Consider the following 72,089-nt stretch of genomic DNA (forward strand, 5'->3'; position numbering starts at 1 on the left):
TGAATTATGACCACAATTGAGTCCCAAATGTCTGTTGCTAAGCGTGTCAATTGTTAAGTGAGTTTTGTCCCACTTTACAACGTTTCTTGCCAATATTATTAAGTTCATCGCTGCAGTTGTTAAGTTAGTAACATTAGGTCATTAAGTTAATCTGGCTTCCCCGTTGACTTTGCTTGTCAGAAGGTCGCAAAAGGGGATCACATGACCCTGGGACACTGCAACCGTCAGAAATACGAGTCAGTTGCCAAACATCTTAATTTTGGTCGTGTGAATGTGGGGACGCTGCAATGGTTGTAAGGGCGAAAAACGGTCAGATGTCGGCTTTTTCAGTGCTGTTGTAACTTTGAACAGTTCCTAAATGAACGGTTGTAAGTCAAGGACTACCAGTAGGAGAGTTGGATAAAACGGTCTCATAAAAACAGGCTATCTGTTTGATTTGAATCAGGGTAGGTTTATGGCTAGCAATAAGCAGGACTTAGGAAAAGATATGGAATTTTGCAGACAGAGGAAAGGGCAATGATTCTTTACTGTATTTTAAACTAGCTGATAAGCCGGCATTGCCAAGATATTTTATTTATAGAGGGAACATGTCCAGACCAAACATAATTTCTAGTGTTGTATTTTCCCCCCATACCAGAGGGAGCCCCCTTGTGGTGTACTGTGAAGCCATTACCATGGCAACTCCACTGCACTGTACAGTAGAAGCCATTTTATGGCAGTACAGTAGAAGCCATTTTAAGGAACAACAGGCTGTATCTTAACAAAACACACACACACCGAGGGATATTAGGAGTGTCTTACCCCCACCGTATTTATTTCCAGAGAGTAAGCCATCTGTGTACCAAGTTTGGTTGAATTTGCTCGTTCCAGGGTTATGCTGGGCTCAATTGTGGTCGCAAGTCGAGGACTATTGGTACAAACAACAGAAGGAAACATCAGAGACACACTGAGAGAAAGAACATCCTGATGAGGTTTACTGGTCAAGAGGTTAACCCATTAAAAATGATTAAGGAGAGGACTGGACATAAAAAGAAATCGGAGGTGCCTATTGAGAGAGAGAGGCACTTGACAAAAAAAGTCTTGAGGAGAATAAACAGGAAGAACTTCCAACAATGTAGGTTGTGGTCAAGTGGAGGTCAACCTTAGTTGAGCTCCATCACGAGACTTCATCTCTGAAGTGGTGGGAAGGGATCCAAATGAACGAACGAACGAACGAAGGATGTGTTGGAAGAACTGTTGGAAGAAATGCCCCGGGGAAAAAGACACTGGATTCAAGGAAGTTGCTTGGAAAGAAGGTTTATTGATGATGGACAGGACCACATGGTTTGAGGCAGGGGTGGGTTTCAGCCAGCGTTACCACCAGTTCGGTCGTGCGGGTGTGCGCACTGGAAGCATGCTGAACACACATGCACAGTTCAATGAAAATTGTTCTGGACATGCACAGAACTAAAAAAAGAGATGGTGGCGGGGACGGCGGGGACAGGAGAACAGACCGAGGAACAGACCAAGGAACAGACCGGGGACAGACCTTCCTTGCCAAAGGGGTTAAGCAAATCACTGCAGTTGATAAGTTGGTAGCCCGGCTGTTATGCGAAACTGCCTTCCCCATTAACTTTGCTTGCTAGGAGGTCACACAAGGTGAAGATGTGATCCTTGGGACACAGCAACGGTTGTAAGTCTGAGCCAGTTGCTAGGCATCTGGACTTGGATCACACAATCTTGGGGATGCCACAACGATTACAACTGTGGAAAAACAGTCACAAGTCATCTTTTTTCAGGGCTGTTTTTAACTTTGAACGGTCACCAAATGAAATCAACGTTGTAAGTCAAGGACTCCCTGTGTTTTGTCATAAAGAGTACAATATAAGAATGAAGCCGAAAGAGTGAAATAATCAAAATTGGATGAGGTCTAAGGTTCAAGTGTGAATATCACTTTATAATGCTTTGGGAAGGCCACGCTTGGAATCCGGCATCCAGTTTTGGTTGTCACAATACAAAATGTGGAGACTCTAGAAAGAGTGCAGAGAAGAGCAACAAAGACGGTTAGGGGGTCAAGCTATTTTCCAAAGGCAGGACAAGAAGCAATGGATCGAAACTAACCAGGGAGAAGAATTCAGAAGAAATATTCGGACACTGAGAACAATTAACCAGAAGTTGTGAATGTCCCAACCCTGGAAGTCTTTAAGAAGATGTTGGATAGCCATTTGTCTGAAACAGTACAGGGTTTCCTGCCTAGGCAGGGGTTTGGACTAGAAGACCTCCAAGGTGTGTGTGTGTGTGATAGTATATTTATATATATAAATAAATGAAGGGAGACTAGTATGCTCCCTCCCATATTTGGGCATACCAGGTGCCTTGACAAAACATCTAATCATTCCCCTGGCTCAGCTGATAAGGGTAGGAGAGCTTGTCGCTTAGAGGTTATTATAACTGCCTAACATGTAAAATAGCCTACATTCAAATCCCAGTAAGGGTATAGCTAACTGATGAGAGCTAAATGGCTTGAAATAGATCTATACTAGTCTCACTTCAGGCTGGGTTTTGGGCTTAAAGCGTGGTCAGAGCTGCTGTCTTTCTATAAATCTTGGTGGGGTGTGTGTGGAGTGCTGGCTTTGTTTCAGTAAGTGAAATGATTGGTTGTGTGGTTGTATCATGATTGGTAGATTGGTGCTGATTGGTGCTGGCTGTGTGTCCATTGTTGTTTCGTGTTGTAACAGCCTGAGTGGTGGGTGGGGCTCGTTTGTTGACTAGGGCTGGTTTCCAGATGTCTGGTAGGCGGGAGGTATCATCACGTTTATTCATGTTGTGGGGGTGTTTCTCTATTTCGATAGCTTCCATAATTATTCTCTTGTTGAAGTGTTCAGTTTTGGAGATTAACTTGGTTCCTTCAAAATCAATTTCATGTCCTGTAGCTTTAAGGTGCTGGAAAAGGGAGGATTTTTTTTTTTTTTACTGCGTTCTTGTGTTCTGCGATGCGTGCATTTATTCTCCTGTTCGTTTGTCCTATGTATGTTGCAAGGCAGATTTTGCATGGTAAAGACTCCTTGGTTTTCTAGCTGGATTTTGTTTTGGGGGTTTCTTAAGATGTTGGCTATTTTTTGGTCAGTGTTGAAGGAAGTCTTGATATTGTGTTTGTGGAGAATTTTGCTGATTTTATCTGTGGTGCCTTTGATGTAAGGGAGGAGGGCGATGCCATTGTCCTGTTCTGTGTCTCAGTTTTTTGGGGGAGTCTCCCTTTGGATTAGGTTGGTAATTGTTTTTCTTTGGAATCCGTTGGAGATTAATATGTTTGTGAGAGTGTGTAATTAAGTTTTCAGGTGGTCTTTGTCGGCTAGGCATTTGGTTCTGGTTTTGGGCTTAAGCCCAACATTTCGGCGAGATCTTACTCGCCATCTTCAGGCTGGTGTTTTGGGCTTAAAGATGGAACTACACAGCCAATCAACCCACCTACAGCAACAAAGCCAGCACTCCACACACCCCACCAAGATGTATAGAAACAGCTGCCTATCCCAGGGGAGGACTCAATAGGTGGACAAAACTGCCACATCCAATCTAAACATCTGGATGACTCCGTGACCAGCCGTAATGCTACCTCCAATTTTGCAAGAAGGTTTGCAAGCGAAGAGGGACTTACGAGAAAGATAAGCAGCTGAGAATAGATCCAGGAGGAACGGTGTGTGAATCAGAAACAGGATGTGGCTCAGACTGGTTAGAAATTCCAATTTCATGTGTGCACGTACCACAGGAGAAGACAAAAGAAAAAAATTGGCAAAGCTGAAAGGCTGCCTGTTGAATAAAAAAGGCCCAGAGAGTATTTATGAAGTCAAGGGACAGCTTGTCCTCCTGCAGAGGCAGAATGAGGATGAGTGGCAATGCTGTTCCTTCCATCCGCCTCTGTAGCTTTAAATGAAATTTAATTTACATTTAAATGTATGAGGTTTTTTTTAATATGCGTGCTGTTGGATGAGGGATGAAGCAAGGTAAAGAAAGAGAAATCTGTACTGGCCTTCTACCAATTCTGGAATTTAAAAATAAACTTTCCTTCCTTCCTTCCTTCCTTCCTTCCTTCCTTCCTTCCTTCCTTCCTTCCTTCCTTCCTTCCTTCTTTATCCATCTATCTATCTATCTATCTATCTATCTATCTATCTATCTATCTATCCATCCATCCATCCATCCATCCATCCATCCATCTATGTCTAAGTATGTCTATGTCTGTCTGTCTGTCTGTCTGTCTATCTATCATCTATCTATCTATCTATCTATCTATCTATCTATCTATCTATCTATCTATCATCTATCTATCTATCTATCTATCTATCTATCTATCCATCCATCCATCCATCCATCCATATCTATGTCTAAGTATGTCTATGTCTGTCTGTCTGTCTGTCTGTCTGTCTGTCTGTCTGTCTGTCTGTCTGTCTATCTATCTAATTATATATCCATATGTATGTATGCAAGCATGTATGTATGTATGTATCATCTATCTATCTATCTATCTATCTATCTATCTATCTATCTATCTATCTATCATCTATCTATCATCTATTCCTGCCTTTATTTCTTTTACAAATACCTCAAGAGGCTAATATATGCAACACACATTCCTCTTTTTATTTTCCCCCACAACAACAGCCCTGTGAGGTTGTTTTGCTGAGAGAGAGTGACTGGTTCAAAGTCACCCAGTTGGCTTTCATGCCTAATCAATCAATTAGAATAGAGCTGGAAGGGACCTTGGAGGTCTTCTAGTCCAGCCCCCTGCTCAAAGCAGGAGACCCTATACCAGTGATGGCAAACTTTTTTGGGCTGTCATGTCAAAAGCGGGGGCTGTGCGCTGGCGTGCCACACCCATAATGCTATGCGCACGCTCCCCCCAGGGCAAACGCATGCGCGCAATCAGCAACCCCCCTGCTTTTGCCACATTTTTTTCACCTTCCCCAGGCTCCATTCTTGGAGCCTGGGGAGGGTGCAAACAGCCTCCCCCGACCACCCCTCTGGATGCCCCCCGGAGGGCAAAAAACGGACCTACGGGGAATCTGGAAGTTCAGGAATGGTGACTTCTGGTTTGTCCGTAAAGCCGATTTTTGACCTCCGGAGCCTTCAGGGCAGTGGTGGGTTTCAAGATTTTTTAGAACCTCTTCTGTAGGTGTGGCCTGCTTTGTGGGAGTGGCTTGGCAGCCATGTGATCTGGTGGGAGTGGCCAACTTGAAAAATGTGGTGAAACTCACTTAACAACGCTCCAGCTTAGCAACCAAAATGTTGGCCCAGGAACTCTGGCATTTGAAGCACGCAAGTCTTAAAGCTGTCAAGTTACAAGACCCTTGCACCCCTAACCCTTTAGAAAAAAACCTCCAGGGGTGTTCAAACGTGACAGCTTTAAGACTTGTGGACTTCAACTCCCAGAATTCCTCCTCTTGCTCTTCATCTTGAAGATGTGCGGGCAGGCGTGGGGAGGCAGCTGGAACCGGTTCTAAACGGCACTGTAGATTTGTGGAACCTCTTCTATAGAAGAGGTTAGAACTGGCAGGAACCCACCCCTGCTTCAGGGGCTTTCAGGAGGCTTCCCTGAAGACTCCAAAGGGTGAAAAACAGCCCTACGGCCAAACCGGAAGTCTGTAGGGACGTTTTTCGCCCTCCGGAGACTTCAGGAAAACCTCCGGAGGGTGAAAAATGGCCTCAAAAGAAGTCCGGTCAGCTGGCCTGCATGCACATGCACACTGGCCAGCTGACAGGGTAACACCTCGCGTGCCCTGACAAATGGCTCCACATGCCACCTGTGGCACGCGTTCCATAGATTCGCCATCACGGCCCTATACCGTTTCAGACAATTGACTGCCCAGTCTCTTCTTAAAAACCTCCAGTGACGAAACACCCACAACTTCTGGAGGCCAGCTGTTCCAACGGCTTAATTGTTCTCAGGAAGTTTCTCCTTAATTCCAGACTGTGGGACTAGAACTCACCATTTCCTGGTGAATGGCCCAAAGTCACCAAGCTGGCTTTCACGCCTACCAGTAAGTGGGGACTAGAACTCCCTGTTTCCCAGTGATTGGCCCAAAAGTCACCAAGCTGACTCTTGCACATAAAGTAGGACTAGAACTCACCTTCTCCTGGTGACTGACCCAAAGTCACCCAACTGGCTTTCATGCCTAAAATAGGACTAGAACTCACCCTCTCCCTGTGATTACCCAGCTGATTTTCATACATATGGTGGGACGAGAATTCACTGTCTCCTGGTGATCGTCCCGAAGTCACTCAGCTAGTTTTCATGCCTAAGACAAGACTACAGCTCATCATCTCCCAGTGTTTGACCCAAAGTCACCCAGTAGCTTTCATGCCTAAAATAGGACTAGAACTCACCATCCCCTAGTTTCTAGCCTGGCACCTAAACTACTAGATCAAACTGACTCTCTGCCTGTCTGCAAACTTTCTTTTTAACAGTCCTGGAGATCCCATTAAAATTTCCTATTACGTGGACAGGAAGAAGACTTATTAACTCAGCAACTAATTGCTCTTTTTGTGGCCACTTCCTCCTTCTCTCACCCTTCCTCCCCCCCTCCCCCTATACAAGAAATGCATTTTGTAAAAATTCCCTACAATTTTTCCAGGTCTGTATTCAGCATGAAGCATTATGAATATTTTAAGGAAGTTTAAGAAGCAGGACTTTTAAGGTTTTGTTGTTGTTGTTAACTGCGAAGTCATGTCCGACCCATCGCGACCCCATGGACAACGTTCCTCCAGGCCTTCCTGTCCTCTACCATCCTCTGGAGTCCATTTAAGCTCATGCCGACTGCTTCAGTGACTCCATCCAACCACCTCCTTCTCTGCCGTCCCCTCCTTCTTTTGCCCTCTGTTTTTCCCATTATGAGGTCTTCTCCAGGGAGTCCTTCCTTCTCATTAGGTGGCCAAAGTCCTTGCGTTTCCTCTTCAGGATCTGGCCTTCTAAAGAGCAGTCAGGGTGGATCTCCTCTAGGACTGACCGGTTGGATGGCCTTGCAGTCCAAGGGACTCGCAGGAGTCTTCTCCAGCACCACAGCTCAAAGGCCTCCATTCTTTGGCCCTCAGCCTTCCTTATGGTCCAACCTTCACAGCCATCCATTGCAACTGGGAAAACCACAGCCTTGACTAGACACACTTTGGTTGGCAGGGTGGTATCTCTGCTTTTTAGTATGCTGTCCAGCTTTGCCATAGCTTTCCTCCCCAGGAGCAAGCGTCTTTTAATTTCTTGGCTGCAGTCCCCACCTGCAGTGACCTTGGAGCCCAGGAAAATAAAATATGTCACTACCTCCATTACTTCCCCATCTATTTGCCATGAATCGAGAGGGCCGGATGCCATGATCTTAGTTTTCCTAATGTTGAGTTTCAAACCAACTTTTGCACTCTCCTCCTTCACCCGCATCAAGAGGCTCTTTAGTTCCTCTTCACTTTCTGCCGTTAGAGTGGTCTCCTCTGCATATCTGAGGTTGTTGATATTTCTCCCGGCAATCTTAATTCCAATTTTGGATTCATCTAGCCCCTTTAAACTTGAAGGTTTAAAGTTTGCTAACAGTTTGGGACAGATAAGGAAAAATGGTAGGCGGTGGGGGTTGTGTTTAGACTTGGGAAAAGATCAAAGGCATCTAAGGAATTCAGAGATTTGGGATTGATTAGGGCAGAGTTTGCCAAACTTGGCAACGTGAAGATGTGTAGGAAAAGGGCAGCACAGATCGTTCCCTCTTCCACCTTGCCCTATCTCCATCCGACAGTACTCGGATACAAAAGATGTATACATTCCTTGGACTTAGATCAACCTTAAATCAATAGGATCATACAAACAATGGAAAGAACATCCAAGCAGCACCGAGAGAGAGGGAACATCCTGATGAGGTTTAATGGTCAAGAGGTTAACCCATTAACCATGATTAAGGAGAGGGCTGGACTTAAAAAGAAACTGGAGGCACCCATTGAGAGAGCGGGGGGGGGGGATAGAGATAGATAGATGATAGATAGATAGATGATAGATAGATAGATAGATAGATAGATAGATAGATAGATAGATAGGGGGTAGGGAGAGAGGGAGGGGGAGAGAGGGGGGAGAGAGAGGGGGGGAGAGAGAGAGATAGAGAGGGAGGATAGAGATAGAGAGGAGGGTTGGATAGATAGATAGATAGATAGATAGATAGATAGATAGATAGATAGAGAGGGAGGAGACAGAGGGAGAGAGATAGATAGAGAGGGGGATAGAGATAAAAACAGAGGGAGGGAGAGAGAGGGGAGAGAGGGGGGATAGAGATAGATAGATGGAGAGAAAGGGATAGATAGAGAGCTGGGATAGATAGAAAGATAGAAGGGGGAGAGGGATAGATAGAGAGGGGGATAGGGATAGAGAGAAGAGGGGAGGGAGAGGGGGAGAGGCAGAGATAGAGATAGAGATAGAGAGGGGGAATAGATAGATTAGATAGATAGCTAGATAGATGGGATAGAGAGGGGAGGGAGAGAGGAAGGGAGGGATAGAGGGAGAGAGACAGAGACAGAGACAGAGAGAGACACTTGACCAAAAAGTCTTGAGGAGCGTAAACAGGAAGAACTTCAAACAATGGGTGTTGTGGTCAGGTGGAGGTCAACCCTACTTGAGCTTCATCAAGAGACTTCATCTCTGAAGTGGTTGGAAGGGCTCCAAAGTTGTGGGGAAGCCCGAGAAGAACAGTGGGAAAGCAAGGAGGAAAATTGAAGGGGAAAAGGAGCAAGAAGGAGGTCTACCTGTGGAGAAGACCTACCTGTCCCTTTTCTAAAACTGAAGAAAATAGTCCTTGAAAGGAGGACAGGTAGTCCTCGACTTACAACAGTTCATTTAGTGACTGTTCAAAGTCGCCACGGCACTGAAAAAAATGACTGATGAACGTTTTTCACACTTAGGAGTCCCAGGGGTGGGATTCAAAATTTTTAGCAACCTGTTCTCTGCCAGGTTGCTGGGTGGGTGTGGCCATGGTGGGCATGGCCATGGTGGGCGTGGCTTACTCAGCCTCCTGCACCATGATGGGGGGGCGGCATTTTCGCCTTCCCCAGGCTCTGGAGTCTTTCCTCAAGCTTCTGGGAGGGCGAAAATGGCCTTCCCCAGGCTCTGGAGGCTGGAAATGGGCCCATTTCTGGACTTCCAGAACTTCCAAGAGGCCCATTTTTCATCCTCCCAGGCCTCCACGCGGGCCCTGAACTTACCTGGCATCTAAAACGGGCCAGGTGGAGACTCCTGGGATGGGCGAGGCGGGGTGGGCAGGGCCAGCCAATCCTTGCAACTACTGGATTGGCGAACCAGATGTAAAATTAGCATTTGGTTTTCCTGAAGTGATCCGAACCGGCTGAATCCCACCCCTGCTTATGATGGTTACAGCATCCCCATGGTCATCCCATCATAATTCAGACAGGTTTGACAACTGGCTCACACTTATGACGGTTGCAGTGTCCCTGGGGATCCCCTTTTGCGACCTTCTGGCAAGCCAACCTCAATGGGGAAGACAGATTCTCTTAGCCACTGCATCACTCACTTAACAAAGGCAATGTTTCATTTAACAACGGCGGCGAGAAAAGTCGCAAAACGGGGCAAGTTCGCTTAGCAAATGTTTCACTTAGCAACATACATTTGGGCCCCTGTGGCGGTTGTAACCCGAGGACTACCTGTATGTAAAAGCGTTCTGAAAATTCAGACATTAAATTAGAAAATAATAATTAAAAAATTCCCCCAAAGTTACTCACTGGCTTCCTGGTGCGTTTACCAGTAGCCAGTGGAAATGCTGCCAACCCTTCACAGAGAAGAAAAATGTGGCTCCTGTATACGTACCCTCAACCAGCCAACCTTGATTGTTTGTAACCCTTAATGATACTCTACTTAAAAAGGCTAAGACACTGAGCTTGAGAATCAGAAAGGTCGGCGGTTTGGCAGTTCGAATCCCTAGCGCCCCATAACGGAGTGAGCTCCCGTTACTTGTCCCAGCTTCTGTCAACCTAGCAGTTCGAAAGCACGTAAAAAATGCAGGTAGAAAAACAGGACTCATACGGGACGTACTATCACACATGGTGGACCTGCGAGGTGGCCAAACAATTCTGGGTTATCATTTGTCATTTGTTGCCAATCTTCCTTTTTGGAAGGACGTTGCATCAGCCACACTGTGGTGAATCTTTGAAATGTTGGGAGAAAGAAGCCTTATTTGAGCTTTTCTCCTTACTTTATTGAAGTGTATAAAGTATACTTATATAAAGTATACAAGGAATACACACAGACACACAGAGTATACACACACACACACACACACATTTATACGTACATATATACATATATTTCCTGACAGTGAGAACAATTAACCAGTGGAACGACTTGCCTCCAGAAGCTATGAATGCTCCAACACTGGAAGTTTTTAAGAAGAGGTTGGATAACCAGTTGTCTGAAATGCTATAGCCCAGTGAAGACCTGCAGGATCCCTTCTAACTCCATTATTCTGTTACTCTGTTATATAAATCCATGCATACAAATATGCATCCGTATATATGATCAATAAGGTCATATAAAAGTATATAAAGAATATATGTGTATGTGTGTGTGTTAGTATATCTATAGAAAATCAACAAAGTAATAAAGTAATGATATATAGAAAATAATAAAGTATATTTTATACATTTACTATTACAAATTAATATTAATTATATTAATCTGCAATACAGTACTAATATGTGTAAAATATACTTTATTTATTACATAATAAAATATCTATACATATTATTAGCATTACAAATTAATATTATATTAATTATGTTTGTAAGTTTGTAATAATAATATTTATGAAATATACAAACATACACACAAAAATACTTTGTTTATATATATAAAATCAACAAAGTATGTGTGTGTATGTATGTATATTTCATAAATATTATTATTACAAACTTACAAATATAATTAATATTAATATTCGTGGATTAATAAATATTATTATTACAAACTTACAAATATAATTAATATTAATATTCGTGGATTAATAAATATTATTATTACAAACTTACAAATATAATTAATATTAATATCCATAGATTAATAAATATTATTATTAGAAACTTACAAATATAATTAATATTAATATCCATAGATTAATAAATATTATTACAAACTTACAAATATAATTAATATAATTAATATTAATATTCATAGATTTTCACGGGTGTAGGTATGCTGGTCTTGTTGTATTACGGGTCTTTTCCCGTGTAAGATTGATATTGTCTTGGCAACGTTTTCACGAGGTCTCACTCTCCATCCTCAGGCTGGTATTTTCGGCTTTGTGCTTGTGCGAGTAATGTGTGGTCTGAGCTGCTGCCTTTCTATAAATCTTGGTGCGGGGGTGTGGAGTGCTAGCTTTGTTGCTGTAAGTGGGTTGATTGGCTGTGTAGTTGCATCCTGGTTGATAGATGGAGTTGATGTTTGTAGATTGGTCAGCTGTTTCATATCATCCTGTGTGGCTGAGGTGCTTGCTTTGTGTCCGTTGTTCTTTTGTGTTGTAACGACCTGGGTGGTGGGTGGGGCTCGTTTGTTGACTAGAGCTTGTTTCCAGATGTCTGGTAGGCGGGAGGTATCATCACGTTTATTCATGTTGTGGGGGTGTTTCTCTATTTCGATAGCTTCCATAATTATTCTCTTGTTGAAGTGTTCAGTTTTGGAGATTAATTTGGTTCCTTCAAAATCAATTTCATGTCCTGTTGCTTTAAGGTGCTGGATAAAGAAGGAAGTTTTTTCTTTGTTTCTGACTGCGTACATTGGACAAACTAATAGGAATCTCAATCTTACATGGGAAAAGACCTGAATACAAGAAGACTACACATGTGAAAATCTACGAATATATATATCTTTATTACTTTGTTGATTTTCTATAATATTAATATATTTTATATTATATTACATATACATACATACATATAATTGCATTGATGATAGATGATAGATAGATAGATAGATAGATAGATAGATAGATAGATAGATAGATAGATAGAAATAGATTAAATAGACAGACAGACAGATAGATAGATAGATATGGATTGATTAAATAGACAGGTAGATAGGTAGATTGATATAGATTAGATAGATAGAGATAGATTAGATAGATAGATAGATAGATAGATAGATAGATAGATGATAGATAGATGATAGATAGATAGATAGATAGATAGATAGATAGATAGAGATAGGTTAGATAGATAGATAGATAGATAGATAGATAGATAGATAGATAGATAGATAGATAGATAGATAGACAGACAGATAGATAAATTGATAGATAGATAGATAGATTTATCAAGAACAGTATAGGGTTTCCTGCCTAGGCAGGGGTTGGATTAGAAGACCTCCAAGGTCCCGTCCAACTCTGCTATTGTGTTGATATAGATTAGATAGATATAGATTAGATAGATAGATAGATAGAGATAGGTTAAACAGATAGATAGATAGATTAATAGATAGATGATAGATAGATAGATAGTTATAGATTAAATTGATAGATAGACAGACAGAGGGATAGATAGATAGATAGATAGATAGATAGATAGATAGATAGATAGATAGATAGATTAAATAGACAGATAGGTAGGTAGGTAGATTGATATAGATTAGATAGATAGATATAGGATAGACAGACAGACAGACAGATAGATAGATAGATTAAATAGACAGATAGGTAGGTTGGTAGATTGATAGAGATTAGATAGATAGATAGATAGATAGATAGATAGATAGATAGATAGATAGATATAGGATGGATAGATAGATAGATAGATAGATAGATAGATAGATAGATAGATAGATAGATAGATAGATTTGTCTGGAACGGTATAGGGTTTCCTGCCTAGGCAGGGGGTTGGATTGAAGACCTCCAGGGTCCCTTCCAACTCTGCTATTGTATTGATATAGATTAGATAGATATAGATTAGATAGATAGATGATAGATAGATAGATAGATAGATAGATATTAAATAGATAGACAGAAAGATATAGATTAGATAGATAGATAGATAGATAGATAGATAGATAGATAGATAGATAGATAGATAGATAGATAGATAGATAGATAGATAGATAGATAGAGGTTAAATAGATAGATAGACATATAGAGATAGATAGATAGATAGATAGATAGATAGATAGATAGATAGATAGATAGATAGATAGATAGACAGACAGACAGACAGACAGACAGACAGACAGACAGATATAGATGAGACAGAGAGAGAGAGAAACAGACAGACAGACAGACAGAATATATATATATTTAAAATCCTTTTTCACCCTTAGGGATGGTGTGTGTCTTCCTCGATTTATATATATTTTCATGCAGATACACGCACGCATGCACGCACATACGCTGACTCGACATATTAAAAACAACCGGAGCCAAGCGGGTTCAAACTGCAGAAGAGGCGGCCCGGAGCAAAGCACCTTTTCCCTTGCCGCTCCGGCCGGGGCGCCGCAGGTGAGTTTCCGAAAAGCCAAAAGTTTCGCTCGGGGAATCGGACGCGGCTGCTCGGCGGCGCCTGGCTCCTTTTGACAGCCCCTCATTAAGGGGTGTGGAGGAAATGCAGGGACGGTGAAAGGGGAGCAGAGCCTTATCGCCCTCGATCGCCGGAGGGATTAAAAGGGGGAGGAGCTGCCCGTTCAGGGCCAGGAGGGGGGGTGATGGAGGCATGCCTCCCTCCGCTATAAAAGCCCAGGTACACCAACGCGAAGGCTTCACGCGGGGTCTTTGCAGCCCATTCGCCGGAGGAGCCATGGATGGTCTTCCCGGTTTGGCTTTCCTCCTCCTGGGCTATTCCGCCTTTGCAGCCGCAGCCTCGGAAGGTGAGTCTTCTTCCAGCGTGGATTTTCCGAGATGCTGCATTTATTTCTTTTGCAAAGAATATTTTTCCCCTCCCTCTTGCAAAATCCTGCTTTTCGGAAGCGCCCTTGGAAGTCGGAAGAAAGCTGGGTGACTAAGCCCACTGGGGACAGGAGGGGGTTGGGGGGCAGTGTTTATTTTCAGGGGTTTTTACGCAGATTCGGACTGAGCTGGGCTGGTGGTGTGTGGGTTTCTCCTGCGTGGGGCTGCGTCGTCCTGGGACGTTTGCTCCCGAGCTTAGCGTGGAATCTTGGACTCCGCGTTGCCAAGAAGTCCCGCGATCTCTAGTTTGATTCCTCTCCAGCTGCCGCTGTAATGATCCGTCACCTCGATTCTCCGCAGTAGCTGTAACCGCGCAATGCTGTCACGATGCGCCTTGCATCAGATTTCTCCCTGGAGAGAAAGAAAAGAAAGAGAGGGAGAGACGGAGGGAGGAAGAGAGAATGAAAGAGAGAAAGAGAGAGAGAGAAAAGAAAAAAAAGAGAAAGATGGAAAGAAAAAGAAAGAACGAGAGAGAGAGAAATGAGAGTGAAAGAAAGAAAGAAAAAGAAAAGAGAGAGAAAGAAAAAGAGGGAAAGAAAAAGAGAGAAAGAGGGAGAAAAAGAGAAAAAGGGAGAGAAAGAGAAAAAGGGAGAGAAAGAAAGGGAGGGAGAGGAAGAGAGAAAGAAAGAACGAGAGAGAGAAAGAAAAAGAAAAAGAAAAAGAGAGAGAAAGAAAAAGAGAAAGTGAGGAAGAGAAAGAAAGAAAAAGAAAGAAAGAGGGAAAGAAAAAGAAAGAGAGAAAGAAAGAAAGAGAGAAAAATAAAAAAGGAGAGAGAGAGAGAGAGGGAGGGAGAAAGAGGGAGGGAGAGAAACAGAGAAAGAGGGAGTGGACGGGAGGGAGAAGGAGAGAGAGAGAGAGACTGAGACTGAGTGACACTAAGACTTTGCTAAAAGCTCTCCTTGATATTTTTTTCCAAGTATTGGCCCAAATATTTCTGGATTTTTTTTAAAAAAAACCCAATCAATCTCAATCAAAATAGAGCTGAAAGGGACCTTGGAGGTCTTCTAGTCCAGGAGACTATAGTATTTCAGATAAGTGACTGTCCAGTCTCTTCTTAAAAACCTCCAGAGATGGAGTGGCCATGATTTCTGGTGGCAAGCTGTTCCAATAGTAGTAACTGTGAGAGGGATCTTGGAGTTCTAGTGGACAACCATTTAAATATGAGCCAGCAGTGTGCAGCAGCTGCCAAAAAAGCCAACACAGTTTTAGGCTGCATCAATAGAGGGATAGAATCAAGATCAAGATCACGTGAAGGGTTAATACCACTTTATAATGTCTTGGTAAGGCCACACTTGGAATACTGCATTCAGTTTTAGTCACCACGATGTAGAAAAGATGTAGAGACTCTAGAAAGAGTGCAGAGAAGAGCAACAAAGAGGATCAGGGGACTGGAGGCTAAAACATATGAAGAACGGTTGCAGGAACTGGGTAGGTCTAGTTTAATGAAAAGAAGGACCAGGGGAGACATGATAGCAGTGTTCCAATATCTCAGGGGTTGCCACAAAGAAGAGGGAGTCAAACTATTCTCCAAAGCACCTGAGGGTAGAACAAGAAGCAATGGGTGGAAACTAATCAAGGAGAGAAGCAACTTAGAACTGAGGAGAAACTTCCTGACAGTTAGAACAATTAATCAGTGGAACAAAAGTTGCCTCCAGAAGTTGTGAAGGCTCCATCACTGGAAGTCTTTAAGAAGATGTTGGATAGCCATTTGTCTGAAATGGTATAGGGTTTCCTGCCTAGGCAAGGGGTTGGACTAGAAGATCTCCAAGCTCCCTTCCAACTCTGCTATTGTATTGTATTGTACTGCTTAATTGTCCTCACTGTTAGGAAGTTTCTTCTTCATTCCTGGTCGCTTCTCTCTTTGATGAGTTTCCATCCATTCTTTCTTCTGGTGCTTTGGAGAATACGTTGACCACCACCCCTTCTTTGTGGCAGCCCCTCAAAATACTGGAATACTGCTATCATGTCCCCCTACTGATATACCGATTGATATAAACATCAACTGAAACCTAAACGACCATTTGAGCATGAAAGATGGTGTGAGGCAGACTTCTTTCGTTACGTGCAAAAAGTCCCAAGTTCAGGGACAGGTTGAAAAACATGCAAAAAAGCAAATGTCTATGGAGATTCTCCGTCATCCAGGTCATGGTTATCCCAAAGGTGTTTTTTTTTCAAGAGGCAACTGGACTTTCTGGTTTTCCTTTGAAGACGTTTCACTTCTCCCCCAAGAAGCTTCTTCTGCTCTGACTGGATGGTGGGGAAGGATTTATACTCCTTGCAGATAGCTTCTCATTATTGTAAGGAATATAAATCCTTCCCTTCCCCAGGTAAGGAAAGAAGAAATGATACCAAATTATATTTGGGTTTATGGAAATACCATCCCAAGGAAACGTAAACCGAGATTTGAAAGAGACACCTACAACAATAGAAAAAGAAAGGGAGAGAGAATGAAAGGAAGGCGGGGGGAAAGAAGAAAGAGGTAAGGAGAGGAGGATGGAAGGGAGAGGAAGAGAAGGAGAGAGGATAGGAAGGGGAAGGGGAAGAGTAGGAGAAAGGGAAGGGAAGAAGGAAGGGGAAGGAGAGGAGGAAGGAAAAAAGTAGAGAAGGGAGGGAGGGTGAAAAGAAAGGGAAAGGAGAGGAGGGTGGAAGGGAGAGAAAGAGAAGGAGAGAGGGTAGGAAGGGGAAGAGGAAGAGTAGGAGAAAGGGAAGGGAAGGAGGAAGGGGAAGGAGAGGAGGAAGGAAGGAAGTAGAGAAGGGAGGAAGGGTGAAAAGAAAGGAAAAGGAGAGGAGGATGGAAGGGAGAGGAAGAGAAGGAGAGAGGGTAGGAAGGGGAAGAGTAGGAGTAGGAGAAAGGGAAGGGAAGAAGGAAGGGGAAGGAGAGGATGAAGGAAGGAAGTAGAGAAGGGAGGGAGGGTGAAAAGAAAGGAAAAGGAGAGGAGGATGGAAGGGAGAGAAAGAGAAGGAGAGGGTAGGAAGGGGAAGGGGAAGAGTAGGAGTAGGAGAAAGGGAAAGGAAGAAGGAAGGGGAAGGAGAGGAGGAAGGAAGGAAGTAGAGAAGGGAGGGAGGGTGAAAAGAAAGGAAAAGGAGAAGAGGGTGGAAGGGAGAGAAAGAGAAGGAGAGAGGGTAGGAAGGGGAAGAGTAAGAGTAGGAGAAAGGGAAGGGAAGAAGGAAGGGGAAGGAGAAGAGGAAGGAAAAAAGTAGAGAAGGGAGGGAGGGTGAAAAGAAAGGGAAAGGAGAGGAGGATGGAAGGGAGAGAAAGGGAAGGAGAGGGTAGGAAGGGGAAGGGGAAGAGTAGGAGTAGGAGAAAGGGAAAGGAAGAAAGAAGGGGAAGGAGAGGAGGAAGGAAGGAAGTAGAGAAGGGAGGGAGGGAGAAAAGTAAGGGAAAATAAGATGGTGTTACAACAGGAGGAAGGGATGATAAATAAAGCAACCCAAACTGTATATTATAAGCTATTAAATGAAATAACAAATATATAAGAATGACAACTGAAAAGAATAATAATAATGAAAATGGTACGTAAAAGAATAAAAAATAATAAATTGGGGGGGGAAAGAAAAAGAAAAAAGCACTTTTGAGACCACCATCCCCCCCGCCCCCAAAAGCAAGTAATGGGAAGAAGTGGGAGAAAGAATCTCTTCTCTAGAATAGATAAGAGATGAGTCAGATTTGGGGGGGGGGGGATCATTTCATATGACCAAAAACCCAACAGCATTTTTTTGTCGTTGGTGCTTGAAATTAAATCAGAGCTGGCTATTTTTCATGAGTTCAACCCTGAAATGAATTCTGCAGAAAAAGGGTGGATATGCAAATTACACCCATTGACTGACCGACTGTCCATTCCTCCCTCTGATGTTAGCATTATAAAATTGGGAGGTGATAGATAAATCAGACTAGAGCCGATGGGTTTGAGCACAGCTGGAGAGATTTGCATAAAAGTCAGCAAAGCCTTTTTAATTGGCTTCCTATGCAACACAGAGACGTTTCCCCCAAGTTGGTGGTTAAAACATGGTTGCAAGAATTGGGTATGTCTAGTGTAATGAAAAGAAGGACTTGGGGTGACCTTACAGCAACCTTCCAATATCTCAGGGGCTGCCCCAAAGAAGAGGGAGTCAAACTATTCTCCAAGGCATCTGAGGGTAGGACAAGAAGCAATGGGTGGAAACTAATTAAGGAGAGAAGCAACTTAGAACTAAGGAGAAATTCCCTGACGTGAGAACACTTAAATCAGTGGAACGATTTGCCTCCAGAAGTTGTGAATGCTCCCAACACTGGAAGTTTTTAAGATGTTGGAGAACCTTTTGTCTTTAGCATTATAAGGTCCCTTGCTTGAGCAGGGGGTTGGACTAGAAGACATCCACAGTCCCTTCCAATTCTGTTATTCATTTATGAACAAAATAGCCAAGTTTTCATCCCACCCACCCAGTGTGAAATTTGGACTGAGCTGTCAGAAAAAGTTGCCAACTTGGCTGCCCAAATTTGAGATGAATGTATCCAGTTTAACATCAGTTCCCAATTTATTGATTTAGAAATATATTTTATACTGTTCGGATTCCTTCATTTGTGAGTGTTTTATGACTGCAAGTTATTTCATAAGACATCTACGGACTGGCCATTATCCAGAGTGCCTCCGTTAACTTAACTCTGTCACTTTATCCATGTTTACCCGCAAGGAAGTTTCACGGTGTGAAATGTACTGGCCTGATTATGTTTGAAGCTTGCAGCCTAAATTCCTGAGAAGCGTGTTTCGGTTTTTAAAAATTTTTTTTAAAAAAGCTTATCTTGATATGCCAGTATTGTTTAGACAGTTAGAAGAAAGGTTTGTCTTGTTTTTCTTGGATCGAGAAAAGTAATTCTTGAATAAATAACTAATCTTGTCAATAGCAGCTTGGCAAAAACACAGAAGTATATTATAAATATCTGTGAATATGTTTAAATTAGAAAGGAGGATGCAAAAATCAGGGCACAGAACTGGAGGAGGTTGAGAATAAAAGGAGAAATGGATTAAATTCTGCCTTAATAGAAATAGAAATGTCATATCTTATTATACTACTTTGAGTCTCCTGCTTGAGCAGGGCGTTGGATAAGAAGACCTCCAAATTCCCTTCCCACTCTGTTATTCTGATGTTAATATAATATACTATAATATAGTGTAGTATAGTGTTGTATAATCTTCTCTTCATTTCATTTCATATTATTTCATTTACTCTACTCTACTCTACTCTACTCTACTCTACTCTACTCTACTCTACTCCCTAATTAATTTCTTAGTAGTTAGCCAATCAATATAGACCCAGTATCACTTTATCCGTTTGCCTATTTTATTTGCATTCTTGTTTGCTTTTTAATTTTTTTTCAAAGTAACTCAACAAAGCCCGGGAAATAAATTAACCACAAAAACATTTCCAATTCGGCATAAAAATGCAAAAGGACAATATGGCAATCAGTGCTTGAACTATGCACAACAATTGTTCTGTCTCTCTTGTACAGTGTATTAAAAAGTCCTAGAACTATATAAAATATTTGTCATTGCCTCTAAGGCAGTTAAAATTTAGAAAACCAAAACTAAGGAATATTAAGTTGTCATATCGTACATCTCAAGGGTGGCTCAGTGGCTAAAATGCTGGGCTTGTCAATCAAAAAGTTTGGCTGTTTGACAGTTCGAATCCCTAGCGCCGGGTAACGGAGTGAGCTCCCGTTACTTGTCCCAGCTTCTGCCAAACTAGCAGTTCAAAAGGATGTAAAAATAAAAGTAGAAAAAATAGGAACCACCTTTGGTGGGAAGGGAACAGCGCTCCGTGCGCCCTCGGTGTTGAGTCATGCAGGCCACATGACCACGGAGACGTCTTCGGACAGCGCTGGCTCTTTGGCTTTAAAACGGAGATGAGCACCGCCCCCTAGAGTCGGAAACAACTAGCACATACTATGTGGGAAGGGAACCTTTATCTTTATCATATTGTATGTCATTGCCTCTGAGTCCCTTGCTGACAGTTGTCGTGTAAATGCCAATTTGTCATCGGCATTTAACCATGAGGACTAGTTCCTTTTCCAGCGAATGCGAAAGATTTTATCTAAGGCTTTTCTGGAGTCCTATCAAGCTTTTCAAACTAACAGAAGAGAAGGGAGGGGAAAAAAACACCTTATCAACTTTTCCTCTTGGCTTATAAGCTTTGTAAGGGCTGTAAAAACATTGGAAATGAACCTTGTCATTCAGATACAGAGATCTAAACAAACATTAACCAGTGAAGACAAAAAAGGAAAGATTATTAAAAGCCGATTAACAACTAAGGACAGGTTCATAAACATGGAGATCAGAAAGTTTCCGCTTTGGAAAAAGACAAAACAACATTCAAATTGTAAATATATTTTAAATCATGGCAAAAGCAAGCAACTAAATCAAAATAGCATGGCCAAAGCTTTCCTTAGTGGAGCATTTTGTTTTCATGGATACTCCTGAAAGGCTTAAAATAGTGTTTCTTAACCTTGGCAACTTTAAGATGTGTGGGTTTAGCTCCCAGAATTAAATTAAATTATGCTGGGGAATTCTGGGAGTTGAAGTACATGCACTTTAAATTTGAGGATTTAAAATGTTGTTTGAGGAATTCTGGGAATTAAAATTCACACAACGTAAACCATGCTTGCTGGGAAATTCTGGGAGTTGAAGTCTACATAATTAAAACCTGCTTGCTAGGGAATTCTGAGAGTTGAAGTCCACACAACTTAAAACATACTTGCTGAGGAATTCTGGGAATTGAAGTCCACACAACGTAAACCTGCTTGCTGGGGAATTCTGGGAGTTGAAGTCTACACAGCTTAAAACATATTTGCTGAGGAATTCTGGGAGTGAAGTCTACATAATTTAAACCTGCTTGCTAGGGAATTCTGAGAGTTGAAGTCCACACAACTTAAACCTGCTTGCTGGGGAATTCTGGGAGTTGAAGTCTACACAGCTTAAAACATACTTGCTGAGGAATTCTGGGAGTTGAAGTCTACATAATTTAAACCTGCTTGCTGGGGAATTCTGGGAGTTGAAGTCTACACAGCTTAAAACATACTTGCTGAGGAATTCTGGGAGTTGAAGTCTACATAATTTAAACCTGCTTGCTGGGGAATTCTGGGAGTTGAAGTCTACATAGCTTAAAACCTGCTTGCTGGGGAATTCTGGGAGTTGAAGTCCACCCAACTTAAAAATCTCAAGGTTAAGAAAGTGGTATCCAGCCGTGATCCCTCAATGCCATTACTGACAGCTTTTTCTTCTATGGATTTACCAAATCTTTTTTTAAAACTGGGACCACTCACTGTTGCAAATTCCCCGTCTTAATAAAGGACCACAGTTTTCTTTTTAATCCACTCCAAAGCTACAAAACCATTTTGCATTTTACAAAACCACTGTAAATACCCCATCACTGGAGGTTTTAAGAAGAGACTGGACAGTCACTTGTCTGAAATGGTAAAGGTCCATGATCGCTAACCCATGGCACGTGTGCTACAGGTGGCCCGCTGAGCCCTCTCCGCAGGCACGCCAGCCGTCACGCCAGCCCAGCCCAGCTCCACCATGCATGCATGGATGCAGGACTCCCGCTGGCAAGCTAGTCTTCGGTTCTCTGCAACGCATGCGGGGTGGCGGTGCTCGCGTTGCATTTTGGGACCTTGCGTGCCCCCCTCCACCCAATTTTGGGCCTGGAAGGCCTCCTGCATCAACCTGGAAACCAAAAATGGGCAAGGAGAAGGCAGGGGGCATGCGCGGCAAGGTGCTTGCATTGCGTTGGAGTTTCACGCAGGCTTTGGGCACTACAATTACATCACTGGTATAGATTCTGGTATAGGTTGAGCAGGGGGCTGGACTAGAAGACCTCCAAGATCCATTCTCTTCTGTTTTGCTCTCTTCTGTTCTGTTCTATTCTATTCTATGAATAAACCATGGCTTAAGAGAGCATATGGTTTTTGAGTATATCATTGATTGACTGGGAATAACTGAATATTGCTTAAAAAGAATAAAATTGCTCTTTTTTAAAAAAAACATATATTTTTATTGTTTACATATAAATATATTGAATACGGTGTAATTGTCCTGGCACTCCACTTGCCATGAAACAAAGGTTAAAAAACAAATAACATGTATACTATTTTAAACAGTGTTCGTGTTGTATGGTTATCTTTGACCATCATATTCTAAAATGTCAACTTATCTATCATTCTAATACCTGCATTCTAATACCTACATAGCATCTCTTTCCATGTATAGTGTAGCCTTTATTGTCATTGTACAAAATAAATACAACGGAATTGGTTAAGGAGTTTCCAACTAAAGTGATTAAAATGGAGTGAAATTGCCCTTAAACTCCTAGCAAAGCATAAATCTCAGGATCTAGGATTAACACGGGTACAAAACGTGGGGAGACCACAAAAAGAAGCACGCTCTGCTTGAGAGGCCATAATTCAACAAAATACAAAACATCTGCACACACCCTTGGCTTATCTTGATCTTAAATTAGGACACCCCCAGCCCTAAACCCTCTTGGGAATTGCATTGAATATCTCTTGTCTCTCAGGAAGTCTTGAAAGTCCATTTCCGCTTATCAAACCAAGTTGGAACAGCAGCTAAAAATACAGGAGAAATTTTTGGCTTGGAACTCATCCGAGGCTCTTAGCTTTTATTCAAAGCGTCCCTTTGCTGCTCTAATGTTGCTCTGTAATGACTCAGGAATTGTATCCCAGAACTGCCTTTAGGTTTTATATTTGGGAGATTTTCATCTAAATTCTTTCCCCCAATTCTTTAAGCGACCTGTTTCCTCATCTCCATAGGGTCTCCTGCTTGAGCAGTGGGTTGGACTAGAAGACCTCCAAGGTCCCTTCCAATTCTATTTTTCTGTTATTCACCCCTTGCCAAGGATGGTAGACTACAACTCCCATTAATGAAAAGAAGGACTAGGGGAGACATGATAGGCAGTCTTCCAATATCTCAGGGGTTGCCCCAAAGAAGAGAGAGTCAAACTATTCTCCAAGGCACCTGAGAGCAGGACAAGAAGCAATGGTGGAAACTAATCAAGGAGAGAAGCAACTTAGAACTGAGGAGAAATTCCCCGACAGTTAGAACAATTAATCAGTGGAACAGAAGTTGCCTCCAGAAGATGTGAATGCCCCAACACTGGAAGTCTTTAAGAAGAAGTTGGATAGCCATTTGTCTGGAATGCTATAGGGTTTCCTGCCTAGGCAGGGGGTTGGGCTAGAAGACCTCCAAGGTCCCTTGCAACTCTGCTATTGTATTGTATTGTTCCTAGCCTATCTTGACTAGAGGTGAAGTCCACCAAGTTTGGTGGCCTTCAGGTGCAGATGGGACTGATTCAGTCTTAGGCGGAGTGAAGAATGATTGGGGCATTGGAAATTATCTAACCAGGTTGTGAGTGCAAAGGTCATCCCCTCTTCTCATGGTGTTTACATGCTGCATTACTAATTTGAGTTAATGAGTGAGTGGGGGAGTTGCCCCTCCCATCAACCTTTCCCCTATGCTGTACCAAGCACAACCATGAGGTCTGGTTTCAGTCTTTCCGTGAATAAGCAGGTGTTTCCAGCACAGAGCTGGTCTGGGTCATCACAATATAGAAAAGATGTGGAGACTCTAGAAAGAGTGCAGAGAAGAGCAACAAAGAGGATTAGGACTGGAGACTAAAACATATGAAGAATGGTTGCAGGAACTGGATATGTCTAGTTTGATGAAAAGAAGGACTAGGGGAGACATGATAGCAGTGTTCCAATATTTCAGGGGTTGCCACAAAGAAGAGGGAGTCAAGCTATTGTCCAAGGCACCTGAGGGTAGAACAAGAAGCAATGGGTGGAAACTAATCAAGGAGAGAAGCAACTTAGAACTGAGGAGGAATTTCCTGACAGTTAGAACAATGAATCAGTGGAACAGAAGTTGCCTCCAGAGGTTGTGAATGCCCCAACACTGGAAGTCTTTAAGAAGATGTTGGAGAACCATTTGTCTGAAACGGTATAGGGTTTCCTGCCTAGGCAGGGGGTTGGACTAGAAGACTTCCAAGGTCCCTTCCAACTCTGCTATTGTATTGTATTGTACGCGATTTATTGAGCTTTTCGACCCCCAGTAGGCCAACCATAGATAAATTCAAGAAAAGAAAAGTTTCAGAAGATAACACCACTACATATGTGAGTTCTGTGACTGCTCAGGAAATTGTCAGGCGTGGGAAGGTTTTTGTGCCTCCCGGGGTTTTCTTTTCTGTGGGAAACAGGTCCAAATGGTTCTTTGAGTGTTTAAGGTAGCCGACTCCTGGCCTAGACAAACCCAATTCTTGCAACTGTTCTTCATATGTTTTAGCCTTCAGTTTGGGAAAAACTCTTGTGTGCAAGCAAATGAAAAAGACTTTCTGGGCTTTTATCAAATCTCAGTCAGGAGATTCCTTCTTATTTCCAAGTTGGACTTGGAAGACCTCTTCGATGATCTGCCACCTGTTACCATATTTTTCAGAGTATAAGATGCACTTTTTCCCCTCAAAAAATCTGGGTGCACCATTATACACTGAATACAGCATTTTTTGCCTCCCGAAACCCAGCCCCCTTCACCAAAATTGCCTTGCAGAGCCTGTAGGAGGCTTCCAGAGTGCTCCTAGGGGCTGGGGAGAGCAGAAATAAGGGAAAAACAGGCTGTTTTGTGCTCAATTGCCCCCCCCCAAAACCCCTAGGAGCACTCTATAAGCCTCCTAAAGGCTATTCATGCCCTTTTTTTGAAAGGAAATGGGCCCATTTTTGTGAAAAATGGGCCGTTTTGGAGAGGTTTGCAGAGTGCAAAAACTTTTTTTTAAATTTGCCTCTTCAAAATCTTGGTGCATCATATTCCAGTGCGTCTTATACTCCGAAAAATATGGTAATTCTTGTTCATCCCTTGGGTGCTTTAGAGAACAGGTTGACCTCCCCTTCTTTGTGGCAGCCCCTCAATTATTGAAGTCTGCTAGCATATCATCCCCGTCTTCGTTAGACTAAACATAGCCGATTCCCTCAATCGTTCACCGTACATTTTAATCTCCAGACTTCTTATCCTCTTTGTTTCTCTGCTCTGTATTCTATCTGGAGTCTCAACATCTTTTGGGGGGGGGGGGGGGGAGGGTATCATATTGGCTTCTTAGGAAGAGAAACAGGCAAGCCCAGCATTTTCTGCAAACTCTCCACTTGTCAAGTTGCCAGTTCCAAGTAGAAGGAAACACCAAGCCAGGAAGCAGGACTTTAATAAGTTTAATTCCACATGGTGCAGATAACTTGGGACACCGGTGTCCTAAATTCCTGCAAATTCTGAAAGTTGGATTTCCAAGACAATTAGGGCATTCCACAAGCAATTCCATCAACAGACACATTGACCTACAACAGGGGTGTCAAACTCAAGGCCCAGGGGCCAGATCTGGGCCCCGGGGTGCTTAGCTCTGGCCTGTGGGGCCACCCTGGAAACAACGAAGGACTGGCCCACAGTGCCTCTGCAAGAGAAAATGGAGCTCTCTTTTTGCTAACAGAGGGTTGCAGGAGGCCATCGCAACCAAAAACGGAACTCGGGAGGGCTGCAGGTGGCCCTCCCGAGTTCTATTTTTACGGAACTGGGGAGCCCATTTTTGCTGGCTGGGCGCTCAGGCCAGCACAGGTGCCCCTGACAAGAGTGATGGCGAGCTGGCCACGCCCACCCAATCCACACCCACCTGGTCCACACTCACCCTGTCCGGAGCTCCATTTTGTCTGGCAAAGGGTTGCAGGAGGCTGTCGCAGGTGAAAACGGAGCTCGTGAGCTCGTTTTCATTTGAAGAGTGCTCGGGCCACCACTCTCACCCCTGACATGAGTGACATCAAGCTGGCCACGCTCACTCTGGTCCCCTGAGGTCAAACACAACCCTGATGCAGCCCTCAATGAAATCGAGTGTGGCACCCCTGACCTACAACCAGCCTACAGACCCCTCAGAATCCAGCCAGCCAACCAGAGACGGCACCGACGCTCAACCAACCCATGCAACTCCACCCCTCTAGCAGTTCATCTCACCTGATGTAACCTCCCCATCACAAGACCCATTACAAAATTCTCATTGGTGACTCACGCCTGACCTATCACAAGGGCCTCACTTCTCACACTCACACCTGAAGCCCTTATAAATAGAGGAACAGTGACACTGACATCCCCTAAACTCCAATGAAAATGTTACTTATTTTATTATTATTTATTTATTTTAATTAGATTTCTAGACCGCCCCCTCTCCCCGAAGGGACTCGGCCTAGTAATGATATGTTTGGAAACCAGCCCACAAGCTTGGAGAACGAATCTTCTCCCGTACATCCATTTGTTTAGTGACTGTTACAATGGTACTGAAATAAATGTCTTACAATCATCAACAGACACACTGACCTACAACCATCCGAGGAACTTCTCAGAATCCAAATCAACCACACAGCTAACCAGAGATGGCACCAACCCTCAACCAACCCACGCAAGCCTCCCCCCAACCAGCAGTTCACCTCCCAATGACCTTAACGTGCTGTGATTTCCCCATCACAAGACCCTCAATGACACACCCACACCTGACCCATCACAACCAGAGGTGGGTATTCAGCCGGTTCTGACCAGTTCTGGGGAACCGGTAGCAGAAATTGTGAGTAGTTCGGAGAAACAACAAATACCACCTCTGGCTGGCCACGCCCCCATCTATTCACTGCCTCCTGTGTCCCAGCTGACTGGCTGGGTCTTCTTCTGTTGCTCTGCACTGGAGAACAGAGCTGGAAAGCAGGTTAGTAGGGTGGGGAGGGAATGGAGATTTTTGCAGTATCCTTCCCCTGGAGTGGGGTGGGAATGGAGACTTTGCAATATCCTTCCCCTGGAGCGGGGATTTTGCAGTATCCTTCCCCTGGAGTGGGGAGGGAATGGGGATTTTGCAGTATCATTCCCCTGCTACACGCCCGCCAAGCCACGCCCGCCAAGCCATGCCTACCAAGCCACGCCCGCCAAGCCACGCCTACCAAGCCCACAGAACCGGTAGTAAAAATTTTGGAAATCCCACCACTGATCTTGACCCTCACTTGTCACACTCACACGTGACACGTCACAAGACCTACTGACCACACAAAGCCCTTATAAACAGTAGAACACTGACATCCCCTAAACTCCCCTGATGATGTTACCTAGCCTGATAACAAAACTTTCGGAAACCAACCCACAAGCTTTGGAGAATGAACTTTCATCCTTACAACCATTCATTTAGAAACCGTTTAGTGACCGTTCAAAGTTACAACGGCACTTAAAAAAAGTGATTAATGACCATTTTTCACATGACTGTGGCAGTCTCTGCGTGATCACGTGATCCAAATTCAGAGGCATGGCAACTGACTCACATTTATGACAGTTGCAATGTTCCAGGGTTACGTGATCCCCTCCCACAACCTTCTGATCAGCGAAGGCATCTGGGAAGCCAGATTCACTTAACAACTGTGTGACTAACTTAGGGGTGGGATGCTGGGGATTCGCAAGGGTTCGGGAGAACCTCTAGCTAAGATTCTGTGCAGTTTGGAGAAGCCCCAAATCCCACTCCTGGCTGGCCTCGCCCATCCTCTCCCAGGAGTCCCCACGCAGCCTGTTTTGGATGCAGGTAAGTTCAGGGCATGTACGGAGACTCAGAGAGGGTGAAAAATGGGCCCACCAGAAGTTCGGGAAGGGGGCCCAGAGGGCCTTCCAAGCCTGGGGAGGCTGTTTTTCCCCTCCCGGAGGCTCAAGCAAATCCTCCAGAGCCGGGGTAGGGCAAAAACACCCCCCCTCGCCATGGTGCAGGAGGCCAAGTAGGCTATGCCCACCATGGCCACGCCACCCAGCAACCAGGCAAAGAACCCCTTGCTAAAATTTTTGAAGCCCACCCCTGAACTTAACCACGGCCCTGATTCACTTAACAACGGGGGCTAGAAAAGTTGTAAAATGGGGCAAATCTCATTTAACATCTGTCTCGCTTAGCTGCAGAAAACCTGGGGCTCAATTGGAGTCGAAGGCTACCTGTACAGGCGCACGCGTGTTTAACCGGATTTGCATGTGTGTGAAGTCCCGCTGCAGACTTACACGTTCACGGAGCTGGCTGCCAAAAAACAACCGACGCTCCTTTTGTAATGTGACCTTGCAATGGGACAGCCAACTCCAGCCCAGCTGTGCTTGGACGCTGCAAGGAGTTTCAGCAAAGATACAGGAGAAGATTGATTGACTTAGCAGATTGCCGCATAAACAGAGCCCGGCTCTCTCCACCTTTCCTGAGGCGTCCTTTGTTTGTTAAGGACACCCCATTGTGGAGCACAAAGTACATCCCACATCCAGCACGCAGCTTCACCCCACCCTCACCCCCCCCCGCCCCACCCTCTCCGACAGATCTGCAGCTGGGGCATTTCTCATTTTATAAGCAGCAACCGGGGGTCTGCAGCTGAATTTGGGGGCCTGGAGGCTAAAACATATAAAGAACGGTTGCTGGAATTCAGTCTGTCTAGTTTAATGAAAATAAGGACTAAGGAGGGGACATGATAGCAGTCTTCCAATATTTGAGGGGGCCAAATTATTTTTCCAAAGCACCAGAGGGCAGGACAACAATAGCAATAGCATTTAGACTTATATACTCAGGGGTGAGATTCAGCCAGTTCGGACCGGTTTGGGCGAAGTGGATGCTAATTTTGCATCAGGTTCGCTGAACCATTAGTTGGAACGGCTGGCTGGCCCTGCCCACCCCCTCCCCTCCCCGGAGTCTTCTATTCCATTCCATTATATTCTATTGGTTGTCCAACCTCCAGTGATAAAGCACTCACAACTTCTGGAGGCAAGTTGGGCCACTGGCTAATTGTTCTCACTGTTGGCAAATTTCTATTCTACCAGTGACCAGCGAAACATGCAGCCATCCCTTAGAGCCGATAATCTAGCACAGAGGTGGCATTACCAGTGGCTGTATTCAGCCGGTTCGGACTGCTTCAAGCGAACCAGTAGTGGCAACCTGCGTGTGGGCCCACCCTCCACACCGCCCTGGTTCTATGCAATTATGGGGAGAACGAGGTTCTCCCATACAACACCTCTCCTGCGCGAGCTGCACTGGCTTCCTGTGGCCTACCGGGTGCGCTTCAAGGTGTTAGTCACCATCTTTAAAGCGCTCCATGGCACAGGGCCTAGTTACCTGTGGGATCGCATTCTGCCCCACACATCCCTGCGACCTATTCGCTCGCACAGAGAGGGACTTCTCCGGGTGCCGTCCTCCAGAGAGTGTCAGAGGGCGGTGCCCAGGAGTAGGGCCTTCTCTGTGATGGGCCCTACCCTTTGGAATGACCTCCCCCCAGACATTAGGACAACAACTGACCTCCGCTCCTTCCGTATGAAACTTAAGACCCACCTGTTCCGACTAGCCGGCCTGGCTTAATTTAGAGCTTCTCCACCTCTTGGGCATTTTTAATTGTTAATTTTAATTTTTAAACTTTAACTATCATTGGGGTTTTAATTGTTTTAAAGTATTGTAATTTATTTATTTATTGTTCCACCTCCTCCATATTGTATTGTTGTGACCGTTGCTAGTGTTCGTCGCCCCGAGTCCCTTGGGGGAGAGGGGGCGACTAAGAAGTCAAATAAATAAATAAATAAATAAATAAATAAATAAATAAATAAATAAATAAATAAATAAATAAATAAATAAATAAATAAATAAATAAATAAATAAATAAATAAATAAATAAATAAATAAATAAATAAATAAATAAATAAATAAATAAATAAATAAATAAATAAATAAATAAATAAATAAATAAATAAATAAATAAATAAATAAATAAATAAATAAATAAATAATAAATAAATAAATAATAAATATGCCATCCTATTTAGCCACGTATTCTAAGCCGCGCGCATCAGTGGTGGGTTTCCATTATTTTTACTGCCAGTTTGCTCGTGCGCTCGCAACACTTCTATGCACGACCAGAAGCGTCCAGGCGGGTGGGCGGAGCCTCCCGCCACCACTACCTCCACTACCGCTTTGCCAGATCCGGGCCAAACCGGTAGCAACCCACTTCTGACGTGCATGTGTGCAAGCCGCGTGTGTGAGCAAAGCGCATGCACGGAAGGTGCGCGTGCTCACAGTTTCTGGTGGTAAAATTATGTGAAACCCACCTCTGGGCATTCTGTTATTGCAAATGCAACTTGCATTATTAAGGCCTTAAAAACGGAAGGGTTTTTTTTTTCCGTAAAGAGTTTTATAAATGACCTTTTTCCTCCTCTAACCTTATGCCAAATCCCCGATAGAATCACATGTGGGCTGTGTGCCTGATTTAAATAACATTCCTCCCTGCATTGTATTCTCCAGAAGGAACCTAGGAAGGGGAAAGGTTATTCTAGGAAATGGCTTGTGGGGGCAGGATAGGGACTCTAGCTGCAATTCAAGGCTTGTGGCTTGCCATGGTTCCCTCAAGGTTAATAGGAGGAAGGAAACAAAGCTGGAGGTGGGGAGTGAAAGGAACTCCCTAGAGTCCCCGGGATATTCTGGGGGAATCAGATGTTGTGTGATGACTTCCACAGAAAGCCACCAAATGGCTGATATATAAATATTTGATGGCCTTATCTCAAAGCCCAAATTGTAATCAAACTCGTCCGCAAAACTGGAACGCATAGGGATGCAAGAATTGAAACATATACAGTGGAGCAGCTTTGGCCAACCTTGGCAATGTGAAGAGGTTGAACGGGAGTCTAGTCTATCGAAGAGAAGGACCCGGGGTGACGGGATCGCAGCCTTCCAGTATTTGAGGGGCTGTCACAGAGAGTAGGGGATTACCTGACTACCCGACGCACGGAGCAGGTGGTGGAGCTACATTCGGAGTATAAGACGCACCCAGATTTTCACCCTCTTTTTGGGGGGGGGAAAGATGCGTCTTATACTCCGAAAAATACGGTACCTACTCTCCAAAGCATCTGTGCAGCAGGACAAGAAGAGATGGGTAGAACACCATTAAAGAGAGAAGCAACCTGGGCCGCATTAGGGCTGTGTTTGACCTTGGGGGGGGGACAGGGGGTGTGTGGACATGGTGGGTGTGTCGGGGGCGCCTATGCAGGCCAGAGCTCTCTGCCAGCAAAAATGGTCTCCCATGCTCCGTTTTCGGCTGCAACTTCCTCCTGTAATCCCCTGCCGGGGAAAACAGAGCTCTGTTTTTGGCTGCAATGGTCTCCTGCAACCCTCTGCTAGCTAAAATGGAGCTCCGTTTTCACTGGCAGAGGCAGCGGCACTGTGGGCTGGTCCTTCACTGTTTCCAGGGCCGTCCTGTGGGCCAGTTCTAAGCACCCTGCGGGCAGGATCCGGCCCCTGGGCCTTGAGTTTGACACCCCTGGTCTAACTCAACGAACAGAGCCTGTAGTGGGAATCCATCCCTTCGTGCTTGCTCTCAATGACCTTGGGGTTAGTTTTTGGTCGTAACTCAAGGGCTACAGATAGTCCTCAACTTACAACCATTCGTTTAGTGGCCCAAGTTACAACGGCACCCTAAAAAGTGGCTTATTTTTGTGACTTGTTTTGAATTTCGTTAATATAAATGGTGATAAAGATTATTAGGTGCAAACAGAAGTATATATTATTTCCACAACTAGGCAGATAAAGCCGAAATGGTTAAGCTGATTGGTTTATTCAAAGAGGAGAATATATTTCATTGTGTTTTTTATTTGGATATCACTTCTGGATTTTGTGCTTGGGAGGAGAAAAAAAATGAAACGTTGACTTTGGTTTTGGTGATTAGATAGATTGGTTATTATAGCAATGGCTAGTTATTTACTACTGTGTAAAAGTAAAAAAATGAGGTTGTAATATTGTTATCTTGTACTGTGCTAAAAAGAGTTGGAAGTCAATGCTTTTTTCTCTTGTACCTTACATTTTCTTTCCCCGTCTTCTTCCTTCCCTTAATTTCCTATTTTTCTTTTTCTTTGAATTTATACATTGATTATTTGTCTCAAATGGTATAGGTTTTCCTGTCTGAGCAGGGGGTTGGACTAGAAGACCTCCAAGGTCCCTTCCAACTCAACTCTTCTCTTCTCTGCTATTCTATTCTAAAACAATAAAAGTTATGAATCTGAAAAAAGTCATGGATCTAAAAAGTGACCTATGTTATGACCATTTCCCACTTTTATGGCCATTGCCGCATTCCCATAATCATGTGATCAGATGCTTGGCAACTGGTTCTTATTTATGACAGTTGCAGTGTCCACTTTGCGACAAACAAAAAGTCAGTGGGAAAGCCAGATTCACTTAGCAGCCATGTTACTAACTGAACAATTGCAGCAATTCACTTAACAACGGCAGCGAGAAAGGTGGCAAAATGGGACAAAGCTCACTTCGCAACTGTCTCACTTAGCAACAGAAATTTCGGGCTCTATTGTGGTCGTAAGTCGAGGGTTACCTGTATCCCAAAGTGTTAGATTGGGGAATGGATAGGCACACACAGGCTTAACGGTAACAACAGCTCTTTATTAAGTACAACAAGTGAGAACCATCCAGCGAAGGTTGAGTCTGACAGCAGCCCTTTTATAGGGAGCTGTCAGACCCTTCGACCAATAGGATTAAAACTCGGTTCCCACCGGAACAGCGGACCTGGGTGGAAACCACTGTAGTTAGAACAAGTATCTAACACAAAGTTTATTTCTTCTCAATTTCTTTTCCTTTTTCTCCATCCTCAAGCCTTCCCAACTGGGTGTAAGAACAAGGCCTGCTAAATCTTAATTGTTTGCTCACTCCTCCTCCCTTTTCTTTTAAACCAGTGTGCTTCAGACTTTTTTTCCTTCCAATTTTCATCATGTTTCACAATATAAAATGAAAATAAAGATAGTAGGGAAATGGGAAAGGTAAACAGGGGAAAAGAGACGTGTGGGTTGAGGGGAAAAGAAGAAGAAGGAAAAAAAGAGTTAGCTTCCAACTTTTTTTCAATGCAGTACAATAAAAAATAGCATGGTACAGCCTCAATTTTCTAGTTGTATGTACTTAATATCCTAGTCATTTCTAGAACAATGGGCTTATCTAATCAGCAAATCCCAAAGTCAAACTTTCATTTCTTTTCTGTCTCCAGCACAAAGTCTAGAAATCGTTTCCAAATAGCAAACTTTGCAACTTTAAGATGAGTGGATTTCAACTTTCAGAATCCTTATCCAGTATGCTTTGCGATGGGTGGACTTCCAGAATTGCCCAATCAGCATGAATTTATATCTGTGGGCTTACTGGCTGGGGAATTCTGGGAGTTGAAATCCATCCATCTTAAAGCATGCTGGCTGGGGAGTTCTGGGAGTGGAAGTCCACCTGAGGTGGTATTCAGCAGGTTCTGACTGTTAAAGCTTGTACTGAGGAGACGGAGACAGCTGTTTATTAACTCAAACCGAACTGACAGGAACAAGCACAGCAGAAACCGTCTGACAGCTATTTATACATGCAGCTGTCAGACGGCGAACCAATAGGAATTGGGTTTTTTTTCCCGCCGGCCGGCAGGCGTGCCTGGACCAATCAGAGGGGCTTCTCTGAACGCCCTCTGCTGGCCAGGCACGCCAATACATAACACTGACCACTTCTGGAGAACCGGTAGCGGAAATTTTGAGTAGTTCGGAGAATCGGTAAATGCCACCTCTGACTGGCCCCACCCCCTTCTATTCTCTGCCTCCTGAGTCCCAGCTGATCGGGAGGAAATGGGGATTTTGCAGTATCCTTCCCCTGTTATGCCCACCACACCACGCCCACCACGCCATGCCCACATAAATGGTAGTAAAAATTTTTGATTCCACCACTGAACTCCACCCATCTTAAAGCCTGCTGGCTTGAGAATTCTGGAAGTCCATCATCTTAAAGCATGCTGGCTGGAGAATTCTGGGAGTGGAAATCCATCCATCTCAAAGCATGCTGGTTGGGGAATTCTGGGAGTAGAAGTCCACCCATCTTAAAGTTGCCAAGTTTGAAAAGCACTGATTTATAAATAAATCTTGGAGTAATTGATATGAAATAGCTTGGGAGCAAGAGCTATTCACCCCCAGGTCCTTTGCCTTGAGTAGCAAGCTGGCTGCCTACAGTTTTGGTCATCGCAAAACATCACAATACAAAAAGAAGATGTTGAGACTCTGGAAAAAGTGCAGAGAAGAGCAACAAAGAAGATCAAAGGGGTTGAGAGCCTAAAACATAAAAAGAACGGTTGCTGAAACTGGGTATGTCTAGTTTATTGAAAAGAAGGACCAGGGGAGACATGATAGCAGTCTTCCAATATCTCAGGGGCTGCCCCAAAGAAGAGGGAGTCAAACTATTTTCCAAGGCACCTGAGGGTAGAACAAGAAACAACGGATGGAAACTAATCAAGGAGAGAAGCAACCTAGAACTACGGAGAAATTTCCTGACAGTGAGAACAATTCATCAGTGGAACAACTTGCCTCCAGAAGTTGTGAATGCTCCAGTACTGGAAATTTCTAAGAAGATATTGGAAAGCCATTTGTCTGGAATGATATAGGAGCTCCTGCTTGAGTTGGACTAGATAGGCTCAAGAGCCACATGGACCTTGGCAGACCTGAACACTGGGCCCTCTCTAACAAAATGAAATTCAATGTAGAGAAAAGTAAAGTTCTACACTTAGGTAAGAAAAACCAAAAGTACGCATATAGACTGGGTGAAACCAGGCTTAATAGCAGGGACTGGGAGAGGGATCTGGGAGTCTTAGTGGACAAGCAGCTAAATATGAACCAGTAGTGAGCAACAGCAGCCAAAAAAGCCAATGCAATCCTAAGTTTCATTAACAGAGGGATACAATCAAGATCAAGGGAGGTACTAGCACCACTCTATAAAGCCTTAGTAAGGCCACACCTAGAATACTGCATCCAGGTTTGGTCACCACACTATAAAAAAAGATGTTGAGACACTGGAGAAAGTGCAGAGAAGAGCAACCAGGATGATTAGAGGACTGGAGGCTAAAATATACAAAAAACGGTTGCAGGAACTGGGCATGGCTAGTCTAGTGAAGAGAAGGACCAGGGGAGACATGATAGCAGTCTTTCAATATTTGAAGGGCTGCCACAGAGAGGAGGGGGTCAAGCTATTCTCCAAAGGACCTGAAAGCCAGACAAGGAATAAGGGATGGAAACAAGGAGAGATTCAACCTGGAAATAAGGAGAAATTTTCTGACAGTGAGAGCAATCAACCAGTGGAACAGAAGTTGCCTTTGGAAGTTGTGGGAGCTTCATCATTGGAGGCTTTCAAGAAGAGATTGGACTGCCATTTGTCAGAAGTGGTGTAGGGTCTCCTGCTTGAGCGGAGGGTTGGACTAGAAGACCCTCAAGATCCCTTCCACATCTGTCATTCTGTATTCTCCCGAGTCCAACCCCCTTGATGTGATGCTCCATTAATCCAAACGGGCATGTTTGAAAAATATCCATTTCTGAGCCATGTAGATTCGGAAACTTTCAAGCTGAAGGCCTATCAGCAGGGGAGAAAAACAATTTTGTCCTTGTTGATATTTTTTCCCCACCAAGCCATCCTCTAAAATGTGCAGCTCCCAGCAAATTTTGACACCAGCCTCAAAACCTCTTCGAATTTCACAAGCTCTGGAAAAGAAACTCCTTCCGTTCACCATAGACTTCTTCCACCTGCCGGAGTGCTGACACAGCAGTAAAGCCACTTCAGGAGGTGAACGGAGGCTGAGATTTTCTGCTGACCAGAAAAAGGTTTTGCTTGCTGCCTTTAATGATCTCTAGCAAGCGTTCCAAGACTGACGGGCGACAATGATTCACTGAATTTGCACATGGGCATGCAAGGACAAATGGGCTGTCTATGGCAGGGGTGTCCAAACTTGGCAACTTTAAGACTTGTGGCTCTGCTGGCTGGGGAATTCTGGGAGTTGAAGTCCACAAGTCTTAAAGTTGCCAAGTTTGGACACCCCTGGTCTATGGAAATTCTCAGTTCATCCAGGTCACGATTGTCCCAAAGGTGCTTTTTTTCAAGTGGCAACTGAACTTTCTGATTTTTCTTTGGAAGATGTTTCGCTTTCTCCCCCAAGAAGCTTCTTCAGCTCTGACTGGATGGTGGGGAATGGAAGGATTTATACTCCTTGCAGACAGCTGGTTATTTTAGAGAGCCATTAAGTGGCTAAGATGCTGAGATTGTTGATCTGAAGGTTGGCAGCTCGGCGGTTCGAATCCCTAGCGCCGCGTAACGGAATGAGCTCCCGTGACTTGTCCCAGCTTCTGCCAACCTAGCAGTTCGAAAGCACGTAAAAAATGCAAGTAGAAAAAATAGGGACCACCTTTGGTGGGAAGGCAACAGCGTTCTGTGCACCTTCGGTGTTTAGTCATGCTGGTCACATGACCACGGAGACGTCTTCGGACAGCGCTGGCTCTTCGGCTTTGACACGGAGAGGAGCACTGCCCCCTAGAGTTGGGAACGACTAGCACATATATACAAGGGGAACCGTTACCTTAGAGAGTCGTTGAGGCCGCTTGGAGGTTTGCCTGTGTACTCAGGGTCACCTGAGTGATGCAAATGGGTGTGGGGCCTTCTTGGAGTGGCCAAAAGGACTGTGGCAGTGGGGGGTTGCAGGCGGTATTCTCCGGTACAGGCATACCGGTGCCTGCCTGGAGTACTGGGTACCATTCCGGTATGGTGCTCTGGAGGGCCCACCCGCCTGCCCGAGCTCCTTACCTGCATTTGAGCTCTTCGGCGCTTCCACGCACAGAGCGCACGGCGCCTGCACAACATTCCGCCAAGCAGCTGGAGCATCACAGAGGCTCACGGAGGTGTCACAAGAGGGAAGGGTGCATGCGCGTGATGTAGTGGAAGCCGAGCCCCGTTGCAACCGTACCAGTTGCAACGGGATCCAGAACCCACCACTGGACGGTGTTGTGCACTGGGGATAGATGATGTCCTATCCCTCCCCCTCTGTTGAGAGGGGGCTGCTCAATTTTGACCTAGATGTCCTCTTTGATGCATCTTTCAAACCAGTGGTCCAAAATGTGGACTTTGCTGTCCTCAAAAGCATGGCCCTTGTCTTTTAAAAGCAGGTGGACTGCTGGATCTTGTCCTGGTAGATTTGCTCTCCTATGTCACAGATAAACCTCCAAGTGGCCTCAATGACTCTCTAAAAAGGATGCAAAGGGCCAGCTGTCTGCAAGGAGTATAAATCCTCCCATTCCCCACCGTCCAATCAGAGCTGAAGAAGCTTCAAGTGGCCTCAATGACTCTCTAAAAAGGATGCAAATGACCAGCTGTCTGCAAGGAGTATAAATCCTTCCATTCCCCATCATCCGGTCAGAGCTGAAGAAGCTTCAAGTGGCCTCAATGTCTCTCTAAAAAGGATGCAAATGACCAGCTGTCTGCAAGGAGTATAAATCCTTCCGTTCCTCACCATTCCTTGGAGGAGAAAGAGAAACGTCTTCAAAGAATAACAAAAAAGTCCAATTGCCTCTTGAAAAAGCACCTTTGGGACAGACAAATTGACTCTTTCCAGCCAAAGAAGAAAGCAGGAGATGTCCTGGTACACCTCGATTTACAACCACAATTGAGCCCAAAATTTCTGTTTCTAAGGGAAACGTTTGTTGAATGAGTTTTGCCTAAATTTTACGACTTTTCTTGCCGCGGTTGTGAAGCGAATGACTGCGCTTGTTAAGCGAGCCACACGGTTGTTAAGTGAATCTGGCTTCCCTATTGACTTTGCTTGTCAGAAGGTCATAAAAGGGGAAATCACGTGACACCCCCCTCCAGGGACACCGCAGCCGTCATAAATATGAGTCGGTTGCCAAGCCCCTGAATTTTGACCATATGACCACGGGGATGCCACAACAGTCCTAAGTATGGAAAAACAGTCATCAGTTGCTTTTTTCAGTGTCAATTGTAACTTCAAATGGACACTGAACAAACTGTTGTAAGTGAAGAACCAACTCTATTAGACATTTTTATTAAAACAAAATAATTTAACCACCCTCCTCGTTGCCAGCTTCTCAGCTATTTTTTTTTTCCAATTTTCTAAGGATGTTTTTATCATCCAGGATAAATTTGCTCAGTTGTTTGAGTTCAGGGTCGACCCTTTGCTGTGGTCACTTATTGTATCCAACACCAGATAACGTTCTCCAGAACGTTTTATCTTCTTTCCTGGTTCCTTCCTGGTTTATATATTTGCAAATATCTTTTTATACATTAACGTATTCTTTTTGAAGAAAGAGCCCTCCCCCCGTTGTTATGATTATGGTTAAAAGCCACTGGTATTTATTTAAACCCTGCCATTTGCTAATCGGGTATTGAAGGAAGCAGTTTTTCTGCTTCCTGTAATAATAGAGGGAAACCTTGCGATTTGATTGGCTTTGGGCTATAAATCAAGTGTTGACTCTCAGCAATCACAAGCAGAGATTTTCTGCAGGAGGGTCTGTCCCCAACCCGTTTTTATCCCGCTCTTCCAACGGGGCCCCCATCACTGCTGGGTCCATCCACCTCACAGCTGGACATCCTCTTCACTACCTCAATTTTGCGAGTTGTCAGTCCATGACTTAGAGAGGCCATTTCTTAGTTCCTATAATTCTTATAATTATATCTTATAATTATCTTATTCCTATAGTTCCTATAAGTCTGTCTGTCTGTCTGTCTGTCTTTCTTTCTTTCTTTCTTTCTTTCCTTTCTTCCTTCTTTCTTTCCTTCCTTTCCTTCCTTCCTCTTCAACTGTTTCTCCTTCCTTCCTTCCTTCCTTTCCGTTCTCTTTCCTTCCTTTCTTCTTTCTTTCTTTCTTTCTTTCCTTCCTTCCTCTCCCTCTGTTTCTCCTTCCTTTCTTCTTTCTTTCCTTCCTTCCTTTCTCTCCCTCTGTTTCTCCTTCCTTCCTTCCCTCTTCTTTCTTTCCTTCCTTCCCTCTGTCCTTCCTTCCTTCCTTCCCTCCCTCCCTCCTTTCTTTCTTTCTTTCCTTTCTTCCTTTCTTCCTTCTTTCTTTCCTTCCTTCCTTTCCTTCCTTCCTCTTCAGCTGTTTCTCCTTCCTTCCTTCCTTCCTTCCTTTCCGTTCTCTTTCCTTCCTTCCTTTCTTCTTTCTTTCTTTCTTTCTTTCTTTCTTTCTTTCTTTCTTTCTTTCCTTCCTTCCTTCCTCTCCCTGTTTCTCCTTCCTTTCTTCTTTCCTTCCTTCCTTTCTCTCCCTCTGTTTGTCCTTCCTTCCTTCCCTCTTCTTTCTTTCCTTCCTTCCTTCCCTCTGTCCTTCCTTCCTTCCTTCCCTCCCTCCCTCCCTCCCTCCCTCCTTTCTTTCTTTCTTTCTTTCTTTCTCTTTCTTTCTTCCCTGTCAAATATCATTTTATTGCAGCAATCATTTAAATCAGGCGTCTCCAACCTTGCAACTTTCAGACAGACCTGTAGACTTCAACTCCCAGAATGATTTAGATTGTAATTTCAGATTGCTTTCCCGGGATTTTTTTCCACAACTATTTTAAAATTTTATTTCCAAAGTGTGTATACAATAAAGAAAAAAGAAGAAACAAACTAACAGTTTGGCTGCTCCAACACTGGGAGTTTTTAAGAAGAGATTAGATAGCCATTTGTCTGAAATGGTACAGGGTTTCCTGCCTGAGCAGGGGGTTGGACTAGAAGACCTCTAAGGTCCCTTCCAACTCTACTATTCTTTTATTTTATTTTTTACTGTTTTCCCTTATTATTTTATTTCTCATTTCATATTGCATATTTTGTGTGAGTCTGATGTTTCCTCTTAATTGGGGCTATTCCATTTTTAACTACAGAGGGTGAATTTTTGCGTCCCTAGAAAGGATGATAGTATTCTTAATTAATTAATGCCTTGTTTCAAAATGTTGCGTTCTGAAAATAATACCTGTTCTCTGCTATCATTCATCTTAGGAATAATATGGTTAAACTAATGCAAACTATTTGTCTTTTGCAGGAGGGGAAGCCTGGTGTTATGCCTCACAACAGTGTAATGTCTCAGATTGCAAAGGTAACTTTCAAAGCCCACAGTTCAATGTACTGTAAAACATGAACCCGGGGCAAGGTGTGGGAAAATGCAATTTATTATATTTCCTTTTCTGTTGAGTCACTATTATGGATAGTTATGCAATGAAATGCTGATTAGAACAAATGGTAATAAAAACATTGAATTCTTGGAGAGCTTCTGAGCTGCTTTGCTGCCATTCCAGGCTTGCCCTGAAAAGACCCTTGAATTGCAAGGTTAAATTTCTTTCATGCTTTTATTAACCTGACTATTAAGTAATTAATATTCGGTTGCATGCTTTCGAATTGCTACTGTTGGAAGAAATGTCCTTCTGGGTTCGGCTCCAAGTGGGGAAAAAGACACTGGAGACATGGGAGCTGCTTGGAAAGATGGTTTTAATGGTGGACAGGACCACATGGCTTGAGCCCTGAACAGAAAAGTGATCACATGCTTCAATGTTGGTGGAGAAGGGAAGAGAAGGGAAGAGAAGGGAAGAGAAGGGCTGAAGAAGGGCTTGCAGGGATTTTTATAATCTGTTCTGCCCCACCTATCTGTTTCCTGTTCCTGTGTAAGAAATGTATTCTGATTGGTTGCCAGACTCACATGGGCCCATGCAGGGGCAACCCTCTAGGCTGTTTTGAATTCAGGTTTGATTGAGTTCAGATGCCATGTGGTCAGTTGAGTAAAGGCTTATATTATCATGCCTTCATTGTCACTGCCAGAACTCTACACCCATCCCCCTGGAGCTGAACTCTTTATTATGTAAAGTGGACTAGCTTGGCCTTCTTAATGGCCCATTGACAAAGTGGGGATGGGCCGGAAGCTGCAGGAATTTACTTTAAAATGTGTTTCTCCCTTTTTCACATCCAGGAAAATATAATATTCTGCCTTATCAATATTTCTTAGGATATTTCATTTTTCTGGGAGAGGGCTAGGTGATAACTTCCTACAATCCCTCCTTTTTTTTTTCCAAAAAATGTGAGTGGAACGCACATGTTTTTGACAAAAGATAAAATTGGTCAGATCAGGGAAACTTAATTTTTCTGATGGAAAGGCATTGAAAGAGACAGCAGAAGGATCCCTTCAGTTGTCTCCCAGAGAACTTTCAACCATGAAGGTCTTAGCAACCAGGGCACAATTTCTGGAAAGAAATTTACAATATCCAATTTACCACGCCAATTAATATCAGATATCACTTTCTGTGAGCTTCCAGATTACAAGCAAGCAGAAGTCCCCAAAAAAACCTTCACAGCCATGGTTCTGCCTTTTAAAGAAGTACAGGCTGCCCATTTCCAAGGGATTTCTTTAACTTGCCCTGGCTCCTATTTTAGTGAGGCCAAATTGAGTTTAGCTAGTGTGCAATACAAGCTATTTAGTATTTTTTTTTAAAGTTACACACAATGAGCCCAGGGACTCCTATCAGAGACCACCAGTGCAACATGTCCTGCTTTACTGGGCAACTGGGCAGCATCATTTTATTTTATTTTTGAGTCAGTCGGGGTTTGAGTTTTGAAGATCCTTTCTGCTACTCTTCAAGTGGGGGAATTGCCTGAGGGGAACTGACCCTCCCCCATGGGATTAAAAGGGAGATATCACTGTTTAGGCTTTTGTGCAAAGACAAAAATCAACCTAGGAAATGCTTTGTGGAGTTAAGTCAAGGAGATAGTTTCAATCTAATTCTGAATGGAGCCTCTCTCTCTCCCTCTCTCTTTGTGTGTGTGTGTGTGTGTGTCTGTGTAGCTGCTTCTACAATACAGAAAATACAAACATTTTGGACAAAATTTCCCTCCCACCAGCCAGAAATCTAAGGTGTTCCGATCTTGCTGTGCCAGCCACTCTCAAATACAATTCTTACATGAGTACATTAAACTGATTACAATATAAATGAGGCAAGGAAGAAAGCATAATAAATTTCTGTGAATGAAACAGAGAAAGAAAACCTTATCAAATTCCACCCTCCCCATAATCTTTTCAGCTGTCTTCTGGGAATTGAAAAGAGTCTTTTGGTCTTTACTTCTTCATCTCCTTCAGGGTTCTTTCATGTCTGCTGGATGGTACTAGGCTTGGCTTGCTGGTAAGAGTGGTCAGTCAGTCTTGGCAGTCTGTCCCAGGCTTGGCTAAGTTTTTTTTCCCTCATGTCAGGTTTTATCAGGAGGCAATCACCAGCAGCAAATTGGAGAGTTATGGTTTGAGCTAGCAGTCCTTTGTTTCTGAGGTAAAAAAAAAGAGGCCAAGAATACAGTTCTTTACAGACATATCTTTAGTCTTATGTTGTGGAATCTCACCCATTCTGTCCAAGTGTGGAAATCCAAACATTATTTCAGGAGGCAGACGAGGTAAATTTCATGGAACATGACATTCCCACTGCCTGTATGATTGAAACACTTTTGCAGTAAGATGAGTAAATTTCCAAGAGGGACAACAACTTGTGTTGCAAACAAACAAACAAACAAAATGTCATAGGGTAGAGCACCTTGACTCATAAACATTTAAAAATGCACTCAGGTGTAAAAGAGGGAGGTAAGAACAGCTTTAAAAAAATTGCAATTTAAAAAAAAGGTACTTTGAGTCAACACTCCAAAATATCAAATTCCATTCAGATGGAAGCAAATTCTCATTAAGTATGTTAAAACATTTACAAATGTAAGCAAAATATCTCAAAATCATTCCTTTTTATAGGTTTAATTAAGCATTTTAAACCTCAAAAATTTCAAGAAAAAAAATCAAAATTGTATTCAGAGCAAAGAAATGTAACTGCATAATTGTTATATGCAGATGAAAGATCACAATAGTGAAAGGTAAGCGGAGCAGATCACCCATTTACTCCTAATTTCTCAGAAGAGGGGGGGGAGTGGTTAAAGTGAGGAGAAAAAATTTCAGCCTTTAATGACCCAAAAGGAAAGAGGGAAAGAAGGAGGGGGGAATGCCCAGAGGCATTCACAGGTATCACTGGGGCGTTTCATACACACACTCATGGTAAAAATGAGGAGACACTCATTCTCCCCGCTTTTCCTGCTTCCCTCCAAAGGATGACCCAGAAGGAAGAGGGGGGGGGGGGAATTCACACAGGCAATCACGTGGATCTCTGGATCCATTCACTTATCACTCCCTGGGGCATGGGGGACACATACTCACATTCATACTGCAATCAGACCTTCATGATTGCTCATGCCAAACAATCATAGGTATTTCAGGAAGCTTTTTTTTTTTCACAAGCCACCAAGCTTCATTTTCTTTTATTAGAGGATCTCACCCTCCCTTCAGGTTTGGAAATGATAACACACATGCATACACACACATACCATTAAACAACCTTGTAACTGACTGCTTCTTTATATGAAAGGGAATCAAACTACATTCATACCAACTTTACCATCAACATACTCACATTTGCACTGCAATCATTAATTTCACATACAAAAATCCCATTTCATTCTTTCTTCATGCAAGGCAGTTATTACAATTACTTCAGGGAGCTGTACATAAGCCAATGAGCTCCATTTTCTATTATTAAAAGATCTCAACTTCCCTCCAGGTCTGGAAATGATCACGCACTAGATTGTTAATGCCTGTCTCTGCCCTGGGGTGTTCGTTTCTAATTTGGACCTGCCAGCGGACGCTGGCTAATTTTTAAAGATCCAAATTCTATCTTGATATCCCAGCACGCGCTGGCATTTTTAAATATCAAGATGTATAGAAACAATGTACAGAGATGTTTGTCCACACATTGTTTGCATTCAGCCAGGGTTCTAGGTTGGCGCTCCCAGCACACGCTGGCATATTTTTAAAGATCCAAACCCATCTTGATCTCCCAGCAATTTCTGGCATAGTTTTAAAGACCAAGATGTATGGAAACTTTCATTAACACATCGTTTTCATCTGGGTGGGGCCCTTGATTCATCTGATGGTGGCCAGAAAATCAGCAAATTTGTTGACAAAATCTAAATCAAAACTGCCTTCTGGAGGCCAGGTTTTTACTTTAGGACTAATAGAGTAGGTTGGTCAGAAAAATGTGCAGAGGGTTTTTACTCAGGTTGAAGGCAAACCTTTAGTAGGAATTTCCTTCATTTCATACATGCACACACAAGGCAACACTCTCCTCCTCCCCCCAAAAGGGAAAAAAAAATCTATACTCACCTGAAGAGTACAATCTTCTAGGGCTGAAAGACATGAGAACAAGGTTCCCTCCCCCACAGAAAAGGCATTGTTGGAGGATTAGAGGTAAGGGAGGGGCGGGGGGGTAGATAGCTTGCAGGCAGAGTTTGAAAAATAAAAGCATCAGTTACTCAGCAGATAAACAGATATTATGGGGATATCACAGATGAGAAATGGGGTATGGATTCACATGCTCCAGGAAAGAAATGAACAGGTAAAATCATTTAGTCACACAATAAATGCAAGGATGAAACTTTTCTTGCAAACATTTCCTGGGTTGTTACTTTAAGGTATAGGCAAGGAAGGAAGGAAAAAAAAATCTCTACTCTGTTTCTGCTGGCCAAAACAGACACAAAGTAAAGACCCTTCCCAGTTTCAGTTAGTTTTCTAGGCCCAACAAACTGAGCGAAGGCAATTTCTGCCAGTTTATTCCTTTCTTTCTTTGAACACTTTAAAATTCTTGTCTTTTGGATTGGAGACATCTTAGTTACAATTACCTTGAGGGTGCACAAAGACTTAGACATACACACACACAGACAAAGAGGGAAAAACAAAATCATTCCCACCATGAATTTCAGTTAAATTGGGGAAGGCACAAATCTTAACAAACAAAAACCACGTGGTTATATAGAAGACAGAGAAAGAGACAGACAAGAGGGGAAAAAAAGAAACCCCACCATTTTCTTTTAAGTACCTTTTCAGCCAAATTAGTTTTTTCCTGTATCATCTTTCAGCAAAGCCCATTTTCTACAATCTGCTCTTTTTTTCTTCATTCCGGCCAGGACGGGCATTTGCTTTTCGTCCCAGGCCCCCAACAACTCCCCTAGGGGGGTTTCCGTGGCTACCCTCGAGCTACCGCTTCCCATGATCCCGTTTAGATGTGGGTTCACTTCGTCCTAGCCGGGTTTGCCACTTCGTATTTCCCCACTTTACTTTCGCGTCCTTAGAGGACCTTTCGCGCCCTTTTGAAGGGACTTTCTCTGTTTGCCCTTCGGAGGGTCTTATTGGTGCCCTTCGGAGGGACTTTTCTGGGGGTGCCCTTCGGAGGGACTTTTATCGCGTTCCTCACCGCGGGAACCTTCTCTCGATTCGCGCCCTTTCACGCAGGGACTTTTCTTACAGTTTCAAGTCTTGGGGAAAGAGACCCGGAGGACCAGCCGCACAGTGACCCAGGAGGGGTGCTGTCGGAGCGGGTATGCGTACCTCCCTTTTTCTCACTAACTTTCTTATGGGCTTTAGCTTTTTTTCTCTCACAGGACAAAAACAGCAGCAACAACAACAAAAAAAAACATTCACTTTTCCATCCATTTTCACACACACGAGTCACACACATGCAGGCATACACACATTTCCCATGCTTTAAAATTAAATTTTAGAGAATTAAAATTTAGAGGTACTCACCTTCTTTCCAGGCAGCCTTTGAGCTCAAACTCAAAACCCCTTTAAAGCCTAGATCCAAATGGCTAAGGCCAAGATAAAGTCCACCCACAGACTCAATGGGGTCTGTGCCGGCATGGGAGGCTTACCTGGGCCATATCCATTTGTTAGGCTAGCTTGGAGTCCCATCTGGGGGGTGCCAATTGTTGGAAGAAATGTCCTTCTGGGTTCGGCTCCAAGTGGGGAAAAAGACACTGGAGACATGGGAGCTGCTTGGAAAGATGGTTTTAATGGTGGACAGGACCACATGGCTTGAGCCCTGAACAGAAAAGTGATCACATGCTTCAATGTTGGTGGAGAAGGGAAGAGAAGGGAAGAGAAGGGCTGAAGAAGGGCTTGCAGGGATTTTTATAATCTGTTCTGCCCCACCTATCTGTTTCCTGTTCCTGTGTAAGAAATGTATTCTGATTGGTTGCCAGACTCACATGGGCCCATGCAGGGGCAACCCTCTAGGCTGTTTTGAATTCAGGTTTGATTGAGTTCAGATGCCATGTGGTCAGTTGAGTAAAGGCTTATATTATCATGCCTTCATTGTCACTGCCAGAACTCTACACCCATCCCCCTGGAGCTGAACTCTTTATTATGTAAAGTGGACTAGCTTGGCCTTCTTAATGGCCCATTGACAAAGTGGGGATGGGCCGGAAGCTGCAGGAATTTACTTTAAAATGTGTTTCTCCCTTTTTCACATCCAGGAAAATATAATATTCTGCCTTATCAATATTTCTTAGGATATTTCATTTTTCTGGGAGAGGGCTAGGTGATAACTTCCTACACTACGTTGGCAGGAGCCTGGGGTGAGGACAGGAGCTCACCTCATCGCGTGGTGCGTGGGTCTTGAACCTCGGCAGCTGGCTTTCCAGCCGACAAGCCCAGATCTTAATCACTGAGCCACTGCACCGCCATATAGCCTGGCTATGTTTTCATGGAATCCATTTTTTTAAAGATAGTTTTTTTTATTTTTCTCTTTCAAATTAATTCACAAATATACTCTCTTATAATTATTTTTAACGAAAGAAGAGGGAGTCAAGCTATTCTCCAAAGCACCTGAGGGTAGAACAAGAAGCAATGGGTGGAAACTAATCAAGGAGAGAAGCAACTTAGAACTGAGGAGAAATTTCCTGACAGTAAGAACAATTAATCAGTGGAACAGAAGTTGTCTCCAGAGGTTGTGAATGCCCCAACACTGGAAGTCTTTAAGGAGATATTGGATAGCCATTTGTCTGAAACGGTATAGGGTTTCCTGCCTAGGCAAGGGGTTGGACTAGAAGACCTCCAAGGTCCCTTCCAACTCTGCTATTATATTGCATTGTATTAACATTTATCTATTCACCATTAATCTTTATCATTGTTTTCTTACAAATATATATATTACAGTGTGGGTCACATCCCATACCTCCATCTTATTTTGCAACAACCTTGCTCCTTCTCTCTTCTCAACCACCCTTCTTCCTTCCTCCTCTCCTTCCTCCTTTCTTCTTCCCCTCTCTTCCCTCCCCCTCCTCTCTTCTCCTCCATCTTGCTCCCTCTCTCCTACTCTTAATCCCCCTCCCTTGCTTCCTCTGCTTTTACCCTTTCTTCCTTTCCCTCCTCATCCTTCGTCCTCTCTTCTTCCCCCTCCCCTCTTCTCCTCTTTCTTACCCTCGCTCCTAATCTTAATTCCCCTCCCTTACTTTCTCTGCTTTACCCTTTCTTCCTTTCCCTCCTCATCCTTCCTCCCTTCCGTTGTTGCCTTTGCTTATTTATTTTCTCCGATGGATTCTCGGGGTGGCATTTCAGCAATCCCAACTTTATATTTTCATACAAAATCATTTTCTCTGTTCCATTTTATTTCTAATAATAATTCCTCTTGTATGGCTTTTTTTAACTTGTATACTTGCATTTTAATGCTTTCCTACTACCAACCCTAATTTAATAATGTATTGTTTGAGTTGTTTGTTATAAACCACCATATATCCTGACGATGTTCTCAGGGAATCCTAAGGCAGCTCCCGGTTGGGGAAGACAAGATTGGTCTCAAGCATAGATAGTCCTCAACTTACAATTACAGTGGAGCCCCAAAGTTCAGTTGCTAAGCAAGGCAGTTGTTAAGTGGATTTTGCCCCATTTTACAATCTTTTTTGCAGTTGTTAAGTGAATCATGCTAAGCAAATATGGCTTCCCCCTTTGACTTTGCTTGTCATAATAGAGCTGAGAAGGTTACAAATTGTGACAAATGACCCCAGCACCAGTGGTGGGTTCCAGATCCTATAGCAACCAGTACGCTGCAACGGGGCTAGGCGCCCACCATGGGCACGTACACTGCGCACGCCTGCGCACATACCGCCCTACGATGCTCAAGCTGCTCAGTGGAGCATCGTGCAGGTGTCTTACACTGTGCGCACTTGCGCAAATAGCCTGGTTAGCTCAAATAGAGGTAAGGATTGAGGGCGGGCGGGCCCTCCAAAGCACCGTTCCGGTACGATGGCTGCTGCTCCCAGTACGTACTGGGGTGTACCAGTGCGTACCAGCTGAAACCCACCACTGCCCAGGACAGTGTGACTGTCATAAATACATACCAATTGCTCATTATTTTGAATTTTGATTATGTAACCAAGGGGCTGCTGCAGCGGTTGTAAGTGTGAAAACCGATTGTAAGTCCCATTTTTCAGTTCTGTTGTAAGTTCGAATGGTCACTAAATGAATGGTTGTAAGCAGTGGTGGGTTCCGGAAGAGACTACTGCCAGTTCGCTCGGGGGCATGTGCGGTACAACTAAAATTGCTCTGCACATGCGCAGAAGCAAAAAAACAAGATGGCGCCGCTCTATGGCGCCACCCTGAGAACTGGTTCGGGGGGGCGTGGCAGGCCTGGGTCGCTGCTGGTTCCAGCAACTCAGATTGCCAAGCTTCTACCAGTCCGAGCCAGTAGGGACTTACCACTGGTTGTAAGTCAAGGACTACTTCTAATGTTCCAAGGAAGAATGAATGTCTATTAGTCATGGCTAGTTTGAGCTCAGGGACTGGAATTGAAAATAGATAGGAGATGGCGAAACAGACTGTTTTAACTTTAAAAAAAAGGATTTATTGAGTTGGAAACTGCTTTGTGCTTAGCCTGAAAAAAAAGAAAACTTTGATTTTAGGTTTTGATGATTGGGATGATTTTATTGTTATAAAATGGTTTGAAATGAATGAAACTAATCAAGGAGAGAAGCAACTTAGAACTAAGGAGAAATTTCCTGACAGTTAGAACAATTAACCAGTAATACAATACAATACAATACAATACAATACAATACAATACAATACAATACAATACAATACAATACAATACAATACAATACAATAGTAGAGTTGGAAGGGACCTTGGAGGTCTTCTAGTCCAACCCCCTGCCTAGGCAGGAAACCCTATACCGTTTCAGACAAATAGCTATCCAACATCTCCTTAAAGACTTCCAGTGTTGGGGCATTCACAACTTCTGGAGGAAAGCTGTTCCACTGATTAATTGTTCTAACTGTCAGGAAGTTTCTCCTCAGTTCTAAGTTGCTTCTCTCCTTGATTAGTTTCCACCCATTGCTTCTTGTCTTGCATTCAGGGGATTTGGAGAATAGTTTGACTCCCTCTTCTTTGTGGCAACCCCTGAGATATTGGAACGATGCTATCATGTCTCCCTTAGTCCTTCTTTCTCTTAAGCTAAACATAACCCAGTTCCTGCAACCGTTCTTCATATGTTTTAGTCTCCAGTCCCCTAATCCTCCTTGTTGCTCTTCTCTGCACTCTTTCCAGAGTCTCCACATCTTTTTTACATCGTGGCGACCAGAACTGAATGCAGGATTCCAAGTGTGGCCTTCCCAAGGCATTAGGCCACACTAGAACAACTAGTTCTACTAGTTCTAGTTCTACAACAACCAGTAGAACAACTTGCCTCCAGAAGTTTTAGGTTTTAAAGAAGCGATTGGAGAGCCATTTGTCCGGAATGGTATAGGGTCTCTTACTTCAGCGGGGGATGGACTAGAAGACCTTCAAGGTCCCTTCCAACTCTGTTATTCTGATTTCTCAGTGGCTTCTTTTAGGGTTTTTTTTTAGACTTCTTCCAGCTTATAGCCCAGGAAGTCCTAAAGACCTCAACTTTTTAAACCACAGTTTGCAGAAATCACGGTTGTATTGGTCCTGATCCAATGTCTGTCCCATTCAAAAGCCTTTCCCTCCTTTCCCTCCTACAGAACCTCGTCTATGGGCGGAGGTAGAGTCAGAATGTGGAAACGACAAACAATCTCCGGTTAATATTCTCACCCGGCAGGCAATATGCAACGATTCTCTGAAAGCCTTTAAATTTATAGACTACGATGTCAAATCCAGCCGCAAGTGGAGCATGGAAAACAACGGACACACAGGTGAGAAGCAGGAATACCTCAGACAAGTCAGGTATTCAACACAATGGGAGAATATGTGGATGAAACGTCTAAAATTTATATCAAATCATAATCTAAAAGAAAAAATGTATACAATGATGTATCGTTGGTATTTAACACCAGATACATCAGGGGTGTCAAACTTGATTTCATTGAGGGCTGCATAAGGGTTGTGTTTGACCTTGGGGGGGAGGGCAGGGGGCATGGCCAGCCCAATGTCACTCATTTCAGGGGCATCGGTGGTGGCCCGAGAGCCCTGCCAATGCACATTCACATTTGCAAATCGGTAGGAAAGGTATGTGAATACCACCCCTGGATAGGGGTGGTATTCAACAGGTTCTGACCAGTTCTGGAGAACCGGTAGCGGAAATTTTGAGTAGTTCGGAGAACCGGTAAATACCACCTCTGGCTGGCCCCGCCCCCATCTATTCTCTGCCTCCCAAGTCCCAGCTGCTCGGGAGGGAATGAGGATTTTGCAGTATCCTTCCCCTGGAATAGGGAGGGAATGGAGATTTTGCAGTATCCTTCCCCTGGAATAGGGAGGGAATGGAGATTTTGCAGTATCCTTTCCTGGAGTAGGGAGGGAATGAGGATTTTGCAGTATCCTTTCCCTGGAGTGGGGAGGGAATGAGGATTTTGCAGTATCCTTCCCCTGGAGTAGGGAGGGAATGAGGATTTTGCAGTATCCTTCCCCTGGAGTAGGGAGGGAATGAGGATTTTGCAGTATCCTTTCCCTGGAGTAGGGAGGGAATGAGGATTTTGCAGTATCCTTCCCCTGGAGTAGGGAGGGAATGAGGATTTTGCAGTATCCTTCCCCTGGCGTAGGGAGGGAATGAGGATTTTGCAGTATCCTTCCCCTGGAGTGTGGTGAGAATGGAGATTTTGCAGTATCCTTCGCTTGGAGTGGGGAGGGAATGGAGATTTTGCAGTATCCTTCTCCTGCCACGTCCGCCAAGCCACGCCCACATAACCAGTAGTAAAAAAAATTGAAACCCACCACTGCCCCTGGACTAGGCTGTACTGAATCAATTTTTTTCTCGGCAGTCATTGTAGTGCTGAATCAGTCGGGGAAGGTGGAACGTGGGGGTCTGAATGGGAAATACAAGGCAGCGCAGTTTCATTTCCACTGGGGAAGCAAGGTGGGGAAGATATGGAGTCCTGGATCCGAACACAGCATCGATGGAGAGAGGTACCCCATGGAGGTAAAAGCACCCAGAAACATTCATCTCCAAAATCTAGCATCAGGAAACATTATACATACATACATACATACATACATACATACATACATACATACATACATACATACATATAAATGTTTGTGTGTCTGGGTGTGTGTCTGGGTGTGTGTAATATATATATTCCAATTAGTTTCGTTAGCCTCTGCTAACATTGACAGAGTGTAAAAACCAGCGTTGAAGAGATATTTGCCTTTATACATTACACACACAATGGCTAAATTGATCAATGATGTATAAAGGCAAATATCTCTTCAATGGTAGTTTTTACACTCTGGCGAATGCTACCAGAGGCTAATGAAAGCTAAGTGGATAATATATTTTAAGTTCCGGGGATCATGATGTCTGTCTCTTTATATATAATTATATAATTGTGTGTGTGTGTGTGTGTAAATGTAATTATAGGGAATCCTCAACTTATGACTACAATAAGAACCGGAATTTTCCATTGTTAAACAAGATAGCTGCTACTTGAGTTCTTCCTGATTTTACTACCTTTCCCCCACCCCATGGTTCTTAAGGGAAATGTCACAGTCATTAAGTAAATAATGCAGTCATTAAATGAAGCTGTCTTCCCGTATTGACATTGATTGGTGGAAAACATCTGGGAGGGTCAGAAATGATGTTCACATGACCCCAGGGTGCTTCAACTGTTGTAAATTCAGGCCGGTTGCCAAATGCCCAAAGTTTGATTGTGTGTTGTGGGGATGCTACAAACTCCAGTCCCTTCTAGCACTGATGATGTTACCTAGTTGGGTCATGAAATGTCTTCAAGAAAACAACCAAGCTCAGAGAGCACTAAGGACTCCACAGTCTTTTTCCTCCTCCTCCTCCTCCTCCTCCTCCTCCTCCTCCTCCTCCTCCTCCTCCTCCTCTTCCTTCTCTCCATAAGCCACACTCCCTTCTAGCACTGATGATGTTACCTAGTTGGGTAATGAAACATCTTCAAGTTAAGAGGGCACCAAAGACCCCATAGTCATCGTCCCCCTCCTCCTCTTCCTCCTTCTGGAAACCCTACTCCCTTCTAGCACTGATGATGTTACCTGGTTGGGTCATGAAACATCTGCAAGAAAACAACCAAGCACAGAGAGCACCAAGGAGAGCACCCCTCTTGTCAACCCTGATCTACAAATATTCTCCTTTATTATGAAAAGTGTTTTTAACCCATTGCGATTGAGTAATAAAAGGGTCTTGAGTCAATCCAACCTGTGACTTTCTTACAGCTTCACATTGTTCACATTAAGGAGGAATTTAGCAACGTGAATTCAGCGATCAAAGAAAAAGGCGCAGCCGTGCTGGGATTTTTTATAAAGGTATGGAATAGATTTGAATTCCATCATATATATATATAAACAAACATAAAAACCTAGAACAAACTCACTTGGGTCAGTCTCATCCAGTGCCTTCCGGTTATATTGAAGCACAAGACCCATAATCCTCACCCATCGTGGTTTTACTGAGCCATCCTCCTACATAGGGCAGGTTGCATTTACGCATCTTGGCCTGACCTCTTTGGGGTGGGCAAGATCCCCCCCTCCCCACCTCTGAAAGTCCCTGTTGACCTTGGCTTTCTCCTCCCAGAGCACAGTTTCTCAACCTTGGCAATTTTGAGCTATGACAACTTCAACTCCCAGAATCCCCCAGGCAGCTAAAAAATTCTGGGAGTTGAAGTCCACCCAGCTCAAAAGTTGCCAAAGTTTGAAGTATTTTTCTAGAGTCCTGGGGCAACAGAATGTTTTGGCTCATCTTTCTTGCCAGGTTTACCAGCTATTTTTCACTGTGTTCTCCCAAAGGAGGGGAAAAAGGAGAGCGGGACATAGAAAACGGAGGAAGGAAGGAAGGAAGGAAGGAAGGAAGGAAGGAAGGAAGGAAGGAAGGAAGGAAGGAAGGAAAGAAAGGAAGAAGGGTAAAGAAGAAGAGAAAGAGGGAGGGAGGAAGGAAAGGAAGAAGGCTAAAGAAGAAGAGAAAGAGGAGAGGGAGGGAGGGAGGAAGAAGAATAAAGAAGAAAAAAGAGAAGGCAAGAAGGAAGAAGAAAGGAAGGAAGGAAGGAAAGGAAGAAGGGTAAAGAAGAAGGGGAAGAGGAGAAGGAGGGAGGAAAGAAGGAAAGGAAGGAAAGAATGAAGAAGGATAAAGAAAAAAAGAAAGAGCAGGAAGTAAGGAAGGGAGGGAAGGAGGGAGGGAGGGAGAAAGGAAAGCTTTTCTTAAACAGGACACCCTCTTTTTCTGTATTTGCTTCAAACAGCAAATAGCAATAGCACTTAGACTTATATACCACTTCATAATGCCCTCTCTGAATGGTTTACAGAGTCAGCCTTTTGCCCCCAACAATCTGGGTCCTCATTTTACCCACTTCAGAAGGATGGAAGGCCGAGTCAACCTTGAGCCGGTCAGAATCGAACTCCTGGCAGTGGGTAGAGTTTTCCTGCAATAGCAATAGCACTTAGACTTATATACCGCTTCACAGTGCTTTAGAGCCCTCTCTAAGCGGTTTACAGAGTCAGCCTCTTGCCCCCAATAATCTGGGACTTCGTTTTACCAACCTCAGAAGGATGGAAAGCCGAGTCAACCTTGAGCTAGTAAAAAATGTTCCAGGTTCAATTCTTAATGTTTTGCTCTATTTACAGGCTGGCAAAAAGAACTCAAAATACGAACCACTCATTTCAAATTTAGGAAAGATTGGGGCTCCAGGTAAGGAGAAGAGACCTAATGCAAAAGTGAATTTAATCATTTGATTTGATTCATTGGATTTTAGAGGCTCCACTCAGCTCCAAAGGAGACTCTGAACAGCTCATAATTAAAATGTATGTTGCTAAGCAAGACAGTTAAGTGAATGATGCCCCGTTTTATGACCTTTCTTGCCACCGTTGTTAAGTGAATCACTGCCGGTTGTTCAGTTAGTAACATGGTTGTTAAGTGAACCAGACTACTGCATTGACTTTGCATGTCAGAAGATTACACATGATCACATCACCCCGGGACACTGCAACAGTCATAAATATGAGTCAGTGGCCAGACATCTGAATTTTGATCATATGGGCATGGGGTGTAGTAATGGCTGCAAGTGTGAAAAAGGGTCATGTCATCTTTGTCAATGCTGTTATAACTTCAAATAATTCAGCAAACAAAACATGGGGGGGAAAGTGAAGGATTTACCTGAGAGACAAATAATTCTCTTTATTAGGCTGTTGGTTTGAGCTCTGACATTTGAGCTTGGCCATTGGGTTGCAAATGATTGTCACCATTCGAGGCGACATCACCTGTGCGTTTTGAGTTGTGCTCGTCTGTCAGGTCTTTAAATACCCTTTTTACGAGATGCAAATTAGTCTGAATGTTGCCAGCCAACAGCCAGCCAATCAAATAGTCCAAAATCAGACCTTGACTCAGAAATTGTTGTGGCCCGTCAGTGGCCAGTGGAGCTGGCAGCAGATTCGGACAGTGAGGAGGTTGGGGAGGAACCTGGGCCAGTCTTGGAGTCTGGGAAGGCTCTGATGAGGGCTCTGTGTCAGAGGCAGAGAGGGGACCAGAGCCATCTGACAGTTATCAGCTGCCTTCAGAGTCAGACATCAGTGAGGCAGATGAACAGCTGGAGCCTGTTCCCAGTGTGTGTCTGCGCAGAGTTGCCAGGCGAAGGGAACATCTAAAGAACAAGGGTCGACTTGGGAGTAAGGCCACAGGTGGACAGTGAATGGCCCCTCCCAGAGGAAATAAAAGAGGAGCGAAAGGGGAGTGGAGTTTGCAGGAGACAATTAGTTTGCTTAATTGGTTCGTGACTCTCCGAGACTCCTTGCCAAGTTTTGCAGATCTCGGCCTGTCAGCTCTCCAAGCCAGATAAGGTCTGTGACTGTAAATCCTCCCTCGAAAGACTTTGCTGGATGTGAAGGAGCAGAATTCACAGCAAATTAATAAAAGGGTTTTTTGTGGGGACCAGGAGTCTGCTTCATGCCCTCGGGAAGCCTCAGTCAGAACAGAAATATCAGAACAAACAATGTTCAGCCTAATTTGCATCTCATAAAAAGGTCTTGAAAGGCCTGTGCTGTGATAGACGGGCACAGTTCAAAACACACGGATGATGTCTCCTGGAATGGTGACGAAATGTTTGCAACCAAATTGCCATCTCGGAGCCCAAAGCAACAGCTTAACTATTACCAACCCGAGCTACTGATATATTCAAACACATTTCAATTCCCTCTGTTTTTTATTCAGGGGAAAAAGTTGAGATACCAGCTTTGCCCCTGGAATCCTTGATCCCGGACAAGGAGGATCTCACCAGCTTCTATCGCTACACTGGCTCTCTGACCACTCCTGCCTGCAATGAGGAGGTGATCTGGACCCTGTTTGAGAAACCCATTGAACTTGAGTGGGAGCAGGTAGGAGACCCGGGCTGAGGAACACTTGGGGAGGGGGTCCCTCAAAGCATTAAAAAAGGGACAAACAATGCAATGGGGGTGCAGCTATGCGTGGGCCCTGGTTGCTCTGTTGCATCATAAGCTCTGCCTCCGTTTGGATGTGCTTGTGTTAGCGCAATGCGTGCGCAAATGAGGTGGGCTTGGATAGGGTAGGATCCCGATGGGGCAATGCTGTTTAGGGCTGAGATTCTCCTTCCTTATGGATACGGTGGTCTCGGGTTTTCAGCTGTGGTTTAATTTTTGTGCCAGTAGTTTTTTGGCTTCTATGTTTTGGACAGCGGTGTGGATTTTGAAATGTTGTTAACCTCCTTGAATGCTGGCAAACAAAAGGAAGGAAGGAAGAGGAAGGGAATGTGTGTATGTGTGAAAGAGAGAGAGAGAATGGGGAAGGGAAGGGCGGGAGGGGGAGAGAGAGGGGGGCAGGAGCAGTGGTGGGATTCAAATAATTTAACAACCAGTTCTCTGCCCACTGATTTCTTCCAACAGCCGGTTCATCAAACTGCTCAGAAAGTTGATTGAATGCCACCACTGGGCAGCAGGAGGGAAGGAAAGGAAGGAAAGGAAAAGGGAAAGGAAAGGAAGGGAATGGAAGGGAAAGAAAAGAAAAGAAAAGGAAAGAAGGACAGGACAGGAAAGGAAAGGAAAGGAAAGGAAAGGGGGAGGAAGGAGAGAGGGAGGAATGAAGAAAGAAGGGCCGAAGGAGTGAAAGAGGAAGGAGGGAGGTAGAAAATAGAGGGGAAAAGGAGGGAGGAAGGAGGGGGAGGAAGGAAGGAAGGAAGGAAGGAAAGAAAGAAAGAAAGAAAGAAAGAAAGAAAGAAAGAAAGAAAGAAAGAAAGAAAGAAAGAAAGAAAGAAAGAAAGAACCATATGAATACTTTGGTACCTTATTATCCAGTCAACAGAAGCTCCTCTTTCTACATTGACTTGGAAAGAGAGAAAATCAATACTTGTCCTTCTTATTGGTCCATAGATCGAAGAGTTCTGGGAAAAGGTGTATTTCGACCGTGAGAAAAAAATTCCGATGGTGGAGAATTTTCGACCCATTCAGCCTCTGGGTGCCCGGATTGTCCAAAAATCGAACTCAAACCTCCTGCTGCCTGTGAGAAGCGCACTCTTGCTGGTGCCCACCGCAGCGTTCCTGGCCTTCACTTGGGTCTCCTGAAGAGAAGCTGGAAACATTTGAACAATTCGCATTGAATTGGCCCCGGCCTCCTCTTGGAAGCCTTTGGCATCTCATGGCCACAATCTGGAATCTCTTCCACAGGAGGGCCAGGATCTCCTAGCAGAGACAGATCTCCGGATGATGTCCTCCTGCGTTAGAGTGATCCAATGTACCACACATGAATTATTCTTGTGCCAAAATCATGCGGTCCAAACGACACAAGAATTTTAAGCGACCGAACCTAGAATATTATTCTCACCCTGTTCCTACTTTCCAACTGTAAATCTCTGGTGGGGTAGAAAGTCAGTTGCTCCTTCTCTTTCTCTTCTCCTCCTTCTCCATCTGTTCTTCCTCTTCCTTTTCTTCTCAATCTTTTCTCCTTCTCCATATTTTCTCATTCTCTCTCTTTTCCCCCTTCTCAATCTTTTCCTCCTTCTCCTTCCCTCTTCCTCCTTCCTCTTCTTCTCCTTTTCCATATTTTCTCCTTTTGTCTCTCCTCCCCTTCTCAATCTTTTCTCCTTCTCCTCCTTCCCTCCCCCTCCTTCTCCATATTTTCTCATTCTCGCTCTCTTTTCTGCCTTCTTCTTCACCTCCTCCATATTTTCTCCTACTCTCTCTCTTCTCCCCTTCTCAATTGTTTCCTCCCTCTCCTTCCCTCCTCCTCCTCCTTCTTCTCCATATTTTCTCCTTCTCTTGTTCCCCCTTCTCAATCTTTTCCCGCTTCACAATCTTTTCTCCCTTCTCAATCTTTTCCTCCTTCTCCTTCCCTCCCCCATCCTCCTTCCTCTTATCCTTTTCCATATTTTCTCCTTTTGTCTCTTCTCCCCTTCTCAATCTTTTCTTCTCCTCCTTCCCTCCTCCTCCTCCTCCTCCATATTTTCTCGTTTGCTCTCTTCTCCCCTTCTCAATCTTTTCCTCCTTCTCCTTCCCTCCTCCTCCTTCCTTCCTTCTCTCTCTCCTTTTTTTCCTTCTCCATCTCTTATTCTGTCTCTTTTCCCCTTCTCTATCTTTTCCTCCTCTTTCTCCTCTTTTTTTTAACCTCCTATCTTTTCCTTCTTTTCTTTCTCCTTTCTTTTGCCATTGGATCTCTGAGGAATTTTTTCCATGGATAGATTTTTAACTTCATTATTTGGATAGCACCCTCCATGAATCAGTTTTCACATACTTATGTTTCAAGTCATAAGCATGCCAGAAATGTGAGAACATTAATTCAGCATCAAGATTTTGCACTTGACATTGAAAACCAAAGTGTGAGTATTTTTACTAATTATTATCAGAGGCCAAAACGGAATTTGCAGGCCCAAACTGCCACCCTTCTCAACTGGAACATCAACTTCAAATTGCCATGACTTCCTCATGAGGACTAGTTCCTTAGCCCGAAGGCTGATACAAAAACCTGTCTTGGGTTCAAAATCAAATACATCACGATTTACCGATCGTCATCAACTGATTAAATTAAAAATGCTGCAAAACAAGTAGACAAGAATACGAATATTCAACTTGAATTGTTATAAAGATTGTTCAGCCAGATGTTTAGACTAGAATGTTTATCCACCTATCAGTTCTAACTAATATTATTTTCATTTTGGTCAGTTTGCTGGCTTAACCTGGGTACCATACTTGGTTTTTATTACTGGATTGACAATGGAATAATTTCTACAAGATCTGTATTTACAAAGTATTCTTTCAGGGTAATATGTGCGTCTTTGTGTATCTGTCTGTCTGTGTATCTGTTTATGTGTATGCATGTGCATGCACATGTGCCAAAAATGACTTGGGGGACTGCATATATTCTGTGAGACCCCTGCCCTCTATGCTGATTTCTGCATGCCAAAATTTTATTCTTTCAGGATTTGTGCAATGCAATTAAGCTTTTTTTTTCACTTACTGGAACACAAAAATGTTTTAGTTGGTTATATGGGAAGGAAACATTGGAGAAGACTTCCAACCAGAACATGGCCAAAAAAGTTAAAATGGCACCTATGATAGTGTGACTGAACAGCTCCCTTTTTAAAAAATCAATCAATCAAAAGAGAGCTGGAAGGGACTTTGGAGGTCTTCTAGTCCAACCCCCTGGGGGTTTCTCAGGAAACTTTAAAATGGGGATATGACAGACGTAAAAGCCCAGTCCAATACCATTTCAGAGAAATGACATTTTCATTGGTATTGTGCTAGACTGGGCTTTTATGTCTGTCATGTCCCCATTTTAAAGTTCCTGAGAATACCCCTGCTTCTAAGCAATACAGGTAGTCCCTGTCTTATGACCACAGTTGAGCCCAACATTTTCAGTTGCAAGATTAAGTGAATTTTGCTCCATTTTACGACCTTCCTTGCCATAGTTGTTAAGTGAATGACTGCCCTTGTTAAGTTAGGAACATGGTTATTAAGTGAATCTGGCTTCCTTTGTTTGTCAGAAGATCACAAAAGGGGATCACATGACCCGGAGACACTGCAACGGTCATAAATGTGAGTCAGTTCCCAAGCGTCTGAATTTTGATCAGATGACCAGGGGGATGCTGTGAAACTCCACATGACCCCTAGATGGCAGCATAGAAAGGCATAATGTCACCATCTAGTGGACATCAAAATGTTTGCAGCCTAAACCTGGCGGCCTGACTTACGAAACCTTTCAAAATATTTCTGTTCTGCCCCAAAACACTGAGCGAAATTCAGCAGGTTCTGACAGGTTCTGGAGAACTGCTAGCGGAAATTTTGAGCAGTTCAGAGAACCAGCAAATATCACCTCTGGCTGGCCCCAGAGTGGGATGGGAATGGAGATTATGCAGTATCTTTCCCATGCCACACCCACCAAGCCACTCAAGCTACAGAACCGGTAGTAAAAAAAGTTGAATTTCACCACTGCTGAACATGATGCTAGAATGGCATTCTGAAAGCAGGTTAGGGAACTGAGTAAGGAAGACTGTCACACCTGTCCTAAGGAGGGGACAAAGCTAAAATTCATCAGTAACAGGATGCCTCTAAATAAGAGAACTAAGCCCCTGCAGACATTTTGAAGCCAAGTTCTCATCCGACTTCCAAGGAAGCTGAAAATCCAAATGTTTTCCACTCCTATGTTCCTTCTTGAAGAAATGCTACTCTTTGGATTCTTGTCTAAAGTGAAGGAATCAAGAAATCTTTCTTTTCTAGCGTCCTAGAGAGGAAACAAGGGTTCAGTGGCTAAGCTTGTCGATCAGGAAGGTCAGTAGTTCAGCGGTTCGAATCCCTAGCGCCACATAACAGAGTGAGCTCCCGTGACTTGTCCCAGCTTCTGCCAACCTAGCAGTTCGAAAGCATGTAAAAAATGCAAGTAGAAAAATAGGGACCATCTTTGGTGGGAAGGTCACAGCGTTCCGTGCGCCTTCGGAGTTTAGTCATGCCGACCACATGACCACGGAGACGTCTTCGGACAGCGCTGGCTCTTTGGCTTTGAAACGGAAATGAGCACTGCCCTCTAGAGTTGGGAAGGACTAGTACATATGTGCGAGGGGAACCTTTAGCTTTACCTAGAGAGGAATTGCATTTTTGCCGGTGGTCCCAAAGCCCTCACACTTTCCAAGGAGTCATTTCTTCTAAAATGAGAGATAGGAAGACATTTCTTCTGAAGATGATTTCTAAGCACCTCCATTAAGAGAATAATTCTTCTTACCTTCTTTTCTTGTTGTTTAGTCACTAAGTCATGTAATTCCTTGTAATCCCATGGACCATCGGACGCCAGGCCCATCTGTCCTCCATGGTCTCCTGGAGTTGGTCCAAATTCATGTTCATTGAATGGATGACACCATCTAACCATCTCATCCTCTTTCCCTTCCATCTTTCCCAACGTCAGGGTCAACCAACCTCAGGGTCAACTTTCCCAACCTTCCAGCGAGTCCTCTCTTCTCATCTGGTGGCCAAAGTATTTGAGCTTCAGCTTCAGGATCTGTCTTTCCAAAGGACAGCCAGGGTTGGTTTCCTTTAGGATTGACTGTCCGAGGGCCTCTCAAAAGTCTTCTCCAGCATCACGGTTTGAAAGCATCTTCAGCTCTCAGAGTGGTGCGGTGGCCTAGAGGTAGAGCTCTCGCCTCACAATCAGGAGGCTGTGAGTTCAATCCTAGGCAGAGGCAGATATTTCTCTCTCTGGGCACGATGAGAATATATCTGCTGAACAAAACCCCGCATTGGCGACAGGAAGGGCATCTGGCCAGTAAGCTCCATTCAGTTGCCTATACTCCACCCCACAAGGGATTATGGGGTTTTAAAAAGAAGATAATGATGAATTCTTTGGCTCTCAGCCTTCCTTATGATCTGACTCTCACAGCCATACATGACTCCTGGAAAAACCGCAGCTTTCACGTTTCTTCCTTAGATATTTTTTTTAACCGACTGAAACATTCTTGAGCATAAGTGACTAAAGTTTGGTTGGAGTCCAGTTGCTAAATTACTGGTGATGGTTTCTTGGCCCTTCTGATTGCTGCTGTAATTTTTTGATCATTATTATTTTTTGCTGATATTTAGCTGGCATTCATTAATACATGCTTTTAATGGAAATCATTTGGTGTCACCCGTGTTGAATGCAAAGATTGCCAGTCTGGCTTTGCACTAACCAAGGGCAGCTTTGGGCTTTTCCACTGATCTTCTCTAGCCAGAAATTAACATTTCTCTCCTTGTCTCCAGAAGTGCCAATGGGGATTGAGACGGAATGGTTGAGGCCATTTATGACCTGACTGTTTTGTCCAGGTTGCCTCTTTCTCTAGAGGTTTAAGAAATGCTGCAACTGAATTGTTTACTTACTTGCAATAAATGGAATCGCAAAGAGCTTATGGGAAAATGCAAAAGCAAAATCAGGGAAAGAAGCAACATGTGTGCTTAGAGTCTATATATTGTGGATAAATATACAAAATCTCACATGTATTTTTTATATATATATATATATTATTTAAGAGCTTTTCTTCTGGGTTGGGGAGCCAAATGAATAAAAAAAATGCAAGAGAATTTTGCTGCCTGTGTCTGCATTTTTGGCAACTGCCTGAGAATAAATTTTACACAATACGTTATTCTTAATTGCCCGAGATAGATGGTACATGAGATGGGGGGAGGGAGGGGATAAATAGATTGATTAGATATAGGTAGATGATAGATATGATAGCTAGCTAGATCACACACACACACACACACACACACACACAGACAGAATAGCTAGCTAGCTAGATGATTGATGGATGGATGGACGGACGGATGGACGGACAGAAAGAAGACAGACAGATAGATATGATAGCTACAGTAGTTAGATGATAAATATAATAGCTAGCTAGATGGTAGAGAGATACAGATATACAGACAGAGAGAGAGAGGAGAGAAAGAGAGAATAAATAGATAGGTATAGAGAGATGATAGATATGATAGCTAGCTAGATCACACATACGCACACGCACACACACACACACACACACACACACACACAATAGCTAGCTAGATGATGGATGGTTGGATAGACAGACAGATAGATGATAGATAGATAGATAGATAGATAGATAGATAGATAGATAGATAGATGATAGATAGATGATAGATACTGCAGATTGATAGATATGATACCTACAGTAGTTAGATGATACATATAATAGCTAGCTAGATGATAGAGAGATACAGATATACACACAGAGAGAGAGAGAATAAATAGATAGGTATAGATAGTTGATAGATATGATAGCTAGCTAGATCACACGTACATGCACACATGCACACACACACAGAGAGAAAGAATAGCTAGCTAGCTAGATGATGTATGGATGGATAGATAGATACTGTAGATTGATTGATATGATACCTACAGTAGTTAGATGATAGATATAATAGCTAGCTAGATGATAGAGAGACACAGATACACACAGACATACACACAGAGAAGAGAGAGAGAGAGAGAGAGAGAGAGAGAGAGAGAGAGAGAGAGAGAGAGAGAGAGAGAGAGAGAGAGAGAGAGAGAGAGACAGAGAATGGCTGGCTGGCTGGGGAATTCTGGGAGCTGAAGTCCACAGATCTTAAGAGTCCTGAAGGTTGAGGAACACAATCTAGCACAGTGGCCCCCAACCTTTTGGGCACCAGGGGCCGGTTCTGGGGAGAGAGGTTTTTCCTCGGACTGGAGGGGGCGTGGCTTTGTGAGCTGCCTGCATCCCTTGGATGGGGCTTCGCTTGTTTGTGTGGCTGGGTTTTGGGCATGCTGCAGACTGGTGCCAGTCCATGAACCAGGCGATGGGGGCCCTAATCTTATTTATTTATTTATTTATTTATTATTTTGACTTCTTAGTCGCCCCCTCTCCCCCAAGGGACTCGGGGCGACGTACAACAGCAGCGGTTACAACGATACAATATGGAGGAGGTGGAACAATAAATAAATAAATTACAATAATTTAAAACAATTAAAAACCCCAATGATAGTTAAAGTTAAAAATTAAAATTAAAAATGCCCAAGAGGTGGAGAAGCTCTAAATTAAGCCAGGCCGGCTAGTCGGAACAGGTGGGTCTTTTTTAATCTAACAGATGGAATAAATTCAGGAAAAGACACTACCATTTGAGTAAGCTTAAGGAGCGTAACCCCAATTCAGGGAAAACTCCAACTGACCAGAATAATCCCAATTTTTTTAAAAAATATATTCTTATTGTTTTTGCATTTAAAATAGTGCAGTGCAGCGGAGCCATTATGGCCATACAATGACAGTTTATATACATAATCTCATCCATAAACTGTCAGTCTATTTGGTATATTATCTATCCTTCTATATCCAATCATATTATTTACAGTTTGTTCCAGTCTTGTCATCTTGTCTTATACCAATAATAAAATCTGTTCCAAATTTCATAATATTCCGACTCCCCTTTATTTTTTAATACTAGGATCAGCCTATCTACAATACCATACAATACAATACAATTTTTCATCCATTGTTTCTTGTCCTGCCTTCAGGTGATTTGGAAAATAAGCTGACGTCCTCCTTTTTACGGAAGCCCCTCAAATACTGGAAGACTGCTATCATGTCTCCCCTAGTCCATCTTTTCTCTAGACTAGACAAACTCAAATACTGCAAGCATTCTTTATATGTTTTATTCTCCAGGCCTTTTATACAATACAATACAATAGCAGAGTTGGAAGGGACCTTGGAGGTCTTCTAGTCCAACCCCCTGCCTAGGCAGGAAACCCTATACCGTTCCAGACAAATGGCTATCCGACATCTTCTTAAAGACTTCCAGTGTTGGGGCATTCACAACTTCTGGAGGCAACTTCTGTTCCTCTGATTAATTGTTCTCACTGTCAGGAAATTTCTCCTCAGTTCTAAGTTGCTTTTTTCCTATTATCTGGGGAGGGCTTATTTTCAGGGAAGCAGGCTAACTGTCAGGAAATTTTTCCTTGTGTCTAGGTTGCTTCTCTCCTTGATTAGTTTCCACCCATTGCTTCTTGTCCTACCCTCAGGTGCCTTGGAGAATAGTTTGACTCCCTCTTCTTTGGGGCAACCCCTGAGATATTGGAACAATGCTATCGTGTCTCCCCTAGTCCTTCTTTTCATTAAACTAGACCTACCCAGCTCCTGCAACCATTCTTCATATGTTTTAGCCTCCAGTCCCCTAATCATCTTTGTTGCTCTTCTCTGCACTCTTTCTAGAGTCTCCACATCTTTTCTACATCGTGGCAACCAAAACTGAATGCAGTTTTCAAAGCAGAGAACCGGTTGCTAAAACTTTTCAATCCCACCTCCATCCCAGATACAACCAGGGACCTGGGACCATGGAAAATCTCTGAGCTGAAAATGGGTCTGCAAAGTTGATGGTGGACCTGGACCTTTGGCTCACGACGCCCACAAACAAGTGCAACTCTTTGGCGAGAGGCGGTCTTTAGACCAAGCGCCATGGGCAGCTGAAGGTTGGCAGATGGTGTATTTATTTTATCCAAAACAAACTTCCTTTTCTGGGTCCTTCAAACGGCGCCGACACAAGTCTTTGGAGAGACGAGAGGGTAGTTTGTGTGCAAGGGACTGTGCACCCATTTCCTGTGGGTGTTCCCTTGAAGGACTTCCACATTGATTATATATATATATATATGTGTGTGTGTGTGTGAGCACAAAAACAACACACACACACACACACACACACACACACACACATATATATATATATATATGTATGTATGTATGTATGTATGTATGTATGTCTTTGGTTGTTCGGGTTTTCTCCCGCGTAGAATTGGAAGTATCTTCACGACGTTTCGATGAAGTCTCATTCATCATCTTCAGGCTGGTGCTTCCGGCTTGGTGCTTCCGGCTTGGTGCTTCCAGGAGCAATGTGAGATCTCAGCCGGTTCCTCCTTTTAACTGCCAGTGGGGGTTTGTGCTGATTGGGTGGGAGCTTGGCTGCATTTTGATTGGGTGGAGGTGTATTCTGATTGGTAGGGGGCTTGGCTGTGTTCTGATTGGATGGGAGTTTGGCTGTGCTCTGATTGGATGGGGGCGTGTTCTGTTTGGGTGGGGGCCTGGTTGTGCTTGTGTTAGTCTGAGTTGCAGAGGGATTTGAGCTGGTGAGCTGCTTTACTGTTGTTTGGCTTCGTGTTTGTGGTCGTGCCACATCTCCGTGGTGGGCATCAGTTTGCTTAATGTATGGATCTGAGGGGTTTAAAGTGGCTAATAATGCAGCTGTGGTCTGGCTTCCGGTTTGTGGTCTGGCTTCTGGTTTGTGGTCATTATCGGTGTGGGTTTGGGCTTGCTTTTTGCGTGGATGTGTGATAGTGACATCCTGTGTGGTTTTCGTGAGTGTGGGTCTGGTATCATTCTTTGTGTTAGGGACTCGTTTGTCAGTGAGGGCGGGTTTCCAAATGGCTGGTAGGCGGGAGGTATCATCTCGTTTATTCATGCTGTGTGGTCGTTTTTCTATCTCAATAGCTTCTCTGATTATTCTGTTGTTAAAGTGTTCAATTTTGGCAATAGTTCTGGTCTTTTTAAAGTCTATATCATGTCCTGTGGCTTTGAGGTGTTGGACCAGGGAAGAAGTTGGTTCCTCCTTTTTGACTGAGTTTTTGTGTTCTTCGATGCGTGCCTTTATTCTTCTGTTGGTTTGTCCGATGTATGTGGTGGGGCAGGTGGGGCATGGGATTTCATATACTCCTTGATTTTCTAACTCTATTTTGTCTTTGGGGTTTCTTAGGATGGTGGATATTTTTCAGTTTGTGTAGAATGCTGTCTTGATGTTGTGTTTGTGGAGGATCTTGCTGATTCTGTCTGTGGTGCCTTTTATGTATGGGAGGAGGGCTTTGCCGTTTTCTTGTTCACTGTCTTGGATTTTAGTGGGGTTTTCTTTTTGGATTAGGTTAGTGATATTGTTTCTTTGGAATCCGTTGGATGTTAGTACGTTGGTGAGAGTGTGTAGTTCGGTTTTGAGGTGTTGTTCGTCAGCTAAGCGTTTTGTTCTGGAGATGAGTGTCTTGGCTACAGAGTTGATCTGTGCTGGGTGGTGGTGTGAGAGTGCGTGCAAATAGCGGTTTGTGTGTGTTTTCTTCTGGTAGATGGTGTGTCCTAGGGATCCATTGGATTTCTTATAGACTAAGACATCCAGGAAGGGGAGTTGGTTATTGGCTTCTGTTTCCATGGTGAACTGTATTTTGGGGTGTAGGCTGTTGAGGTGTGTGAGGAAGTTGTCCAGTTTATCTTTCCCGTGTGGCCAGATTATGAAGGTGTCGTCTACGTATCTGAGCCAGAGTTTGGGTTTGTGATCGGATTTTTCTAGAGCTTGGGTTTCAAAGTGTTCCATGAAGAGGTTAGCAATGACAGGTGAGAGGGGTGATCCCATGGGTGCTCCTTCTATTTGTTTGTATTTTTGTCCGTTATAGATGAAGTATGTGTTGGAAAGGCAGTGGTTGGTCAGATCTAGGATATGTTTGGGGGGGTTGTATTTGTTTTGGATAGCTGTCAAGGCTTCTTTGATTGGTACTTGGGTGAAGAGGGATACAACATCGAAGCTCACGAGTAGGTCGCTGGGCTGTAAGTTTTGTTTCTTTATGATCTCTATGAACTGGAATGAGTTTTTTACGTGTGAGGTGATGGATTCTGCATAGGGCTGTAGTTGTTTGGGGAGAAATTTGGCTAGGTTTTGTAGAGGTGAGCCTATGGAGCTGACTATGGGTCTGAGTGGTGTTCCTTCTTTGTGTATCTTGGGGAGACCATAGAGCTTAGGGCATCTGGATGATTTTTCTCTGGGAATGATTCTTTGCTGGATCTCTTCGCTGATGGGGGAGGCTTTTATTTTGGATCTGGTGGTTTTTTCTAAGTAGGTGGTGGGATCCGTGCTTAGGGGTTTGTAAGTGGAGTCTTGGAGTAGGTTGGTTAATTTGGTTTGGTAGTCAGATGTGTTCATGACCACCGTGGCGTTTCCCTTGTCTGCTGGAAGGATTATTATGCTAGTGTCTTCTTTTAGGTTAAGTAGTGCTGTCTGTTCCCCTTTGGGTAAGTTGCTTTTGGGGGGCTTGCTGGTGCAGAGGATGTTGGTGATTTCGAGTCTGATTCTGTTAGCGTCATCGGGGTTGATTTTGGTCAGGCTGGTTTCAACTCCGCATATAATGGTTTCAGTGGGGATGTGTTTGGGAGCGACTGCAAAGTTGAATCCTCTGGCAAGGACATTGGTTTCAGCTTTGGTGAGGATCTTATCTGAGATGTTATGCACTGTTTGTTTCATGTGTGGCTGTGAGGGGGGAGGGGTTTGTTTCTGGCGTTCTTTTAGTCTTCGGAGTTTATTGGTATGTGTGTCTGTCTTGAGGGTGGTCTGTGTTTTGGCTCTCCAGGTGGCGAGTTGTTTGGATTTGTCCCAAAGTGTGGGGTGGATCTTGTTGCTGAGTTTGATATATATATGTCAGCTATGTCCCAAATCTAGGGATGAAAAAAGAACACTGTCATTTGATTCGTGGCTGTTGATAATATAAATCCATCAAGTGGAGTTTTGTTTGGCGGACAGGGCCAAGCCCATGGGAGAAGGCCAAAGATTTCACCTTATCAATGCTGGGTTTTTTTTCCTGTTGCTGCTCTTCCATTCAGAATCATACAGGCCATCCTCACCTTACGACCATGACGGAGGCCAACATTTCCATCACTAAGTGAGGCCATTGTTAAGTGGGTTGCACCCCATTTTGCAACGTAGCTCAATCAGCGCCAAGAACGCTTTAGTTCAACTCTAAGCTACGAATATTCTCTTGCACCGCAAGTTCCTGAATTTTGGGGTACCACGATGGGAGGATTTTCATTGCTTAGATCAGGGGTCGGCAACCTTAAACACTCAAAGAGCCACAAAGGTCCTAACCAGAAGCCCCCTGTTCAATTCTGGAGCCGACCCGAAGTCTGGTTCTCCCACCATAGAGTCTCCTCCTAGCACGGCGTCCTTTTTCCTTTACCTGTCCTAACCAAACGCTCTATCAATTGTGGAGACAATCGGCGATAGGGAGCCACAGCAAAGGGATAAAAGAGCCACATGCGGCTCCAGAGCCATAGGTTGCCAACCCATGGCTTAGATCAATGTTTCTCAATTTCAGCAACTTTAAGACCCATGGACATCAACTCCCAGAATTCCCCAGGCAGCATGGGGAGTTGAAGGCCACATGTCTTAAAGTTGCCAAAATTGAAAAATACCCGGTTTAGATGCTACGAGTGTGCAATGCAAAACCTGAATTGGCTTTCACTTCATTGACAGGACATTTATATTAAATTAAATTACTTGCAATGATTTGAAATTAATGTGGAGGGCTGCCTGCCGATTGAATAATTTTCCTCTCCCGTGAGAGATTAAAATAAATGTTCGGTGACCGCTTTCTAAGGGGCTGAGGTGAAGGGGGTCAGTCACTAACCTTACGGGATGGCGAAGCTCCAAGGTTAAACACAAGTTTGTAAAAGAGTCTTCTGCTTGAGCAAGGGGTTGGACTAGAAGGCCTCCCAGGTCCCTTCCCCCTCTCTTCTCCTGTTATTCCTGCTGGCTTCACCCTGTGGGTGAATATCGAGACGCCTGGTGAAATCAGAACATGGGATTTTTTTACACCTTTGGATTCTTCCTGGCTCTTAATGTCCTTAAAGCCTAAAGGAAAAGGGTGACCTTTGAGAAATGAATAATAAGATATGAGAGAGGGGGGGGGGAGGGAGGGAGGGAAGTTAAAAAGGAGGGACAGAAGGAAGAAGAGGAGAACTGGCTAGATCAAGTTTAAACAAAACATTTGTTTTAAATGATTTCTGCCTGACTGTTTATCAGAACAAAGAGCTTGTTATAACCATGGAGAACCTGTGTGTCACACACACACACACACTACATAGAAATTTTATTTTTGTTTTGCTGGTTAATTGAATTACAAATGGTTGTCGCATTTAGTCTAAAGATTTTATAGTTTCCACTGTGTTCCTTTCTTTTTCCCCTTTCCTTTCCTTTTTCCTCTTTCCTTTCCTCTTTCCTTTCTTCCTTTCCTTTCCTTTTTCCTTTCCTTTCCTACGTTTTCTTGCCTTACCTTGCCTTTTTCCTTTCCTCTCCTTTCGTTTCCTTTCCTTTCCTAAATTTACCTTTCCTTTCCTTTCCTCTCCCCTCCCCTTTTCCCTCCTGGACAGGTGAGTGCCTTCCCCCAAATTCCCAAGTTACCTAACTCTCACCCTCCTCCTCATTTTTATTTTTGAAAGAAGCAGAGCCACTCTTGAGTGTAAAAATATTAGATATGAGATTTGCAGTTTCCCAGTGTTCTGTTCTGTTTTTATTTTATTGGAACAATGAATAAATCAGTGCAGAGAATTTACTTCGGTTATAATAGTTGAGAATGATCTTCTAAAATACCCTTCTGAATAAAAAAAAATCCTGCAGGATGTTATACAATACAATAGTAGAGTTGGAAGGGACCTTGGAGGTCTTCTAGTCCAACCCCCTGCCTAGGCAGGAAACCCTATACCATTCCAGACAAATGGCTATCCAACATCTTCTTAAAGACTTCCAGTGTTGGGGCATTCACAACTTCTGGAGGCAACTTCTGTTCCACGGATTAATTGTTCTAACTGTCAGGAAATTTCTCCTCAGTTCTAAGTTGCTTCTCTCCTTGATTAGTTTCCACCCATTGCTTCTTGTTCTGTCTGGATCCCTACTTCCATAAATTTTATCTCTGTAGTTTCAGGTTTGGACTCAATATATTTTGTGTATGTCAAGTTGGAAAACATAATTAAGTTCTCCCTGGCCCAGATTAGCCTGAGAAATGTGGATTAGAACAAAATGTGTTCAGTCATCCTCTCTGAAATACACAAAACTTTATTTTCAGTTTGAGTTATAAATCTACATAATTGTTACTAGCTGACACGGGAAGATAACGAGAAATTCTTCTCCAAGACTTCTATTCATCATTATAAAAATAGAAAGTTAGAGCATCGTGCGTTATGATAAGAGGAAGCAGGAGTGAGTGGGACCCTGAATGGAGATTAAAACCTGGTGATGGATTAGGACAAGAACTTTGGCATTTGGGATATCATATCTAAAATCCTTGCCAATAAAACACCTTTGGAGTTTGTCACCAGGATATGTGGGTGCTGGCTACCAGCTTGGTTGGCTTTAAAAAAATATATCTATGGAGATTCTCAATCAACCAGGTCATGGTTGCCCCAAAGGTGTTTTTTTCTCCAGCTGGACTTTCTTGGTTTTTCTTTTCCTTTGAAAACATTTCACTTCTCATGCAAGATGCTTCCTCAGTTCTGAATGGAATAATTCTTAGAGCTTAAAGAAGCTTCTTGCATGAGAATCCCAAAAGGGCTTTTTTCAAGAGGCAACTGGACTTTCTCATTTTTTTCTTCGAAGACGTTTCGCTTCTCATCCAAGAAGTTTCTTCAGCTCTGATTGGATGGTGGGGAATGGAAGGATTTATCATCCTTGCAGGCAGATGGTCATTTGTGTTCTTTCTGGACAGTTGTTGAGGCCACCTGGAGGTTAATATGACCCTGAGGACACAGATAAACCTCCAAGTGGCCTCAACGATGCTTTAAAGGATGCAAATGACCAGCTGTCTGCAAGGAGTATAAATCCTTCCTTTCCTCACCATCCAGTCAGAGCTGAAGAAGCTTCAAGTGGCCTCAATGACTCTCTTAAAGGATGCAAATGACCAGCTGTCTGCAAGGAATATAAATCCTTCCGTTCCCCACCATCCAGTCAGAGCTGAAGAAGCTTCAAGTGGCCTCAATGACTCTCTAAAAAGGATGCAAATGACCAGCTGTCTGCAAGGAGTATAAATCCTTCCATTCCTTACCATCCGGTCAGAGCTGAAGAAGCTTCTTGGATGAGAAGCGAAACGCCCTCAAAGCAAAACCAGAAAGTCGAGTTGCCTCTTGAAAAAGCACCTTTGGGACAACCATGACCTGGATGACTGAGAATCTCCATTAGACATCTCTTGGATGAGAAGTGAAATGTTTTCAAAGAAACAACAACAACAAGGCCCAATTGTCTTTTGGGAAAAGCACTTGTGGACTTTACAAAAAGAGTTGGACCAATTCATGGAAGTTATGGGGACCAGGGGCTATTAGTCTTGATGGCTGTTGGCTGCATCTGAAGGCAATCTGCTAGGCTTCCTTGTGCAGTTGGTTGGCTGCACCCATCTGTTCTCACAATGGACAACCATGGCACAAAGAAGCCCACTCGTGTCTCAGCAGATGATCTTCAGAGTTTGTTCTGACCTAAGCTTCCCCAGCAGCACGAAACCGAGTCCTCATCCCGATAAACCCCTTTTATTTATATTTACAGTGAATTCCTCTCCAGAAAAGTCTTTCCTCTCCCACCGTCTTTCAAGATAGTTCACAATTCCCGACTTTCATCAGGCTTGGAGAGTGGCCAGGCCCATATCTTTCAGACGCCGCAATACTTGGCAAGAATGCAGGAATGAACTAAGTGTCTCCTGCAAACTCCACTCCCCTTTTGCTCCTCTTTTATTCCCTCTGGGAGGGGCCATTCACCATCCACCTGTAGCTTACTCCCAAGTTGACCCTTGTTTCTTAGATGTTCCCTTTGTCTGGCAACTCTGCATATGCGCACACTGGAAACAGGCTCCAGCTGTTCTTCTGTCCCACTGATGTCTGACTCCGAAGGCAGCTGATAACTGTCAGAAGGCTCTGGCCCCATCTCTGCCTCCGACACAGAGCTCTCATCAGAGCCTTCCCCAGACTCCAGGACTGGCCTATGTTCCTCCCCAACTTCCTCACTGTCCGAATCTGCTGCCAGCTCCACTAGCCATTGGTGGGCCACAACAGAGTGAGCCTGATGGCCCTCAAGGCTAATGGCTTTTGATCCCAACAGCTTCCATGAATCCATCGAATCTTTATTTTGAAGCCGGCCAAGCTAGTAGTCAGCCTCACGTCTCACGGTAGCCAATTCCAAAGCTTAATTACACATTGGATTAATATACATATTTATATCTCCTTGGTTTTTTTTTTACTCTAAGGAAGTTTAC

General features: G+C 43.7%; 1 protein-coding gene across 1 annotated transcript; it reads left to right on the top strand.

Moving 5' to 3' along the window:
- The first annotated feature begins 13,710 nt into the window (after nucleotides 1-13,710).
- On the top strand, nucleotides 13,711-57,016 carry CA4 (carbonic anhydrase 4). Its single transcript, XM_081945488.1, has 8 exons — nucleotides 13,711-13,843; nucleotides 39,808-39,861; nucleotides 49,645-49,815; nucleotides 50,878-51,035; nucleotides 52,295-52,384; nucleotides 53,696-53,759; nucleotides 55,275-55,438; nucleotides 56,447-57,016. Exons 1-8 carry the CDS (start codon nucleotides 13,774-13,776, stop codon nucleotides 56,636-56,638), a joined length of 963 nt encoding a protein of 320 aa, XP_081801614.1. The 5' UTR covers nucleotides 13,711-13,773; the 3' UTR covers nucleotides 56,639-57,016.
- The last annotated feature ends 15,073 nt before the right edge of the window (nucleotides 57,017-72,089 follow it).

This window comes from Natrix helvetica (assembly GCF_964273705.1).
Source record: "Natrix helvetica genome assembly, chromosome: 2".
NCBI classification, from domain to species: Eukaryota; Metazoa; Chordata; class Lepidosauria; order Squamata; family Natricidae; genus Natrix; species Natrix helvetica.

What these genes read in the sequence shown, in the direction of transcription:
- CA4 (XM_081945488.1), top strand. Translation starts at nt 13,774, where the DNA reads ATGGATGGTCTTCCCGGTTTGGCTTTCCTCCTCCTGGGCTATTCCGCC. An exon ending in GGAAAACAACGGACACACAG is followed by an intron (nt 49,816 to 50,877) that starts GTGAGAAGCAGG and finishes TTTTCTCGGCAG; the next exon opens with TCATTGTAGTGCTGAATCAG. An exon ending in GAGAGAGGTACCCCATGGAG is followed by an intron (nt 51,036 to 52,294) that starts GTAAAAGCACCC and finishes ACTTTCTTACAG; the next exon opens with CTTCACATTGTTCACATTAA.